General features: G+C 35.2%; 1 pseudogene; it reads right to left on the bottom strand.

The window, feature by feature from the left end:
- Positions 1-39,964: 39,964 nt before the first annotated feature.
- On the bottom strand, positions 39,965-48,795 carry LOC110216408 (heterogeneous nuclear ribonucleoprotein H-like; annotated as a pseudogene).
- Positions 48,796-72,089: the final 23,294 nt, after the last annotated feature.

The raw sequence follows: 72,089 nt of genomic DNA, 5'->3' as shown, positions 1-72,089 counted from the left end.
ACATAAGTCATTATGTCTTGATTCTAACTCTTCACCTTTCCTGATATGCACTATTTCCTTCCTCTGCCAATGAGTCGCTTTGTTTTCTTTCAAATACTTCATATATCTCCTACATATTCATTTTTTTAAATCTCCAGCTACTGGTGCTTTCCCTCTCCAAATAATTTTGCAATTATTGGGTATTTTTTTTATGTCCTTAAATCAGTAAATCTAACCCTTATAAAATATAAGCACCTTGAGGACAGGATATCTTCCATTTTTGTCATTATTTTCCTAGGACCTAGCATACAGCAGGTGATAGTAGGTGATTACTATGTAGTAGCTTATGCTGGTAGATTCATTTATTAGATGTTTAGTGTCTTTTTTTAAAGCTCTCTCCTCCCCAAAGATGGAAGGGATGTAAATTTAACAACTCTAAGCTCTCTGAAGTTATTCATATGTATAGTGCTTTTAGCTCTGTGACATAGAAGATGGCCTTCAAGCTCAACTGTGGCTGAAAACATCCTCACTCTGTGATCAACCTCCTCTTGGGCCTTCATGAACTTAGGCCAATCTTTAGATAACAAGCACAACGGATCCTTAAGTCCATGTATTAAACGTGATAACGGCAGTTTTAGAGAAATCAGTGAAAAGAAATGCTTTAGAGGAAGTAGAATTTCAGAAACTGTCTAATCAGCCCATGAAGCATGGTTGCCTTTTTTGACTACATATTTCCTTAAATATGTAGTCTACATTTTGACTACATATTTCCTTAAATATATAGTACAAGTGTTTCTAAGAAACATTGAATTACAGAATTTGAAAGTTGAAGCAACATCTTCTGACCACCTAGTCCATGTCGTACACAAAAGAATAGAATGCTGGGTCTAGAGTCATGAAATTCTGATTTCAAATAATAACTATGTGCTCTTGATTAAGCTACTTCACTTCTGTTCATCTCAGTTTTCTCGACTGTAAAATGGAAGTAATAGCACCATCCTCCCAGACTTGCTATGAGGATCAAATAAATTAATGTGTGCAAAACACAGTGCCTGACATACAGTAGGTACTATATACAGTTATCCCTTCTTCATTGCTACTTTCCTCATTTTAGTTTTGATATGTTATGGGTTGGCATAAGAAATTAAATGCAAATTTTTGGGAAGCATGGCAGAAGCTCTAAATGACACATAAAGGTCAGCAGATGAGACAGAAAAAAGCATTTAGAAGCTCAGAAATGCATAAAATATATGTGTAGTATTACATAATAATAACATATTTTATCTTTTAATACTATAATAATTCAGAATTTTCTGGTACAAAGGGCTAAAATTTTTATGGGAATTTTCCAGATCACTGGGATGTCATGCCCCTGACCCCCACAGTGTATAAGGGATAACTGCAAATGCTTTTTCTCACTTTTTCCCTTTTCTCTTGCTTTGAGTTGACTCAATTTTTTTTTTTACAAACTCATCTCTTTCATTAAAATCTATCAAGTAAATTCTCTACTTTTGACTTTAGAAATGTATTCCAAATTGACTTTTGCCATTGCTACTGTCACTCTGCTAACATGGACCTGCAGAACTTCATGATGTATCACAACAGTTGCCTTACTGGTGCCTTGAATATTAGTTTCTCCTTCAATCCATACTCCACATTTCCCCCAGGGGTGCATTCCTGAAGCAAAGTTTGGTAATGGCCATCCTCCTTAACTATAAGCATTTAAGGGTTCCCCACCACTAACGAACCACAGTACAATTCCTTACCTTGCCATTCATGTTTCTGTAATTGATATGTCCCTAAGTTTTTAGTCTTCTTTCTGATTTTTATACCTTTATTTAGTTGAATGCATTACCTTTCTCACAATTCTGACTAATATTGCTCACCTTTATTCTTCTCTTTAAGCTGTAATAATGCCCTTTCCTCTCATATACATCTATTTCAATTAGGAAGAGTGACAATTGAATTAGAGAATTTCAAATGGTAAAGCATGTTTATAACCTACTCATTTTATAGATCAGGACCCAGATTCAAAGCTTTTACATAACTTGAATGAGATGTTAAGCAACTTACTCTAATGGTTATTAAGGAAAACTTGAACTAGAATTCAGGTGTTTTAAATCAGACTCTAACTGTCTTTCAGCCAACCATATGATCTCTCCCTATTCCATTACAAATGGTTGAAGTCAGGGCAGCTAGGTAGCACAGTAGATAGTGCACTGGCCCTAGAATCAGGAGGACCTGAGTTCAAATCTGGCCTCAGACACATAACACTTACTAGCTGTGTGACTGTGAGCAAGTCACTTAACCCCATTGCCTCGCCACAAACTAAACAGCAACAAATGCTTGAAGTCAGGTAACTTTTCTAGGGATGGGAATTGAGCTCTATCAAGGAAATTCAGATTCCTGGCCCATCATTACTCAGAATGCCTGTTTTAAATACTCTTTATCTCAGTCATAGAGCAGCATAGGAGCTGAATTTTTACCTATGCACAGTCACCCAAGAGAACACAGAAATGCCAAATCAGTTCCTGACTCTCCAATCAGATTAAAATCCAGCCCTACCCAGAGCAGAAGCTGGCATTCTCTTCCCTATACTTTTCTAATTCATTTTCTGCACTTTTTCTTATGAACCCCATAGTTTCATTCCCAGTTATTCTGTGTCATAATTCTGCATTATCTTGTGTGGATCATTCTATTTTATGTGAATTTCTTGTCTTTAAAGTTAAACTATGATCACCTTAAGGGCAAGAACAATATATGTATATTGCATACAATATATGTATATTGCAGGAGGAAGCATTTTTATTTCCATCTGCAATCAACCATTTTAATTAAATTTCTATTATATGCAAAACACACTTCTTTTATATTTTTCACAGTACCTATCACTGTCCTGGGAGCATAATAAGTTTTCCAATATCTTATTGATTGATTAATTCCATATAGTCAAATATTAAGCATATGGATACATTGTATCTTTAAGAATCTGGAAAGCTATTAAAATAATCACCAAGAAGGAAAAAAAATTAAATAGATTGCTTAATTTAAGAATTTAAAGAAAATTTTGATACTGAAAGGCAGTGTCAAAGATTAAAGAGATGATAGTACCAACATACTTTACCCTACTCAAACTTCCTCTGGAGTATTGCATTCCATAATGGGCTTCATGGTTTAGGAGTGACATTGATAAGCTGGAGAGCATGAAGGTGAGGGAACTTCCCACTAACTAGGATGATAGTAGTCATGAATCATATGCCATTTGAGATCTATGGAAGAAACTAATAATGTTTAACATGGAGAAGAAACTTACAGAGACATGATAGCAGTCTTTAAGTATTCAAAGGGCCTAACAAATGAAAGAGAGATTTGATTGCTTCTGTTTAACCCTGGGTGGCAGAAAAGCAATCATTGCATAAGGAGACATATTTCAGTGTGAGGTAAATAAGAACTTCCTAAAAATTTGAATTCATATTCACACTTCCAGGATTCCACATGGTATAAGAGATAGAAAGTATGGTTCAAAGCTTGAAGAATTTTTGTTTCAGTCCTTCTTCTGACACATACAGTCTGTGTGACCCTGGGCAAGTCATTTAATTTCCCAGTACTCAGGCCACTCTCTAGGACCAAAAATTGCCAACCAACATTGGAGAGGGATTTTCCTAATCCAGAAATTTTTTACACCAAATAATCACAGGTCATATTCCTACTCTTATTTAAACTCACACTCAAATATTTAGAACTAGAAATAATCTAATATATCTGGTAGTTCATCCATCTCTTTTGTAATGAACGAAAGTCAAATGGTTTGTTCAAGGTCACATAGACAGAAAACGGCAATACTGTGATTTGAACTTACGTTCTCTGACTTCAAGTCCAACACTGTCTTCACTTCACAAAGAAATGGCATGGGCTGGCTCAGCCAGCAGTGGATTCTTTTCCCCATTATTGGATGGCTTCAAGCAAAGGAAGCATGACTACTTGTCACTTGGAATATAGCAAGGATTCTTGTTCTGATTTGGATTAAGTAGCTGACAAAGACCCTGTATGAAGCTCTGTGATTTTATGATACTAAAAACCAGATAACTATTTTTGATCGATTTTTACATGAATGGCTTAAATTGATAGATTGTTTCAGTTCAGCATAAATGCAGTCAGAACACTTGTCTATATAAGTGAAAAGCATCAGACCATGATTCACTGCACAGTCAGTCTAGTTAGTTCCCACACAATTGATCCTGAAGTAAAAAGGGATAGTAAGGTTTAAAATGAGATATTCAATGAGGGTAATGAAATTTATGATCCTTAAAATAATAAAAACTTCCATCATGGTTATTTCCTTGAGTACTCTACCTGAATGGTCTCACTTCTTTCCTTTCAGTATTCCCTGAATACTTATATCTGTATCTATATCTATCTATCTATCTATCTATCTATCTATCTATCTATCTATCTATCTATCTATCTATCTGTTGCTGTATACAATTACATTTGTTCGGTTTTATAATAGTTTTTTTTTCCATTTTTAATAATCAATCAATACACATTTATTAAGTACCTGCTAAGTTCCAGGCATTGTGCTAAGCACTAGGGATGAAAAAAAAAAGATTCCCAGCCTTCAAGGAGTTCACATATTAATGGAGAAGGCGATATACAAAATAAATATGTATAAGGCAAGCTATATCTGGAATAAATAGGAAATAATTAACTGCAGGATACTATAATTTAGAAGGATTGGTCCTTTATGCATTTCTTTTTACATCATTTTTTAAAAATTTTTCCACTGTATTTTAGCATCATTAAAGATGAGATTTCTAAGTAGGGTGTAACATACAGGGTTTTTACCCAGAAACTGATACCTCTAGGAGACTCTTTCCACTTATGCCACTACAGAGAAGGATATCCATGTCCCTCATATTTCACTGGCCCTTAGCATCATAAGATTTATCCTTGGAAAGGGTAAGTGAATAGGATTGCTGGAAGTTGGGAAAAGAAAGGGAGGTAAAGTTCAACCCCACCCCAACTCCCCCTTATCATGGCTGCACTTGTAGTCATACTGCCTTTAACAGAGCTCACCTGTTTAACATCTTTCCCCAAAAATCCTGTATAAGGGTATAAGACATAATTTTTGGAATGTGATTGAATTTGATCCACCCAAATTGCACCCCAGGTGCTAAGATTCTTACCTACTATCCTGTTAAAGATAATGGTATAATTAAAACAATAACCACTTGGAGTCAGTTGTATTTAAGTCTTGGCATTTACCATTGTTAGCCACACGGGCAAATAACTTAAAATTTTAAGATTTTTTCCCCTTACCTATAAAACAGAAATATTAATACATATACTACCTCTTTTAAAGGCTATTTTGTTTTATTTTGCTTTTGGTGAAGAACATACTTTGTATATAGCAAGTCTGTTGTAATGGACAGAGTCAATGAGTTAGGAGTGAGATGACATGTTTTTGAATTGTGACTCTGCTAATTACTTGCTCAATGACTTTGGGTACTTCATTTAACCTTATAAATTTCATTTCTGCATATAAAAACAAATGAGAAGCTGGATGAAATGATCCCTGATGTCTTTTCCTATTCTAAACCTTTAAACTGCAAAGTGTTAAGTAAATGTGAATTATTACTATATCTGCTATTTTTTTTTTTTGCATCTCTAGCCATCAGCCAGTTCACTTCACAATGTAGGCACTCAATAAAATCTGATGACGAGCAGATTTTGGAATGACTCACATCATGAATCTCATTCATTTCAATTTAATTTTAATTTTTTTCACTTTTCTCCACAAATGGATTCATAAAGGTGAATAATATCTGCTTTTCTAGCAATATATTCAGTTTTCCCTACACTCAGGTCAATACTATGAAGAAATGCATCACTTAGCATCATTTTAATTAAGCTTCAAGATGTTGATTTAGGTCAGAAAGTGAGGATTTTACTTAAGAGCATGATATAAATTTACTAGATAACTTGCATACTTGTCTCCTTTGTCAATTTTTTTCCTCTAGTTTTTCAAGTGTTAAGAAAAGTTCTAATACATAGAAGTAATAAAATGTGAAACTAACTCTTACACATGGGACTTATTGAGCCACTTGGTAGCCAGAAAAAAAATTGAATAGTTTTCCTACATTAGGTCATAAAGGATTATGTTTATGACGGTATTGCAAAGCCTGAAATAGTCCTTTTACCTCTCTTTCAGCATTAGAAAAACAAAGTGAATTGAAAGCTACCCACTGATGAAGCCTCAAGCCTCATGGTTATGAAATATTGAATGTTGATGCATTTCTTCAGAAACCCAAAACACAGATGCTAGATAAATTGTTAACTTGGTATTGAGCTCAAAATGAAGCATTACAGATTTTTATGTGTCCAAAGAAGTTAACCCTCTTCTTTCACTGAGCATTCAGTATGCCCTGGTTACCAGAATTTTTGGATTATGGAAATGATGTACTTGAAGAAGACAATATACTCCAATACCTAAAGAAAGAGAAAAAAAACCCCATGAACTGGAACTACATAAGGTATCTTCAAATGAAATTAAAATTTTAAATTCATAGAAGATTCCTAATTAGTAGTAAGAATTGGTTCTTGACATTTGTAAAATTATTTTTTCACACCTTCCCCCAGTAGCAAATAATTATTTAATGATAATGATTAAAATTCACAATACATAAATTGTATCTCTGTGTCTCATTACTTGGTACTTTTCCTGGCTGTCCTGTCTCATTTGATCAATGCTTATGCAGTAACAAAATCATTTATGTTTTGATTAAATGTATGTTATTTAGTATATGTTGATTTGGACAACATATATTGATTAGATTTTTTTTATTAAAACTAGAACAGAATGATTAAGAAGGGAGGTAAAGGAAGTTCACTTGAAAAGCCTAATCACATTTTAGAAGGCAGTTTCCTAAATAAATGAAAACAGCAGAAAGTGTTTAATGTTTCCTTTACAAGTAGAAATAAAAATATTCTATGATATTTTTTTCTCTACCTTGATTGATATCAATAAATAACAGTGGTTCAATTTTAGAAAGACATTTCTTTTTAGATGGTCTGTTAAGGATCCATATTTCTTCAAGCTTACATTCTAAAAACACAATAATCTTTGGATTTTAATATTAAGTGAAAAAGATCTATTAAACAGCTATTACAGGCAAAGCACTATGATAGGTACTAGCTTACAAAAATGAAAAATGCCATAGTTTATGTCTTCAAGGAGATTAACATTATAATAAGAGATGAGCACAATTGTAATTTCTGTTTATATAATGGGGTCAATGGTTGTAGAGATCGATCAATGAAATATTTTCTGCACTCTGAAAATACAATGTATAGGATTTTAGACGCTGGTTTTAGCAATGATGACAGTAATTAATATCTGACTACAAAAAGACTTCTAATTGGTTTTAGACTGGAAAGAATTTATATTTTAGGAGAGGAAAACCTAGAATTAAATGTACATGTAAAAGAATATTGATTGGTCAATCTCTCATTTTCTTCCCTAGAAGCTTCTGAGAAGATTGCTTTGCACTACCAGGTTGGGGAAGGAGGAGAAAAAGAAAGAATATATTATTAAAAGCCTAGTTTTTGTCAGTGATAATGATAAACTTCATACAATATAATCTTATCTGATCCTCACAACAACCTGAGATGTAGATACTATTAATCAGTTGAGGATACTAAAGCAAAAAGAGGTTAAGTTACTTGCCCAGGATCACAAAGGCAGTAAACATCTAAGACTGGATTTGAATTCAGATATTTTTGACTCTACCCACAACATTCTGTTCCATTTCAATCTTTCTTTCTTTCTTCCTTCTTCCTTCCTTCCTTCCTTCCTTCCTTCCTTCCTCCTTCCTTCCTTCTCCTTCTTTCTTTCTTTCTTTCTTCTCTTTCTTCTTTCTTTTCTTTCTTTCTTTCTTTTTCTTTCTTTTCTTTCTTTCTTTCTTTCTTCCTTCCTTCCTTTTCCTTCCTTCCTTCTTCCTTCTTTTCTTTCTTTTCTTTCTTTCTTCTTTCTTTCTCTTTCTTTCCTTTCTTCTTTTCTTTCTTTCTTCCTTCTTCCTCTTCCTTCCTTCCTTCCTTCTTCTTCCTTCCTTCCTTCCTTCCTTCCTTCCTTTCTTCTTTCTTTTTTCTCTTTCTTTCTTCTTTCTTTCTTTCTTTCTTTCTTTCTTCTTTCTTTCTCTTTCTCTTCTTTCTTCTTCCTTCCTTCCTTCCTTCCTTCCTTCCTTCCTTCCTCCTTCCTTCCTTCCTTCTTCTCTTCCTTTCTTTCTTTCTTTCTTTCTTCTTTCTTTCTCCTTCTTTCTTCCTTCTTCCTTCCTTCCCCTTCCTTTCCTTCCTTCCTTCCTTCCTTCCTTCCTTCCTTCCTTCCTTCCTTTTCTTTCTTTCTTTCTTTCTTTCTTTCTTTCTTTCTTTCTTTCTTTTCTTTCTTTCTTCTTTCTTTCTTCTTCTTTTCTTCTTTCTCTTCTTCTTCCTCCTTTCTTTCTTTCTTCTTTCTTTCTTCCTTCTTCTTCTTCTTTCTTCCTTCTTTTCTTTCTTTTTTCTTTCTTTCTTCTTCTCTTTCTTTCTTCTTTCTTTCTTTCTTTCTTTCTTTCTTTCTTTTCTTTCTTTCTTTCTTTCTCTTTCTCCTTCTTTCCTGCCTTCCTTTCTCTCTCTCTCTCTCTCTTCTCTCTCTCTCTCTCTCTCTCTCTCTCTCTCTCTCTCTCTCTCTCTTCTTTCAAAAGTTACAATGTTTTAGGAGTATTTCTAGAGCACAGTAATGATAAAAGTAGTAATCTACCCTGTGGAAAGCTAGCTTGACAATAATTATGACGGTTGGAGGAAAGAGGCAAATGAGGGCATCACTTTATTAGAATACAAGGAACACACAGGCCAGGCCAGAGTCATATATGCAGTTTGAGGAAAAATATGGCAGGCTGTCAAGAGTTGGTAGCATTTGAGCTGAGACTTGAAGAAAGGAAACAATTTTTTTAAGGCAATTGGGGTTAAGTGACTTGCCCAGCATCATACAGCTAGTAAGGGGCAAGTATTTGGTCTGAGGCTGAATTTGAACTCAGGTCCTCTTGACTTCAGGGCCAGTGCTCTATTGTCTGCACCACCTAGATGCCCCAGGAAGGAAACAATTTTGATAGGCACAGATGTGGAGGATGTATATTTTGAGCACGGTGGCTACTCTACATTGTCTTTTTAAAAGTAATAGTGTGAAATTAGGAGAGGAAAGGCAGATTACTTTCAAAAGTAAAATTTAAAGATTTTCTTCAAGTTCAGAAATGATAAAAATTTGATCTATGTGTCAGATAAGAGATTTTCTCTTCATGAATAGAAAACATTTATTGATGTTAAGCAGAGCAGAACTGTACTGTGCTAGACATTGGTCATACAAAAAGATATAGCATCTAATCCTTGAAATCAAGTGGTTTAAAGTCAATGAGATAAATTTAAAAATGGATGGTGACTGCAGCCATTAAATTAAAGGATGCTTGCTCTTTGGAAGGAAAGTTATGGCAAATATGGCCACCATACTAAAAAGTGGAGACATCATTTTGCCAACAAATGTCCACATAGTCAAAGCTGTGGTTTTCCAGGATCAAATTATGGCTGTGAGAGTTGCACTATAAGTAAAGTGGAGTGCTACACAATCAATGCTTTCAAATTATGGTTGTAGGGGAAACGAGAGTACCTTGGACAACAAGGAAGTCAAATCAGGCAATTATTAGAGAAATTGGACTGGTGGAGCCAACATGGCAGAGAGAAAGCAGGAAGTTTCTTGAGCTCTCTTCAGTTTCCCTTGGAAACAATGTTAAATCAAGCCTCTAAATGGATTCCAGAGTGACAGAACCCACACAAAGGTGGAGTGAAACAACATTCCAGCTTATTAGAAGGACTTCAGAAAAGGTTTTTCTCACTTGAGTAAAAGGAGAGCACAGCCAAGTGAAGATAGTGTCTGGGGAAGCAACTGGGAGGTTCTGAGCCACAGCACACATTAGCTACTGAGGCCCATAGGTCCTGAATCAGCAGACCAGTGGTGAGGCCTCCTGACCCAGCACAGGAAGCAAATTGTGAGCCTTAAAAACCCAGCATAACAGGTGCCACTTGGCCTAGACACTTCTAGTGCAGCAAGCAAACTACAAGCACTTGATGCCATGGTGTGAAAGCCGGTGACCAAGCCCCTAGCCCCAAGCATAAGGGATAGTGCCCTCCTCCAACCCTTAGGAGCACAGCTCAACTTTAAAAGTCATGAAATAGGCTGAAAAATGAGTAAGAAGTAGAAAAGAGCCCTGAACATAGAATGCAACCTAGGCTACAGAAAGATCAAAATAAAAACTCAGAAGAGGCCAACTTCAAAAATGCATACTTGTGTAGCCTCAAATGGGAATATGAACTGGTCTTAAGATCAAAAAAGTCCTCTTAGAAGAGCTAAAAAATGATATTAAACATCAAGCAAGAGACATAGCAGAAAAACTGAGAAAAGAAATGAGTTATGTAGGGGAATAATGAAAAAAAGAGTCAACAGCTTGGAAAAGGAAGCAAAAAGAATTCACTGGAAAAAAAAAACAGCTCCTTGGAATTCATCAGATGAAAAAGGAAGTCCAAAAGCTCACTGAATAAAGTAATTCCTTGAAAATTAGAATTAGGCAAGTGGAGACTCATGACTCTATGAGACATCAAGAATGAGTCAAATAAAATCAGAAAAATGAAAAAATAGAAGACAGTGTAAAATATCTCGCTGAAAAAAACAGCAGACATGGCAAATATATTCAGGACAGATAATTTAAAAATGATTGGTCTACCTGAAGGCCATGAAAAGCCTAGACAGCATCTTTCAAGAAATTATTAAGGAAAATTTCCCTGATATCCTAGAACTAGAGGGGAAAGTAGTCAAGAAAAGAATCCAGCAATCACCTCCTGAAAGAGATCTCAAAATGAAAACTTTAAGGAATATTGTAGTCAAAATGCAGAATTATCAGGTCAAGGAGAAAATATGATAAGCAGCCAGAAAGAAGCAATTCAAATATCAAGAAGCCATAGTCAGGATTATATAGGACTTAGTAGTTTCTACATTAAACTAAATGAGAGCTTGGAATATGACATTCCATAAGGCAAAGGAGGTTGTGTAGTGACCAAGAAGCAGCTACCCAGATAAATTGAGTATAATCTTTTAGGGGAAAAATCGACATTCAGTGAAATAGGGAACTTTTAAACTTTCCTGATGAAAAGACCGTTGCTGAACAGAAAATGTAATTGTCAAGTTAAAGACTTAAGGAAAACATAAAAAGTAAGCAGGAAAGATATATCTATCTATCTATCTATCTATCTATCTATCTATCTATCTATATCTATATATACATATAGATATATAGATATATATACAGATATATATCTATATATCTATATATCTATATCTATATATATATGTATATAATTCAATAAGATATAAACTGTTTTCCCTAAGAGGAAGATAATACTTATAACTCTTGAGAACTGTATCTCTATTAGGGCAGTTAGAAGGGGTATACATAGGAAAAGGTTGTGGGTATATGTTAACTTTGAAAAAGTAATAAAGGGGTGAAAAAAAGGATTGTACAGGGAGAAAATGAAAGAGGAGGCATAATAGGGTAAATTATATCAAACAAAGAGGTACAAAAGACCTTTTACAGTAGAGGGAAAGAAGGGAGGGGATGAGCATTGTTTTAACCTTATTCTTATTAGATTCAACTCAAAGAGAGAATTACATACACACTCAGGTATGAAAATTTAGCTTACACTATAGAAAAACAGTAAAGGAAAGTTGAAAGAAAAGAGAAAGAAGTTGGGCGTGGTCGAAGGGAGGGCACATTGAGGCAGTTGGTTGCCAGAAGCAAAACTCTGTTGAGAAAAGACATGGTAAAAAAAAAAAAAGATAAAAGTATAAAAAGGGGGAAAATAGTTAGGAGGTAGAAACAGAGGTAGTAATCATAACTATAGATGTGAATGGGGTGAACTCTCTCATAAAATGTAAGTGTTTAGCATAGCGAATCAAAAACCAAAATCCTACTATATGTTGTTTAAAAGAAACACATTTGAAACAGAGAGACACACAGAGAGTAAAGTTAAGAGAATGGAGCAGAATCTATCATTCTTCAGCAGAAATAAAAATAAAAACACAGGGATAGCAATCCTGATATCAGAAAAAGCAAAAACAAACAAACAAAAAAGACCTAATTAAAAAGATAAGAAAGGAAACTACATCTTGCTAAAAGGTGCTATAAACAATGAATATCAATAATAAACATATATGCATCAGGTGGTATAATGTCTATATTCTTAGAGAGAAAGTTAAGAGATTTACAGGAAGGAATAGATAGCAAAATAATATTAATGGGGGACCTCAACCTCCCCCTCTCAGAACTAGAGAAATCTTTCCACAAAATAAAATAGAAAAAAGTTAAGGAGGCAAATAGAATTTTAGAAAAGTTAGATACAATAGACCTCTGGAGAAAATTGAGCACAGATGGAAAGGAATATACCATTTTCTCAGAAGTACATGGTACCTAAATAACAGTTGACCATGTATCAGGGTATAGAAACCTTACAATTGAATACAGAAAGGCAGAAATATTAAAGAAGTCCTTTTCAGATCATGATGCAATAAAAATTATGTATAGTAAATAGAAATGGAAAGACAGGCTAAAAACAAACTAGAAAATATATAATATTATTGTAAAGAATGAGTGGATCAAAAAACAAATCATAGAAATAATCAATAACTTCATCAAATGGAATGACAATAATAAGACAACCTACCAAAACTTATGGGATGCAGCCAAATCAGTTCTTAGGGCAAATTTTATATCTCTAAATGTTTACTTGAATAAAATAAAGAAAGATGAGATCAATGAATCAGACATGCAACTAAAAAGCTAGAAAAAGAACAAAATAAAACATCTCAATTCAATATCAAATTAGAAATTCTAAAAACCAAACAAGAAAATATTATGTCAGAAACTAGGCAGTGACCATCATCTCACACCCTCTGCCAAGCTAAGATCAAAAAGGATACATGATTTAGACATAAGAGATGATAGAATAAGCAAAGAATAGTTTTCCTGTCAGATCTATAGAGAAGGGAAGGTTTTATGACCAAACAAAAGATAAAGAAAATTATGAAATGCAAAATGTGCAATTTTGATTACATTAAAATTTTTTAAAAGTTTTTATTTATTTATTTGCAAACAAAAGAAATGCAGCCATGATTAGAAGCTGGGAAACAATTTTTTAAACCCATTGTTTCTGATAAAAACCCCATTTCTAAAATATATAGAGAACTGAGTCAAATTTATATAAAAATAAGCCATTCTCCATTTGATAGATGGTCAAATGCTATGAACAGGCAGTTTTCAGATGAAGGAATTAAAGTTATCTGTGGTCATATAAAGAAATGCTCTAAATCACTATTGATTAGAAAAATACAAATTAATACAACTCTGAGGTACTGCCTCATACCTTTCAGACTGACTAAACCAGGGGTGGTAGTGCTGGATCAAAGGGCATACACAGTTTGGTTGCCATTTGGGTATAGTTCCAAGTGGCTCAGTTCATGAATTGTAAAAAAGGGAAAAAGGATTCACATATACAAAAATATTTATAGTAGCTCTTTTTGTGGTGGCAGAGAATTGGAAATTGAGTGGATGCCTATCATTTCGGCAATGGCTGAACAAGTTGTGGTATATGAATGTAATGAAATACTATTGTGTTATGAGAAAGAACTATGGATTCTGAATGTAGATTGAAGCATACTATTTTCACTTTTTTTTCCTAGCCAAAGACAAGGTTTATTAGAAGCTCATCATATTGGGCAGACTCTTAAGGACTCTGAGCATTAGTGAGCTATTGACTAGATTTTAAGAATCTAAAACTCTTAATGGAGACAAGATGGACCTTATATACAGAAAAACTGTGGGAGGGATCTAGGACTGGCCAAGTAATCTGGGCAGGAGTTGGTTGGGGGTTGGGGGGGATTGTGGGGTAATAGAAAACCAGGGACCTGGATCAAGTGGCCAAGGAAGAATGGAGTCTAGCAAGGATTAAGGGTGGGAAGTGGCCCTAGGGAGGTAAAACAATGGAGGGACAGGCTAGGTTAAAGGTAACAGAGATGTGGAGTAGCCACAACAAAAGCCAGTTGATGGGATTATAGCCTCAGGAGAATGCCAGAGATTTGGCCATGTTAGAAAGTCCAGGGTTTTTCCTTTTTGGGTTCTAGATTCCATCCTTATCATTTCCCCCTCAAAGAAATGGGACCCAAATTCTTTTGGGGTAAGGGACGAAGGTCTTGGCTTCTGAAACTGCTTCCTGCTGGCAAAGGGCACAGAGCTGTCCCTGCCTCGAGGAGGTCCCAAAGAGGAAGTTGATTGGAACCGAACCTAGGTTGCATCCACAGAACAATTTAGGGGACATTGGCTGTTACCCGCAATTTTGTTTTTTATTTCTTTCTCCTATTTTCTCTTTTTTTATACTAATTCTTCTTTCACATCATGACTGATGTGTAAATATATTTTACATGACTGTACATGCATAGCCTACATCAGATTGCTTGCTTTCTTGGGGACTAAGGAGGTGAGGGGGGGACAGAGAAAAATTGGAAGTCAAATTTTTATAAAAAGTGAATGTTGAAAATTATCTTTATATTTAATTGAAAAAAATAATATTAAGGGGAAAAATGAATTAATTCAAGCCGTTCACTACAAGGTTAAATACTAAAGCTGAAGCTTAAACACTTTGATCATATAATGAGAATACAGGACCCATTAAAAAAGACCTTGATGTTGGTAAAGATTGAAGGCAAAATGAAAAAGAGGACAGCAGATGGTGAGATGGATAGGTGGTATCAGAGAAACAATTAAGATGAACCAGGACAGACTTCAAGAGATAGTGGAGTACATCTGGCGTGATATGGGGCATGGAGTTCAAAAAAGTCAGAAACTGAATGACTGAACAACAACAACATTTGGAAGAGGAAATAGACTTTGTCTGTTTGGATTCAGAAAGTAGAAATAGAAGATTGTGTGGAAGTGTCATATAAGTATATTTAACTTTGATTTAAGGAGAAAACATTCCAAATATTCAGCAGAGGATTGGATTACTCCAGTACATAATAGAGACTGGTGGCAGCCTTCCAAAAGTGACTAGGTGACAACTGGAACATTCTAGAAAGGAAACTTTTTCACACACAGTTTGATCAATATGGTCTTCAAGGTACTTTCTGACTCTAAAGTTCTGTATTTCTATCATTCTGTCATTTCTGTCATGACTCAGTCTCCGCTATATCCTACTTTCCCCACTCTGAACTTATTATTCTTGTTTCTCTGTAATTACACTTTGTCTTATTAGGGATCCCTGCCTTGAACTTCTACTTTTAAGTGAGAGGATTTGCTGCCATCTAACTCATTCCCCCCCACACAGCCTCACAAACAATTGGATTCTTTCCTTAAGCCCTTGTTTTCCTGTGATTCTTTCTCTGTCTTATACCCCACTTGCTCAATGCCTGTGATTTGATTCCTGCCTTTTATTCCAGTTCTTTTATATTTAGGTCCTCAACAAGTACCGCAATCTCACCTACCAATACCTCTATTGTTTACCTGCCACTTATATCTCTGTCAGTCATCTTTACCTAAACACCCTGAACCTTCGACATTCAGGTAATGGTGTTTAGCTCATGTTTGTGCTTTCTCTTACAGTTTGATTTCTAGGTTTTCCAACCTCCATTTAGGTTCAAGTCTCAACATGCCCTGACCTTGCTTTCATGCTTTAGTTCTTCCATTTCAACTTACACTCATAGGTTTACTTTCTCAGGTTTACTTATCCCAACTCCATGTGATTTCTGACTTTGAAAGAAATGGGCATGGTCTAGAGAATAAGTAATATCTCAGATACCCAAACATTATACCAATCTCTCTTGCCTTTATTTTCCTAATACTTCCCTAATATCTAAGCACTACAGAAAAAGGAGAGTCTTTATAAAGAAGTTTCTGTAGATGATTTTTTTTTCACAAAGGGCATTCTGATGGCTTTATTTTAATTCTCAAGATTGAGAAGATGCTTCAATAAGGTGGGTTTTTGTTTTGTTTTATTTTTTTTAATTTAGTTGTCTTTTTTTTTCATTGTTCAATTGATATGTTAGAAATGAAAAAATGAACAAGATTAAAATCAAACATTTTGTTAACAGAAGTCTTTATGCAATCTGTTTTAACACCAGGGAAAATGGCTACTTCTGCATTAATCCTACTGTCTTGTCTATTTTAAAGGCAATTTATTTCTTGGGTATTATTATGCTTCTGGGCTGAATAAAATCACTTGATCTTTGGGTTTATGATTTGTGATGCCTCCTGATGTGTGCTGTAATTGATGAGAAATCCCCCATCTATAATATACGATTCAAATGTAAATTGAACATTAGGTGAATCTTGGATATTTATTTACTAGATTCATTAGAATAAAGTCAAATTGTTCACTTTCTGCTATAGAGGGTTTTTAAACTACATCTTCATGAAAACAACAACAACTAACTTTAAAGTGGGCTTTCACTTTTGAAGGCTGAGTTCATTAGTAGAGAGTCTGTCAATTCTAAATCATTCCATCAAAATGTCCCTGCTCTGACATATGCAAAGTCATGTGCCAAGATCTGAGTCTCAAAAAGTTGAGGGATACACTTTTCATTGCCAGTACCTCATTATTTTGACACTGTCTCTGAGAAGACTGGAATTTACCAGCCACAAGAGAAGTTGTCATGGAGAATGTTTGCTCCATATTAATATACCGTCTTTGGATTACAACAGTGTAGGAATCTCTATAGTTCATGACTCATCAGTGAAAGTTGTTTCAGTGAATTTGGGGAATAAGGTAATAGCAGGGTACTTCTATTTTGGTTAATGCAACACCTACTGGTATACTAAGAAAACTGAGAGGTTCTAATATATAAACATATTATTGATTATTACAGGTAACTTTCAGGGTAAACATTATTCTGAATAGATTGAGCTCCTGTTAGTAAATAAGAGTGCCATCTTGTCAGTCTTCTAAATGCCAGAACCACAGAAATAAGAAGGCCACATAAATTTTCTGTGATAGGGCCAGGATAGCTCTATACAAAATTTTGAAGTCATTCAATTTTAGCTTTGTTGGGTTTTTTTTTTATGTTATCTTTTCAGTTCTGCTCCCTTTTACTGGGGCCTCCTACCCCAATTTCCAGTAACCAGTGGTGTCTTTCTATTTTTTGAGTGGCCCAAGGAGAGAAAAACCCTGACTGCCCAATTTAATTTCTTAAAAGATTCAATCCATATCCAAAGACTGCTCAGGCCTCTTTCCCAAAGCTAGTCTGTCAACTTACAGTTTTCTTCCCAACTCTTTTAACTTGCTCTCTCAGTAATTTATTCTTTACCATAGCTTTCTCCTTTTTCCAGAAATATATTTTGTTGTTCTGCCATTCAGTTGTGTCTAACTCTTCATGACCTTGTATGTGGTTTTCTTGGAAGAGATACTGGAGTGGTTTGCCATTTTCTTCTGTAAGAAATAGATAGAATTGGGAGACAGAGCCAAGATGGCAGAGTGAAAGCAGTAACTTACTTGAGCTCTGCCCCAAACCCCTCCAAATACTCATAAAAAATGGCTCTAAACAAATTCTAAAGCAGCAGAATGCACAAAAAGACAGACTGAAACAAATTTCCACCTAAGACAATCTGGATGATTGATCAGAAAAGTATATTGCGCTGGGTTGGGAGAGGACTGTAGTAAGGCGTGGGTGCACAGGCCACAGCGAACCTGGAGCAGGTCTCAGAGGACTGAATCACAGGCAGCTGTGGTGGTTTCCAGATTCCTCAATCCACAAATGCCAAAGACAACTTAGAAGGTCAGTGGGAAAAGTCTGTTTCTGTCATTGCTGAGAGAGGAAGTTGGGGTCTCAGCTCAATTCCCCAAGAGTGGGGCACTGGGAGGGGGGCAGCTGCTTGCCGAGCTTCCAGCCCACAGACTGAGGGGGAATCCAGTGGCTGCTCAGAGAGGGATTGCAGGGATCTCTTTGCCAGTTCTGAAGTAGGAATCTCTTGCTTTGCCCATGCTTGGATCTGGGTCACAGTTCCGGGCAGCAGTCTTGGGGTGAGGAGGAGCACTCGTTTGGTGGAGCTTGTAGTGGCTGTAAAGGTAAAACCCTCCTCACAGTTACAGGACAGAAAGGAGTACTTGTGGTCACAGGCCAGGAAAAGAGTAAACACCTGGCCCCTTATCATACCACCTTGGAAAAACTGAAAATTTGCAGGTCCCTACAAGTATCTCTGAAAACAGTACAAACCCCGAAGCTTGGGCAGTATATTCTCCACATCGGAAGCAGACTTTTATGTTAACAAAGAGTTTAAAACTCAAGTAATTGTGCCGGATCATGAGCAAGCAGTGCAAAAAGAGTGAGATCATATTATCTTACTTTGGTGAAAAAGATCAAAATATACAACCAGAAGAAGACAACAAAGTCAAAGCTCCTACATCCAAAGCCTCCAAGAAAAATATGAATCCGTCTCAGGCCTTGGAAGAGCTCAAAAGGGCTTTTGAGAAGCAAGAAAGGGAAGTAGAGGAAAAACTGGGAAGAGAAATGAGAGTGATGCAAGAAAATCATGAAAAGCAAGTCAACAGCTTGCTAAAGGAGACCCCAAAAAATACTGAAGAAAATAACACCTTTAAAATAGCCTAACCCAAATGGCAAAAGAGGTCCAAAAAGCCAATGAGGAGAAAATGCCCTAAAAAGAAAAATTGGCCAAATGGAAAAGGAAGTCCAAAAGATTACTGAAGAAAATACTTCCTTAAAAATTAGAATAGAGCAATTGGAAGCTAGTGACTTTATGAGAAATCAGACAATGTAAAACAAATCCAAAAGAATGAAAAATTAGAAAACAATGTGAAATATCTCATTGGAAAAACAACTGACCTGGAAAATAGATCCAGGAGAGAGAATTTAAAAATTATTGGACTATCTGAAAGCCATGATCAAAAAAAGAGCCTAGACATCATCTTTCAAGAAATTATCAAGGAAAACTGCCCTGATATATTAGAACCAGAAGGCAAAGTAGAAATTGAAAGAATCCACAGATCTCCTCCTGAAAGAGATCCCCAAAGGAAAACTCCTAGGAATATTATAGCCAAATTCCAGAGTTCCCAGGTCAAGGAGAAAATATTACAAGCTGCCAGAAAGAAACAATTCAAGTACTGTGGAAGCACAATCAGGGTAACACAAGATTTAGCAGCTTCTACATTAAAGGACCACAGGGCATGGAATATAATATTCTGGAGGGCAAAGGAGATAGGGTTACAACCAAGAATCACCTACCCAGCAAAACTGAGTATAATCCTGCAGGGGAAAAAAATTGTCATTCAGTGAAATAGAGGACTTTCAGGCATTCTTGATGAAAAGACCAGAGCTGAATAGAAAATTAGACTTTCAAATACAAGACTCAAGTGGAACATGAAGAGGTAAACAGGAAAGAGAAATCATAAGAGACTTATTAAGGTTGAACTGTTTACATTCCAGCTTGGAAAGATGATATTTATAACTCATGAGACCTTTGTCAATATTAGGGTAGTTGGACGAAAAACATGTATGTATGGAGAGAGAGAGAGAGAGAGAGAGAGAGAGAGAGAGAGAGAGAGAGAGAGGGAGAGAGAGGGAACAGGGTGAGTTGAAGGTTAAGGGGTCATATATGGAGAATAAAATTAAGGAATGAGAGAGGATTATGCTTGGAGAAGAAGAAAGGGAGAGGTAGAATGGGGTAAATTATCTCACAAAAAAACAGAAAAGAAACAAGAGAGCAGGGTGATGATAGAGAGGAGAGCAGATTGGGAAAGGGGGTAATCAGAAGCAAATACTTCTGAGGAGGGACAGAGTCAAAAGAAAGAATAGAATAAATGGGAGGGCAGGATAGGATTAAGGGAAATAGAGTTAGTTTTTCACAACATGTCTACTACGGAAGTGTTTTGCATAACTGCGCATGTGTAACCTATATTGAGTTGCTTGCCTTTTCAATGAGGGAGGAAGGAAGGGAGAAAATTTATAACCTAAAGTTTTAAAAACATCTGTTTAAAAAAAGTTTTCACATTCTACTGGGAAATAAGAAAAACAGGAAGTGGGGTACAGTAGTCTATCCTGCCCTACAGTAAAATAGAAGGGGAAGGGGATAAGAGAATAGGGACAGAGATAGAAGAGAGGACAGACTAGGGGAAGGAATATTCAGAATACATGCCATATTGGGGCGGGGGGAGGGTTCAGATGGGGTGAAAATTTGGAACTTAAAATCTTGTGGAAGAAAACTAAAAATAAATAAATTTATATTTTAAAAAATGAAAAAACAAAAACAAAGACAAAAAAACAAACAAAAATGTGGATAGAATTATGGAATTATGGAGTTCAAAGTTATCTTAGAAGTTATATAATCCAACCACTCTCTCCAAAAGGAATGCCTTCAGTAAAATCATTGAGGAATAGTCATTAAATCTTTTCCTGTACCATATTGATGAAAGTCACTCACTAATTTATTGTTCTATGTGTTCCATTGCTGAATAGTTTTAGGGAGTAAGATGTTGATTTTTTTTTAATTGAGTTAAATTTGCCTGTCCCATATTTAGGCTCATAATATTCTGGATCTAGAAGGAGCCTTGATCAAATACTCACATGCAATATTTAAATAAAGCAAAAATCTGTAATTTAACTGATTCATATGTATTTACCAACAATGCAAATGTCAATCCCTCCTTTCCTGGCCACCTATCAGATGCTTATTTATGCCCTCCAATAAATTTGCCCAGAGTCTGCATCCAATGTGTTAAAGGCATTCATCTCTCTTGCCACTGTCAATCTACTAGTGCAGGGGTGAGGAAGCTGTGGCTTCCAGGCCACACTTGAGGCCCTAAAGCACCACATGTGGCCTTCAGGATGCAGGTTCTCCACCCCTCTACTAGTGGGTCACCGCTGTTCACATCTTATCTTTGCTTTTGCCATGTAATCTGTTCATCATTTGCACTCATACTTTCCCCTAGTTAATTATTTTACTCCAGTTCATCTTTGAAGTTTCTTATTTATTATATGTTGCAGCCTATTCACCCTAGACATGCAAACCTTTCCATTGTCCTCTCAGTAATATTCATTTAGAATTACATACACATTGTATTGTTACATGTCTCACTGTCATACCACAGCACCGGTTAACTATTGATATTTTTAAAAAAGACAATTTTTTCTTTTCTGAATCATAGGGTTATTAAAAGTAGGTTTAAAACTTACTGTGGCCAATCCAATATACCCTCATATTTCTGTTTAATTCTAGACCCAACTCATTTTCCATTTTTACTGTATTTACAAAATAAAGAAAGACAGATATATCTAGATAGATATAGATAGATAGATAGATAGATAGGTAGATAATAGGCAGAAAGATAATTAGATAGGGTAAGCTCTAAAGGTTGTCTATCTAATCATGTAATAACCTAGTTAATCAATTGTATTCCTTCATTTTTTTCTTATGTTCAAAGTTACTTTAGCTTGACTTAATCATGAATTTGATACCTAAATCCCAATTCAATAATATATTTGATATATAAGTCCTAAATTACATCTACATTATTGTCCTCATTTTCCTGCATGTGAGTAAGATTTCATTTATAGCATTTGACCTCATCAGGGAATGTACAGTTATAAATAAATAAGCGAATTTCTTGGATTGCTTGCTTTTCTTTTTTTTTAAATACCATGTATGTATATGTGAAGGATAACAGGTCCTACATACTTCTTTGTATTTGTTAATAGAGTACAATATACATTCTTTAGCATTACTTTGAGAAGCCAAAGACATCATGATAATTACAGTAATCTTAAGTTTTTTGTATCAGCATATAGTGATGACTTTTAGGACATACTGAAAATAAAGAGGACTTAAGTAAGAAATGGGTGAGGTGGGACTCAAATCCATATCATCTGATTATAACAAGGCCTATGCTCATTCAACTTTCACTTAATTTCAGTGGATAGCTACAATGGCTAAAACTTCAGTTTGCCTTTCCATTGGCATAGTGATGCATTTGAGGAACATAAGGATATGTAAGCTGCTTTGTCTATGCAGTAAGACTATTTTTTTTCTGTGAGTATCTATTTCTTCCCACCCCTTTCCCTACTCTGGTACATTATTGTGATGGTTTTTAATGATTCATAAGGTATATATGAATAAGTAAAAAAAAGATAAGTTTTTATTCTTGATTTTATCCATTGTATGTTTAGAAGCTGAACAAATAATTGAATTTGATCAGATTTGGAATGAGGAACTTGGTGTATTACCATAAGAGAGTACAAGATTCAGAGGAAGAAAATATTGGTGTTAAAAAAAAAAACTTTTGTGGAACAGAAGCATTGATTAATTAGATTCAAGGATTAATCACCAATAATATGGTGTAGATTTTGCTACATAATTTATATGGCTTCTGGAGGGAAATGAACCTAGATACTATGTTGAGGACACAGGGCAAGGAAGTCAACTTCAACGTAAAGAGATTCCAGCTTAGTAGTGTACAAGCAAACAAATTCTCTGTGTGTGTGTGTGTGTGTGAGAGAGAGAGAGAGAGACAGAGACAGAGAGAGAGAGAGACAGAGAGAGAGACAGAGAGACAGAGAGATAGAGACAGTGAGAGAGTGACAGAGAGAGAGACAGAGAGACAGAAAGAGACAACGATGAAAGCAATTTTACTTCGGAGATGTGGCTACAGATGTCATTTTTATGCCTCCCACACATATTTCATATACATTTACATACTTGTGATTACATATTGTCATTGTTTGAGGATTTATTTCTGGGATTTCCTTTTATAGCAAGTAGAAACAAAGAGGAAAAAATCATCCACTCCCCCACATATTAATAATTAGAACTTTAAGAGCTGTGTATTGAATTAATTTCTTTCCTTATTCTATTATTCCCTTGACTCATTCTTCTTAAGTTGATTAGTTTGTATCTCACTGAAAACCAATAGATTGCCAGAACAGTATAAATATACATCCCACAGGCAAAGATTGGAAATCTATGCTCTTAAATGTATGCTGCACTGTATTTTAAAATGCTTAGCTAAATGGAATTACAAATTTAGACTGTTAAAGCTGTTATGCTACTTTGAACTTACATGTTGAATATTGCTTTGGTTAGTAGCCTTGGAGATATTTTGAATAAAATAGCACTTTAAACTCAAGAAATGCATAGAGGGAAGTTAACAAACATCTTTAGCAAGACAGTAATTCCAGCATTTAGTAAAAGAGTCACTTGAAATAGCAAGTAAATCTGAGGACATGAAACTGGTTGGAGATTGGTTGTTGAATTTTCATTTTTAGTAAGATACTATGGTCTTATTTTGTCAAACTGACGGTTAACTGTCAATGTCAGATATTAAAAATCAGTTACAAATAATATTTTCAAGGTTTATCTAGTTTTAGCATTGGATAAATATGACCCAGTCATGGGCAACTATAATACAATTCAATACACAACCTGGGGGTAGAGATAATCTACAAATTTCTTGAGGAGGCATTGGTTAAGGAAGTTCTCTGATGAATTTCATTATACATATTTATATGCAAATTATATTTGTATTTACAAATTGGATTATTTTGGGGGGATCAAGAGCGGATTAAAGGGGTAGAGATAGATGCAAAAAAAAGGCAGATATTAAAGAACATTCATTGAGAAGTACACATTAAAAAAAAAAGAAGTTCAGAAGAGGAAACAAACAGGATACTTTCATTGGTGTGTTAAGGTTAGCCTGCTCCTTTAAAAACTAAGAGAACTTTAGTTTTATAAACATCTTTTTAATAATTTTTTTTGTATATCAAAGTTAATTTTGGTTGATATTTGTTTATTTCATGATAATAAAAAAATATTGTTTTAAATTTTACTTAGAGTTCAGACTAGGTTTTGTTTCTACTTATTGGGCCTTTTGATGTCTCTCAGAGATCTATTTATTTTACAAATAGATGATTAACTTTTTTCTCTTTAGCATCAGAGAGCTGAAAGAGGTGAAAGGATTAAAAGTTGCAAAGGGGAAATTTTATCTTGATATCAAGATAAACTTGAAAACAATCAGAGCTACTGAATTGGTATGGCCTGACTCAAGTGGTAGTGGATTCCTTCTCCTTGGAGGTCTTCAAATAGAAGTTGAACAACAATATGTTGCTTATTTTATTACAATGATTCCTTCTGTGTACAGACTGGATTACATGGACACTGAGATTATCTACAGTCACCAAATATTTTGATTCTACAAGGGTGTAGTTAAGGATTGTGCATAATAAAAAAAAAAGAGTATGAAAAAGATAGATAAGACAATACAATTCAATGATCTTTCATTAAGAAACTATTATATGTACAGAATTTTGGGTATAAAGACAAAAACAAAACTTTGCCTGCCTAGAGATGTCATATGTTATATAAATAGGAAATGAACCTGTGATTTCAGTAATATAAGGAACTCCTGAATGAGGAAACACTTTTTACCATTTTTCTGTACTTTCCAATTTAGGATTAGAGAATTGCCTAAATCAGTGAGGAATAAGTGACTTTCCAGGGTCACAAATCCAAATATTTGTCAGAAACAAAACTTGAAGATGCCTTTCTGGCCCCAAGACTAGCTGTCTATTCCACATTGCTCCTCTATTCTAACAATATGAAAACAAACAAACAAACATATAGATTGAGAAGCAAACTTGGAATGCAAAAGTAATTTCCAGGGTGAGGCTAGGAGAACAATACAAAGAAGTAAGGTCATCTTGAAAGATGTTTCGTAGGACCCAGTTTGAGGAACTTGACAACAGTATTTTTAAAGATGGAATTTCTTCAGTGTTAAAAATTAAAGCTTTTGTTAATAATGCAATGAGCAAAACAATAGCATTTCACAGAGCAAACATTTTCATTGACTTCAGAAATGCTATTTTGCAAGTTCTACTAATTCTAATCTATACATTTTTTTTCCAATTTCATCTGACAGTCATTAAAACCAAAAGTCAAAATAAATGATCTTAGAACCAAAACTCAGAAATGTTGTATTAAAGAAATCAAAGATATCTATAGTCATACAAAAATGCTTTACTTTCTATTGATTAGAAAATGCAAATTAAAATCACTCTGAGGTACCACCTCATACCTATCAGATTGGTTAAAATAGCAGGAAAGGAAAATGACAAATGCTGCACAGGAAGTGGAAAAAAATAGGGATACTAATTCACTGTTCATGGAGTTGTGAAATTATCCAACCATTCTGGAGAGCAATTTGGAACTATACCGAAATAGCGATGAAACCATGCATACCCTTTGACCAAGCAATACTACTGCTAGGATTATATACCAAAAAGAAAAAAAAAAACAAGTAAAATGACCTATACACACAAAGATATTTATACACATTTTTTTTTATTGTGGCAAAGAATGGGAGATTGAGGAGATGCCTATAGATTAGGCAATGGCTAAACAAGTTGTGGTATATAATTGTGATGGAATGGCATTGTGCTATAAGAAATGATGAGTAGGATGGTTTCAAAGAAAACTGGGAAGACTTACATGAACTGATGTAAAGTGAAGTGAGCAGCACCAGGAGAACATTATGTAGAGTAATAGCAATATTGTACAATGATCATCAGTGAGTGACTTAGCTAATCTCAGCAATACAATGATCCAAGACAATTCTGAAGGCCTTATGATGAAAAATGCTACCTACCTCCAGAAAAGAACTGATAGAATTTGAATATGACTGAAACGTACTTTAAAAAACAAAAACTTTTTGGCTGTTTTCTTTCACATATGAGTAATAATGGAAAAACATTTTACATGACTACACATATAAAATCTACATCAAATTTCTTGCATTTTTCAATTAGGAGGGATGCAAGGGATAGAGAGAATTTGGAACATTTTTAAAAACAAATGTTAAAATTGATTTTACATGCAATTGGTTAAAATGAAATATAAAAAATACTTTATAAAAGAAAGAGGGGTTGAAGACATATCCCCCGGAATTAAAGGAAAATAAATGATAATAATAGAATTACCATTCTAACAACCAAAATATATAACCTATCTGCATGTTGACATATAAACACCTACATAAGACATATTACAATAATTAATAAAAAAACAGTCTCTTTACAGAGGAAAATAACTTAAATGATATTTATTAATAGTTGGAATATACTAATATAATAAAATTATAATATTCAAAAAAGAAATATCAGAAAGTGTTACCCTTGCTTAAAAAAACAAAACAAAACAATGAAGCAAAGGCAGCTAGGTGACACAGTGTACAGAGCACCTTCCTTGTGGTGAGGAGGACCTGAGATTAAATCTAGTGTAAGACACCTAATGGCTGTGTGACTCTGGGCCAGTCACTTAACTGCAATTGCCTCTGAAACAAAACAAAATAAACAACAATGAAAAGGAACATAATCATTCTCATTGCTATCACTAAAATAATAAGCGATATTGAATGAAAGCAAAATGTTTCTACACTTAAAATGTTTAAAAATACTTTTTATTTCATCTGTATGTCATTTAAAAAATCTTTTTTTATTTTTAAAGATATCTGATATGTAATTAAGTAGTGCATGCATACTATATAGGGTATAATATTTTTACAATAAAGTTCATAATAAAAAGAAAAGAGGAAGAAAAAAAAAGGAAGAGAAGAAGAAGAAGAAGAAGAAGAAGAGAAGAAGAAGAGAAGAAGAGAAGAGAAGAAGAAGAAGAAGAAGAAGAAAGAAGAAGAAGAAGAAGAGAGAAGAAGAAGAAGAGAAGAAGAAGAAGAAGAAGAAGAAGAAGAAGAAGAAGAGAAGAAGAAGAAGAAGAAGAAGAAGAAGAAGAAGACATTTGGGACCTCTACTCCAAAAAGAGAGGGGGCAATTTCTATATAATGATAGCCAAAGTTTTGCCACTTTTGCAACCCCATATTTGAGAGGTCTAAGAGATAGCCTTCTTTAGTTAGAAAAGCTCTGTAGAGACAGAGCCAGGCTCTTGATTACAAGAGAACACCAAAATTCATTATTTTTGAGAGAAAGAAGAGTTCTTGAGTTGCTTCACAGCTTCCTATAGAGAAGAGTCTCTCACATATAGAAGCAATGCTTCAGGAACAACAAGTGAACATGATACCTGGACTTGGCCTTTTGCTACTCCTATTATTAAGACATTGAAAACAGAAAAAGGTGTTTTGTTTCGAGTAATCTTTCAGAGAAAGTCAAACAACTCAGGGTACTATTTCAAGGCTACATGTGTCTAGGTCTCCCCAGGATTATAGTGAGACTAAAAGGAATCTTCAAGTGTTGTAACCTCATATTTACATCCCCTTCAAGGGGAATCCAAAATATTGAGCAACACTACAGTTCTTAGGGTAGAGGAGCTGAAGGTAAAACTCATGGAGAGGGAAAATAGTTTTTTAAGGGCTACTGTGTGTCTTTTGTGTGTTTTCTATATCTTCTTTTTTAAATTTTTTTTTTTGGCTAGGCAGTGGGGTTAAGTGACTTGCCCAGGGTCACACAGCTAGTAAGTGTTATGTGCCTGAGGCTGGATTTGAACTCAGGTCCTCCTGAATTCAGGGCCAGTGCTCTATCCACTGTGCCCCCTAACTGCCCCTCTATATTTTCTGTGGAAGGAAGTAAAAGCTTCACTTTACTTAAATGCATTGTTACCTTGAACCTTATAATCCAGCTATATTCTGAGATTTCCCAAAGGCATCTCCAAATGGGGATAAAATAAGCTAAGGGAATAGTAACTTTTTGGAGCTACCAATAAAATTGAGCCCCATCTATATAAGGCCAGATTTTGTGTTGGGCTAAGAGTTTCATAGGTATTATGAAGATTATATAATAAGATGGTAGATTATAGACTGAACTGATTTGTAAAATATGGGGAAAATGGGACAAAAGGCAAACAAAAGAACAAAAGAAATCTGATTCTATTTGAGTTTTTGCTAGGTAAGGTAAATTTTGATGTTCTTTTTCTTCATACAATAGACACTGTTCTTTCAATTCTGTTGAATGACTTATTTTAAAGTACCAACCACTATGAAATCCAGAAACTTTATAAAGTTTGACATGAATATATAGAATAAATGGTGTTTGAAAAAAGTACCATTTAATGAGCTTCAAGAGAAACATGTGAGCCTTTATCATTGTAGTGGTTGAAGGACCTGAAACAGTTTATAGATCTTATTCCCCCAACAGTATAAACTCTTCCTCCATTGAAACAATTACAATTTATTTTATTTCTATTCAGTGTTGGAATGGCAACTAGGGGAAACTAATGACACTATGAAATCAAAGTAAAGATTTGTTATGTAAATAACCATATCACCATTTCAGTATAACTACAGTATTTAAATAGAAGGTGAGACATTTACTAATGCACTGGCTATAACTAGCCATATCATGTTACCTTTGGCAGAATTTCTTAGAAATAGATTAAGAAACTTTTCTAACTAACTTAATGGGAAAGCAAGGAAGAGAATACCTGCAGGCAAGGGAGAATCCGTCAGTCAATAAGCATTTATTAATAGATTACTATAGGCCAGGCTCTGTTTTAAGTGTTGGGGATACAAATATGAAAAAAGAAAGCTTGTCCTTTCCCTCAAGAACCTTAACATTTAGCAACGGAAATAGCACACAAAAGGAAACTTCAATGTGAGTAGGGTATTAGAGACAGGGGTATAATGAAATCAGAGAAATCCAAAAGGTGTGCAGCCAGGTGAGAAATAAGGAGATATCTGGTCCTGGCCGCCTTCTTAAATGGAGGGTTTGGGAGTTCATTGTTCCTTCTAATCAGAGGATCAGAAAGAAGTGATGATCAGGTGTGAGTATCAAGGTTGATTTGATCTTGCTGGCTGGTGAGATCACTCAGGGATGACTTTCCTGGGACATAGCAGAGAACTCAGAAAAGTCCCAAAATGGTGTAGCTTGGTGAGAAGTAAGGAAGAACCAGGAATTTCCATGTGGAAATATTTCATGTACTCTTCTAATACTCTGACTTGCTGGAAGGAATTAGGAGTAAAGCAACTGTGATGCATCTGTCTCTTCTTCCTTTCGGTACTGTACCTTATGCTCTTCCTCTGCCTCCCACCTCCCCAAAGAAAAAGTCAATTAATTGTCTATAGTAACACTACAATTGAGATAAGGTGTAAGGTGCATATCTGTAACAGCAATTCTCTTGCTTTGCCCGTGGTTGGATCTGTGTCACAATTTTGGGTGGCAGTCCTGGGGCTTGAAGAAACACTGGTGTGGTGGAGCTTGTAGTGGCTATGCAGAGAAAATCCTCCTCACAGTTCTAAGACAGAAAAGAGAGCTTGTGGTCACTGATAGACCAGAGCACAGGCCAGGAAATGAGTAAACACCTCACCCCTTATCATACCACCTTGGAAGAACTGAACAGGTCTCTAGAAATATCTCTAAAAACAGGTGTACAAACCCCTGAAGCTTGGGACAGTACATTCTCCACATTGTAAGCAGACCTTTACCTTAGCAAAGAGCTTATAACTCAAGTAATTGGCTGGGATCATGAACAAATTTTACAAGAGTTGTCAGACCATAGCATTTTTTTTGGTAACAAAGAAGATCAAAACATACAACTGGAAGAAGACAACAAAGTCAAAGTTCTTACATCCAAAGCCTCCAAGAAAAAGTATTGAATCAGTCCCAGGCCTTGGAAAAGGATTTTGAGAAGCAAGTAAAAGAAGTAGAGGAAAAATTCTGAAGAGAAATGAGAGTGATGGAAGAAAATCATAAAAAACAAGTCAACAGCTTGCTAAAGGAGACCCCAAAAATTATTGAAGAAAATAACACCTTAAAAAATAGCCTAACCCAAATGGCAAAGAAGTCCAAAAAGCCAATGAGGAGAAAAATACCCTAAAAAGGAAAATTGGCCAAATGGAAAAGGAAGTCCAAAAGATTACTGAAGAAAATACTTCCTTAAAAATTAGACTAGAGCAATTGGAAGCTAGTGACTTTATGAGAAATCAAGACACTGTAAAACAAATCCAAAAGAATGAAAAATTAGAAAACAATGTGAAATATCTCATTGGAAAAACAACTGACCTGAAAAATAGATCCAGGAGAGAGAATTTAAAAATTATTGGACTATCTGAAAGCAATGATCAAAAAAAGAGTCTAGACATCATCTTTCAATAAAACCAGAGGGCAAAATAGAAATCGAAAGAATCCACCGATCTCCTCCTGAAAGAGATCCCCAAAGGAAAACTTCTAGGAATAGTGTAGCCAAATTCCAGAGTTCCCATGTGAAGGAGAAAATATCACAAGCAGCAAGAAAAAAACAATTTAAGTATTGTGGAAACATAATCAGGGTAGCACAAGATTTTGCAGCTTTTACATTAAGGGACCAAAGGCCATGGAATATAGTATTCTGGAGGGCAAAAGAGATAGGATTACAACCAAGAATCACCTACCCAGCAAAACTGAGTATAATCCTTCAGGGGAAAAAATGGTCATTCAGTGAAATAGAGGACTTTCAAGCTTTCTTGATGAAAAGACCAGAGTGGAATAGAAAATTAGACTTTCAAATACAAGACTCAAGTGGAACATGAAGAGGTAAACAGGAAAGAGAAGTCATTAGAGACTTATTAAGGTTGAATTGTTTACATTCCTGCACGGAAAAATTACATTTATAACTCATGAGACCTTTGTCAGTATTAAGGTAGGTGGAGGGAAAAAAATTATATGTATGGCTATAGATATAGGTATAGATACAGATATAGATATAGATATAGATATAGATATAGATATAGATATAGATATAGATATAGATATAGATATAGATATAGATATAGATAGATAGGGTCACAAGTTGAGTTGAAGATGAAGGGCTCATATCTGGGGAACAAAATTAGTGGGTGAGAGAGGATTATACTGGGAAAAAGAGAAAGGGAGAGCTAGAACAGGGTAAGTTATCTCACAAAAAAACAGAAAAGTAAAGGCTCTTACAGTGGAGGGGAAGTAGGGAAAGGTCAGAGGGAATGAGTGAATCTTATTCTCATAGGATTTGGCTTAAGGAGGGAATAACATACACACCCAATTGGGTATGGAAATCTGTCTTATCCTACAGGCACATAGGGGAAATAAGGGACAAGAGAGCAAGGGAATGATAGAGAGGGGGGCAGATTGGGCAAGGGGGTAATCAAACACCTCTGAGGAGGGACAGGGTAAAAAAAAAGAATAGAATAAATAGGGCTGGGGGCAGAATAGGATTAAGGGAAATAGAGTCAGTTTTTCACAACATGACTACTATGGAAGTGTTTTGCGTAACTGCACATGTATAACCTATATTGAGTTGCTTGCCTTTTCAATGATGGTGGGTGGGGAAGGAGGAAGGGAGAAAATTTGGAACCCAAAGTTTTAAAAACAGAAGTTTAAAAAAAAAATTTTCACATGGAACTGGGAAATAAGAAATACAGGAAATGGTATACAGAAATCTATCCTGCCCTACAAGGAAATAGAAGGGGAAGGGGATAAGAATAGAGGGGAAGAGATAAAAGAGAAGGCAGAGTAGGGGAAGGGATATTCAGAATCCATGACATCTTGGGATGGGGGAGGGGTGAGTTGGGGTGAAAATTTGAAACTCAAAATCTTGTGGAATGAATGTTGAAAACTAAAAATAAACAAACTATTTTTAAAAATTAAAAATTAAAAAAATTAAAAAACACTGATATTGAAAGAATCAAAATATTATAATAATGGATAATATTTACATATTGTTTTAAATTTTATAAAGAAGTTAACATGTTATCTCATTTTATCATCACTCCACCATTAAGTAGGTGATCCTATTATCCTCATTTTATCAATGAGAAATACTGAGTATCTCATCCACGATCACACAGTTAGTAAATTTTCTCCTATAGGATTTGAATTCAGGTATTCTTGATGACAAAGCCAGCAATATACCTTTATGACATCTCACTGCCATCACTTTTCTTCTTGTCTAGAAGAATATAGGCCTAAAAGACTCTTCATATATAGTTGAAAAAGGCCTTGGTATAAGAAGTAAAAAAATTGTTGATTTCATTTCAGTGGAAGTCTGGACTGCTTTGCTTTGCTGAAAATGCTAGAATGAGGGGGGTATTGCTGATGCATGCTGCAGAGATTTGCTTACAAAATTATTCTCTGTTCTGGAGCTGCTTCAGATTATCAGAATCCTAGTAGTTGGGATAGAGATTTGTCAGTAGGTCTCTATAAATAAGCTTGCACAGTGTCTTCTGATGTGAAAGCCACAAAAAAGCCACTGCTATTCTTTCCTTGGTCCTCCCTGTACTCAACTAACCATGTAATTTTCTCTCTTTTCACATGTTTGATACTTGAGGTTATTTGGCAATGCTGATAGAAAAAGTTGGATATTAGATAGGGTGAGGAGAGGAGGTAGGTATGGTGGAGGAATTTGTGCATAATTTTCTGTTTTCCTCAAGCATCATTTACAAAAAGAAGAATTTGAAAAATTGTTGTGAATAAAAGATGAAATGATTAAGAAAAGACAAGTTCAAGCTTCTGAGTATATGGATTTATTAAGCAATGCATGCCTTTTGCTCAAAATAGTGGGACCAGGTTTCTTCAGCTTTGGTACTGGACCCCAAATAGAAGGACAGAAAGATTTTTATGCAAAAAAAGACAATTAATCAAATAAGAAATTAATGGATACAAAATTAGATAATCTGATTTCTAATTGGAGGAGTGATTAGGAATGTTCCAAGTTAGGAAGGGGAGAATAAATAGATGCAATTTCCTGAAATCAGAAAAAAAAATTGGTATCCCATTCCCAAGTCTGCATTCAATATACAAAGGAACATGGAAACAATTACTAATTAATCAATATGGGGCCAGTTTTCAGATAAGACAGTTGGGTTACTTGAAATGAATAATTGTAAGAAAACTCCCTGCATCAATCTTGGATCTGACTGGGTTCCTGATTAGTATAACCTAGATCCTTAGCTAAAGGTCTCTAAATAGCAGGTGGAAGTGGTCCACCTTTCCAGCCACACAGGGCTAAGTTCAAATAGTTGCAATAATATTTTATCACGATTCCACAATTGAATAAAGTTTTCTCACAAGACAGAAATTGGACTAGACCCATAATTGAATAGAAAGAGACCTGGGCTAGATCCAGAATTGAGTCACAAGATAGAGTCAGTGTGGTTCACCCAATTCCCTCTACCACTTGCTGTTCTACTCCCCTCAATTCCCTCAAAGTGTACTATTAAATTTACAATGATTTAAACCATGAAGATGACTTTGGGTCACTGTGAACATGTTTGATAGAAAGGTTCCATGAGAAATGAAAAGTGCTGAGATTCTAATTTGAAAATTTTGTTTCTCTTGGGCTAACAGGCACTACAGTTAATTTCAACTGTTGGCAGTAAACAACTCCAATGTGAGGGCTATTAAGAGGCAATCATTCTAAGTGAGCCTCTTGGGTGACAGAGCTGGTGCTGCCAGGGACGAGGGAAAGAAACTGAAGAGCCACAAATATTGAGAAACTGCAACTCAACCCCGTGGATTAATGAGACACACAAATATACTGCAAACTAGCCAAACTTAATGGTCTGTTTTACCTGTATGTGGTTTTATTAAGTACATGTTGTTAAATTTGACAGCAAGCTGTTAGATAGGATTGGTTCTGCCACTTGGACGTGTCATGAATATAATAACTAAAAGTGCAAAGTCACAGAATATTTTCATTTGAAAATTGTTTTTTTTCCCTAGATATTCCCATGACTTTTTCTTAAGGTTAGAATATTCAAGGTATTCCCAAAGTCTTAGTTCAGGCTTAAGCTTTAATCGCCTACAGACAAGCAATTAATTACATGTAAATTTCAATGGCATACATGCATACATACATACATACATACATACACAGATAAAATCTTAATGCAAGTTCAGAATGTATGCAGGTATGAATAGCTATTAAAATCCAAGCTTTTTTTCTTAGTATGAAGCTTAGACTGGTTCAGATATATAAATGTAGAATTTTAATGATTCTCATAGTCTGTTTATCTAGAAGTGCTGAGTCAAACAGTTTTATGCATTGGGTGAAGTGTGGTGTGTGTGTGTGTGTGTTTGTGTGTGTGTGTCTGTCTGACTGTCTGTCTCTCACTGGTGTGCTTGCACTTTCCTTCCTTATTCCCACAATGATTCTTTAAACTGTTTTATAGTTTCTAGGGAGAGCAGTATTGCGGCTGCTTCATGCCGTTGCGTAAGGCTGCAAATGGTTGGCGTCCTCAAATGTTATCCTTCAAAACATCTCAAACTCTCTTCCTACTTTGTTTAGTGTCCTCAGCTGACTCACGCTTCTGGGTTCAAGCACATGAATGGGTCACAATAATTAAGAATCCCTCAACTTTTAAATAACACATTGCTTGTGACTTATGCAGTATACAGATTTCATTTTGGGTTAAGTGCAGGTCTGCCTGCTGAGGCTTTCTCCCAGGGTTGGAATGAGCAGGGATCCAGAAACATGACACTTGATTTACTTTTTTAAAAATTTAATTGTATCTTCTTTTTAATGTGGGAATAATTTAAATCCATTGAGTCAAGCAAAGAAAGGCAGTTAAGAAGTTAATGATTACATTTTTTTAAAAAACATTTTTATTAATTTATTTTTTTTGATATATCAACAATCATTTCCACAAGCTCTTGAGTTGTAGATTTTTCTCCCCCTCCCTTTTTCCCTCCCTCCCCAAGATGGTGCATAATCTGATATAGGCTATACATATGCATTCCTATTAAACATATTTTCACATTAGGTGAAGAATAATGTAAGGACTAATTTTAAGGAAGAATTAGAAACAATAGGAGAAACCACAAAAAGAGGAAAGAAAATAAAACAGAAGGGGAAAAAAAGCAAATAGTATGCTTCAATCTCCGTTCAAACTCCATAGTTCTTTCTTTGGATGTACATAACATTTTCCATCATGAGACCTTTGGAGATGTCTTAGATCCTTACACTGCTGAGAAGGGCTAAGTCTATCAACATTAGTCATTGCACAATGTGGCTATTACTGTGTACAATGTTCTCCTGGTTCTGCTCACTTCACTCAGCATCAGTCCATATAAGTCTTTCCAGGTTTTTCTGAAATCCACCTGTTCATCGTTTCTTATAGCACAATAGTATTCCATTACATTCATATACCACAACTTAATCAGCCATTCCCCAATTGATAGGCATCCCCTCAATTTCCAGTTCTTTGCCACCACAAAAAGGGCTGCTATAAATATTTTTGTATGTGTGGGTCTTTTTCCCATTTCTATGATCTCTTTGGGATAGAGCTCTAGAAGTGTTATTGCTGGGTCAAAGGGTATGCACATTTTTATAGCCCTTTGGGTATAGTTCCAAATTGCTCTCCAAAATGATTGGATCATTTCACAACTCCACCAACAATGCACTAGTGTTCCAATTTTCACACATCTTCTCCAACATTTAAATGATTAAATTCTAACCATAACATTCAACTACACACATTTGAGAAGCTGAAGGCCATGTCTACACACTTGGCTCCTGAACCAACAGAGATTTTATTTTAGAGACATTTCATTCACCATAATATCTCTCTGGAGTAACCCTGAAGGCCCCAGATATTCTTAGTTCCTGACAACACTCTACAATTGGGAGACTTTATCATTTCAGACCTAAGAAACAGTCGGGAAGGTATTATAAGAGATCTGCCACCAAGAGTATATATACTAGCATGCTCCTCATGGCAATGCAGACATCTTCTAGAATATTGCACCTGCATCTCTATGTTAGCAGACTGCCTACACAGATATTGCTAACAATATTTTGAGCTCTCAGTTGACAAAACCCCATTATCTTCTAGTAGTTTGGAATGTGGGCCATGGAGTAGCCTACCTTTCTATTTCTTGGCTCTAGCCAGTAAAATTACTTCCTACTGTGACTAGGGTAGGACTCCTTGAATCAAAATAGACCCATCCATTAAAATTTTCAGCAGAAAAAAACCAAAAACAAAAAACAAAATAAAACATTGAACTGCAGATCTGAGAGAATTTTTAATTCAAGATATATTAAACGTAGGTGTGTTAAGATAACAAGGCTTAGAAGTTTCAGTAAAGGCTGAAATCTGAACCATAAACCTAATAAGATTTTTTTTTCTTAGTAAATACTGAAAAAAATTTTGTTCTTTTAAACTGTCAATCGAGGTTTCTCCACAAAACAGAATAGGCCTACTGACATAGGGTCAAGCCAGGCATCAGAGTTGTTAGAAGAAAGTACAAAGAACATGTAAATCACTTTCTTAACTCTCAAAGTACCCAACAGAGCCCAGACAATGTAGTATTCCTTTCTTAGATAGTCCAACCTTTACTCATAGGAAGTTGAACAAACATCACTAGTCTGTATTATTTATTATTCATGAGTTAATGGGCCATATTTTTTATTATTACATCGTCAGAAATAAAAGTTTATGCCCAAAGATTAAACCAAGAAGCCAGATTTTACCTTGGAAAGTACTGCTATAGTCCATGTCCCGAGAGACAGAGAAAGACATAAGCAGAGGTATAGCAACAGAGAGAAAAAACTGATTGGATCAGTAAGTCAATCCAGTACTGAAATGTAGAAATTGAATGCACAAGGTACTATGACAAGTGAAATTTTCGAGGGGATGTGGAGGATGTGATAGTTGTGGTTCATAAATTTGAGTAGCCATCATTTCCTTCATGCTTACAGGGCAAATATGAATAAAATATGTGGCCAAATTTAGGAAAAAATGAGGATTGCATTAAAAGCAACCAGATAATCAATAATAAAAATCAACTTGTTGCTTAAGATTTTTTTTCCTTTTTATTAATTTCTTTTTGATTAACATAAGAATCTTTGTAGGTGGAGGACAGGACTGCATTTGTTATAGGCAGATGCCTGCCTAGTGGTAACATAAGCAGGGTTATTAAAAAAAAAAAAGAAATGCACAGTAATTGAAGCAATATTTTTTACTCTAAAAAATTTTCGTCTTACTGTCTCCTCTTTAATGATTAAAAATACAGTGTGTCAATTAACACAGCTTGGTCCTTAGTTATTCTCAAATTCCAGTCTTTCTTGTAAGTTAACCATTCTTATTTCCCATCTTCACCCCCATGCAGCTTAATTGCCCAGATGTGCTTCCCTGTACAAATGCACCTTCTCTGCTCTGGGAAAGTGTATAAAACAATCTGTAATTTTCTTTAGCTGTTGTAGCTCTGCGTCAAAGACTATACCCTGGCAAAATAACTGAGTTAGATTTTTCCTCTATGAATTTCCAAAAGATTTAGGAAGACTAGAAAAGGCCAATGATTGACATTGTTTATAAAGACTAAGTGGGCATTTAAAAACAAAGATAAACAGATTTTTACATGGCAGGAAGGAAAGGCTTTAGATTTCCACAAGGAAGCCTAAAGGGAAAAAGAAGACAGAAGAATGTTGTAGTCTACAAAGATTTCAGCATTACAATTCTGTCCTCACGCTAGTCATGCCAATCTGAAGAAATATACTTGTTTGCAGAGATATGGATCCTTCTTTAGTGTCACTTATACCTCTGCCCATGCTTTTGCTTTCCCAACTCCTCATGGCTTCCAGATCTATGTATTTTCTGAGGAATTGGGTTCCTTTTTAAATCTTTCTTCATACATTGTCCTTACTTTTTATTAAATATTTAAATATTTATATTTTCATATTTTTAATTAAAAAGCATTTCCTTTGTTTTCTTTTAAAGACAGAAATATATATGCATATGTGTACATGTATGTATATGCATATGTATATATGTATATGTGTACATGTATGTATATGCATATGGGTATACATGTAATGCTTTAAAATTAATATAAAAATATTTAAAAATCTAAACATATGAAATGGATAATAAAATATATTATATGCATTATATGATTATATAATATACAATTATATATTATATAAAATTTAATAAATATATAAAATAAAAACACAAAAATAAATAATGAATAAACATTTTTATCTCCCTTCCACCTCACCCCACACACTGAAAAAAAGTAAAAAAAGAGAGAGAGAAAAAGACATTTAGAGCAGTGAAGCAAAACAAATTCCCATATTGACCATGTCCAAAAATTCATTTCTCATTCTGCATATTAATCAATCATTTCTGTCAAAGGTAGGCAATGTTCTCCTTCATCAGTCCTCTTGAATCATTTTGATATTTGTTGATCAGAGTTCTTTCAGATTTATTCATTTTTACAATATTAATGTTGCAGTATAACTTGTTTTACTGATTCAGCTCACTTTACTATGTATCAGTTCATATGAGTTTTTAATTCATATGAGTCTGTTTTCTGAAACAGGTCCTTTCTTCATTTCTTATACAATTTTATCTCATTACATTCATATACATAATTTGTTTTGTAAGGTGCTTAACCTCACAGAAATGTTAAGAAAAGTCATTATAACTATCTGTTTATCCATCATCTATTAATGTATCTATGTTTAATGGGAATATAATCATAAAAACAAATTTAACTCATTTTTTTTCCTTTTTAGGTGAAGGAATATGTATGCTAATGAACGTATATAGAATATGTTATTGGGAATTGTACAATTATCCACTTTTATTTAATAGAATATAAAACATAATGTAACTCATGCCAGAACACTTAGAAAAACTTGGAAAAGCTATAGGTTTATAATGAGTACACAGAATAACCTATGTATCTTCATGGTTACCTTTCTAACAAATCCTTTTGCTAAACACATGATAACTTTGTGTTATTTTTCTTTCTTTTGTTCCTTTTCAAGTTAAAAAAATAGTATTTTCTTTTGGTCATATAGAATTGTATAGCTTCTTTCAAACTTTTGTTAGTGCTCTTTCTACTCCCAAATTGTCTTATATTTATTTGTTGTCTCTGCCAGTACAATGTAAGCTTCTTGAGGCAGGGATTTTGTTTTTCTTGGTATAGTAAATGACTCACAAATGGTAGATATTTAATAAGTATTTCTTTAGTTGAATTGATGAAAGGAAAGTACTGGATTTCCTTGGAGTATTATTGCACTATCTATCTGTCAAATGATCTGTCTCTCTATTATAATCTATGCATTACCTAGGCTCCTCTCCTGCTCTCCTGATTTCTAGATTTTCTCCACAGCCACAGTAGCTTTTTATGCTGGATAAATTTAAATTTTTCTTTTGTCCCGGTTTTTGAAAGGAAGATGTATTTAACATGTTACACTTAGTGCAATACACCTAAAAGGAAATCACAATACAATGAAAGATTCAAATCAAGGCCTCAGAGTTTAATGCAAACACCAAGATTAAATCTTAAGTGCTTGTATTGCATCTCAAAATTGTTCTCATTAACTTTCAAAAAAACAAGCTTAAATATATGCACCTTACAGACTAGTAGATGAAATATACTAGAACAAATGCCAAATGTTTTACTTTTGAATCACAGACACAGCTCCTATATTTGCTTTACAAAAAAAGCTGTCTCCCAACATGCATCTCAGTGTTCCATGTAATGTGTTATAAGAGCAACCTCTGACATAATTGAAACTGCTTTAACCTAAATATGCTTACTGCTTAAACATACTACTACAGCATAAGTGCCTTAAGAAAATCTGAAATTGTTTAACATTTGTAGTCTTTACTCAACTTGGTTATTACATTTTAGATTAATTTTTTTTTCTGTGTTCCAAAATACTGAACCTGAATTTTTTTAAAACAATCGTGATTTTACTTGCAGTAAGCATAAAACACAGGCTTGTATTACAAAACTGTTAAACTTTATTTTTGTGGGGTTTGTTTATTTTAAAAAAAACGTTGACCAAGAGTTAGTGATCACGATTATGTTCCCCATCACTCATAAGGGGCTTGCAAAACATTCCTCCCATTGTATTCACTCACATAGATGGATAGGTCATGCTAATGTAGTAGCTGCTGTTCATTGCCCCTTGTCTCCCAATGCAGTGTATGATTGAAAATTATTGGAACTTTCCTTTAAAACTTGGTCATATCTGCTCATTCTGTTTTGACCACAGTAACCTTATCTATAACCCCCACTTGATACTGGCTAGCTAGACCACCATAGTCAGACTGATTTGACAATTCCATGCATCCCAGCATTTGGTTACCATAAGTGCTACTGCTTGCTCCTGCCATAGAATTGAAGAAGAGTTCTACATATCTGTGCTACATATTCACATTATCTTTTGACATAGCTGGCACAACATCTTCATGAGTAGCCAATTTAACATGTTTCTCCAGTCATTTTGCCTTCAGGTCCAAATTCAATGTGTACTCAAACAAGGTCGAGTGGTGAGGAAAAAAAATGTAAATATCATTTTCAGTAACTCTGTAAGGTAATCTCTTATACACACAATGGCCTGTTATACTCTGGAAAGTGGGGCCACCATCTCCATATCTATGATCAGACATCCTGAAAAAGACTAATTGAGTTCTCTTCCAAATCTACTTGATCCAAAACCATATACCATCATTATACCCATTGTCATCATAATCTCCATACATTCAACCACAGGCAACTCACTTCATTCTTTCAAAACCAGCTCCTCTATTAATGCTGTTTTTATCTGATATGTAGAGTCTCTGCCAGCCACAGGCTTATCATAAGGACCTGGATGCTGCATAGCCATTAGCGTTCAAGAAGGATCATAATGAATACAAACTTTGGCCCATCTGCTCTTGAAGATTTCAATGTACATGTGCTATATTTTTCCTTGTGTTTCTTTAGAGTTTTTTTTTAACTATTTCCTGTGAAGCAAAATTCATAAAGGCCTCCCTTGTACTCCTCCCCTGGAAGTCCACTGACAACGTTATCCCATTTGGCCTGATTTCCAACCATGAGAAAAACTGAACAATGTCTTCCTTGCTGCAGCCAAATGGGAGTCCTCTAAGGCACACAAAGCCATCTTGGCAGTGTCAGGACTATTTGGATCAATGTGCTTAAACACCCAATCCTTTTCAATGTTGTTTGAATTGAATACATCAACATATCTGTGTCCCATAGTTTCTTCCTCTTTTTCAATGCCAATTTGATTTCATCTTCTGATTCAAGTTCAACAAATGCTTCTCCACTTGGTCTGCCTTTTCGCATAAAAATGGAATGAATGCCTGTTGCCCCATTTGGAATTTTTTATACCAAGAAGAAGCATTGGACTTTATTGGTTGAGCAGGACCAGGGCAAGTTTTGGACCTTCGCTAAGAAGTCTTCTCCACCTTCAGTGCTCAGTGTTATCTTGTTCAGTCAGTGGCAGTGACTTTATGCTTGATTTATGCATGGGTATGAAGAAATCTTAAATTTTTACTAGAACATAATTCCGAGGACCTTATTTCTACAAAAGAAGGGGAGCCTAGAAACTAAAATTTGATTTAACTCTTCAACAGGAAAACACATGGAATAATGGGAAGAAAGAATACAAGACATTTAAAAGGAACTTAGTTGTTCCAGCTAAGAGTCCAATTCCTTTCTCTAACTAAGCCTTTGTCAGACACTGTGTGCATAAAATATGGGACTGTTAAACAGTGTTTTAAAACATGCACTATATGAACATTAGTAGCAAGTCTAAGTTTTACCTTCTGATTGGAATATATAACCTTAAGGTAGTGGTGGCATCTTCCAGAGCTAGGAAATAAATTTCTTTTTCAAAGACATTCATTTGGAGCAGCAATGATGCTTTTAGCTTTTACTAATCTCAAGCTTTCAGGTATGATTAAGTAGTTTAGATCCAGAACCATATGAAAAAATTGAATGATTTTACTTACTTGAATTTAATAACTTTTTAATTTAAGAAAATATATTTATTTTCCCATAATATACCAAGAATCTTTTGGATTGAAATACATTTTGTATTTAAAAATACGGGGGGTCTGGGTGTTGAGGACAACTTGGAAATGCTTTTGTACTACATTGCCCAACCAAGAGGCAAGTACAAGTTTTCAGGTGTAATTAAGATTGTTGGGAAACAAAGATGAGGAATTCAAAGGAAGTTTGTCTCAGTTTATGAGTTACATGAAAAGAGTCTAACATTCTCATAGAAGTATTTTCTATCGAGTTAAATATTATTTTCTTCTTTTACAATATATTGCCTCAACTACATTATAGATCCATATAGTTGCAAGTGAACCAGGGAATTAAAATATAAATGTCTAGGCAATTAGTAAGGTTTAGCCCAACCCATTGGCTGCTGTAACCAAACCAAGACAATCCAGTGATCTAAAACATCACACTTTTTGTCTGCCATAGTGTTTAAAATTCTTAGCATTTACTTGCAATTTTACTGTTAAAACAGATACCCAGAAGACTCCAGTTAAACCAAAAATGTATGAGGTACTTAGAAGAGAGTCACAAAATATCATTACATAATTATGTGTAGGATCTATAATTTCATCAATTTAGAAAACTTTCTTTACTAACTGGGACTGCCAGATGAAAGGCTTAAAGAAGAAATCTTACTCTTGTGAAAAACATTGAAGATGCCCATGGTCAGATAGCTAATAAACACCATGGATGGTATTTAATTTCGGGTCATCCTTACTCCAACCTATCTTTCCATAAACTTGCTCCTATTCTTTCATCATATCATTACCATTCGGTAAATAAAATAAATAAATAAATAATATTACCTAGTCACATATCTTGCATAAGGACAAGTACCTTTAAACATTGAGGAAAGAAAAGAAGGGAGGTAAAAGGAAAGAGGACTTTGTTTATTTTAAGGGAAGTTCTAGAGAGTATAGAACAGGAAATAATTTTGTTTTAGACCCTTCTTTCAAGTATAAATAACTATCTTCAGATATTTGGAGAGTTGACATGTGAAAGATACAATAAACACTTTTTTTTGACCTCCAAAAGTGACACCCTGGTTCTGCTACTTACTTCTTGCATGACATTGGGCAAATTACTCAACATCTTACCTTCAGATTCCCAGATATTACAATAAATTAATTAAACAAAGTATATTAAATACTCATTTTCATTCAAACACTGTACTAAATATTGAGGTTATAAATACAAAAATTCACACCTTCAATAAGCTTCCATTTTTGTTTAAAATATTAAAATTAAAAATATAACAACACATAAGGAAATGGTGAGCAAGGAAGGGTAAAATTACAAAGATGGTGAATAGAGACAGAGAAAAATGTATTGGCATATGCTTTTTTCAAAGCAATAAGAGTGATGTGCTATCTAATCAGTGTTCTCAGATAAAGTTAGGGATACAGAATGGAAGAGAAATGATGGTAAAGCAAAGTCCAATGACTAACTTTGGCTGGATGTAGTAAACTCTCACTCATCAGCAGGTCCCAAAAGATGGATTTATTTGTGGGGAAGGGACATTCTGGGTCAGAGGATTTGACATCATCAGCAATGTAGCTAAGATCAGCAGAAAATGGTATAGATAAACAGGAAATAGAATTGGCAAAAAAGTTTGAGTGAGCCTTATGGAGCAACAAAACAAGTTTTGTTATTAGAAATAGTATATTTTCCTGAATCATTTTTACCCAAATTACTATTCCCATTTATGGAGGTAAAGAAGAAGTCTCTATGATAATCCTGACAGCTAAGATAGTATTTTATTCCAAGACAATTGACTTTTGAACTTTATAAAAATAAAAAAGGACTCAGTGCATGAGGGGATGTCTTTAGTGCATGCCTTTTTCTGTGTTTCCCTAAGGGTATGTTTTTTGCATTTCAAAGGACACTAAACAATCCTGCTAGTTGGCACTATTAATTCACTAGTGGGCTATATCTCTGTTTACTAGGAATTTGTCTACCCATTTAATTTCTCTTGGTGACAGTATTAAGTCAACATGGATGGGCCCTGATATGTGAGTTGCTCCTCTGAGATAGGAGACACTTCTAATTTTAAAGGACAATGGATTCATTTGGAACATTCTTCATTTATTGTTTAAATGCTCCATGGAACAATCCATATATCCCTTAGTTTGATAAAATATCAGGTTAAAAATACCCCTGGAGACTTTTTTTCCCTTCCTTTCCCCTTGGATGTTCAGTTGGAAGGAAGAAATGTGGCAAGAGTTTTAAATGATGAATTTAAATCTGTGTCCCTTAGAGAGCCAGAGGAGCAATTAAATGACAAAATAAGCTTGAAGCTAAATACTGTCAGCTAAGCAGGGATCCCACTATTTTGTGTCTCTGTAGGTTTGTTTGGGTATGTGTGTGTGTGTGCCTTACCTTTTTTGCAAAGTTTATTCATTTTATTTTTTAAAAAACATAAATTTATTTATTTTTAGTTTTCAACATTCACTTCCACAAGTTTTTGAGCTCCAAATTTCCACCCCATCTCCCCTCTCCCCCCACCCCAAGATCGCATGCACTCTGAATATCCAGTACCCTAGTCTCTCCTCTCTTCTATCTCTCTCCCCTTCCCCTTCTATTTTCCTGTAGGGCAGGATAGATTTCTGTACCCCATTTCCTGTATTTCTTATTTCCCAGTAGAATGTGAAAACATTTTTTTAAACATATGTTTTCGAAACTTTAAGTTTCAAATTTTCTCTCTTCCTCCCTCCCCACCCACCCTCATTGAAAAGGCAAGCAACTCAATATAGGTTGTACATGTGCAGTTATGCAAAACACATCCATAGTAGACATGTTGTGAAAAACTAACTCTATTTCCCTTAATCCTATCCTGCCCTCTCATTTAGTCTATTCTTTCTTTTGACCCTGTCCCTCCTCAGAAGTATGTCCTTCTGATTACCCCTTTCCCAATCTGCCCTCCACTCTATCATCCCCCCTGCTCTCTTGTTTCCTTCTCCCCCTATTTTCCTGTAGGGTAAGACAGATTTCCATACAGAATTGAATGTGTATGTTATTCCCTCATTAGGCCAAATCCTATGAGAATAAGATTCACTCATTCCCTCTCACCTTCCCCCATTTCTCCTCCACTGTAAGAGACTTTTATTTTCTGCTTTTTTTTGTGAGATTTTTTACCCCATTCTACCTCTCCCTTTCTTCTTCACTGAGTATAATTCTCTCTCAACCCTTCATTTTACTCTCCAGATATGACCCCCTAATCTTCAACTCACCCTGTGCCCTCTAACTATCTATCTATATATAATACATATAATTTTTTTCCTCCAACTACCCTAATACTAACAAAGGTCTCATGAGTTATAAATATCATCTTTCCATGCAGGAATGTAAACAGTTCAACCTTAATAAGTCTCTTATGATTTCTCTTTCCTGTTTACCTCTTCGTGTTCCACTTGAGTCTCGTATTTGAAAGTCTAATTTTCTATTCAGCTCTGGTTTTTTCATCAAGAATGCCTGAAAGTCCTCTATTTCACTGAATGACCATTTTCCCCCCTGAAGGATTATACTCAGTTTTGCTGGGTAGGTGATTCTTGGTTGTAATCCTATCTCCTTTGCCCTCCGGAATATTATATTCCATGCCCTGTGGTCCTTTAATGTAGAAGCTGCTAAATCTTGTATTATCCTGATTGTGCTTCCACAGTACTTGAATTGTTCCTTTCTGGCAGCTTGCAATATTTTCTCCTTGACCTGGGAACTCTGGAATTTGGCTATAGTATTCCTAGGAGTTTTCCTTTGGGGATCTCTTTCAGGAAGAGATCTGTGGATTCTTTGAATTTCTATTTTGCCCTCTGGTTCTACTACATCAGGGCAATTTTCCTTGATAATTTCTTGAAAGATGATGTCCAGGCTCTTTTTTTGATAATGACTTTTAGATATTCCAATAATTTTTAAATTCTCTCTCCTGGATCTATTTTCCAGGTCAGTTGTTTTTCCAATGAGATATTTCACATTGTTTTCTAATTTTTCACTCTTTTGGATTTGTTCTACTGTGTCATGATTTCTCATAAAGTCACTATCTTCCAGTTGCTCTATTATTATTTTTAAGGAAGTATTTTCTTCAGTGAGCTTTTGGACTTCCTTTTCCATTTGGCCAGTTTTGCTTTTTAGGGCATTCTTCTTCTCGTTGGATTTTTGGACCTCTTTTGCCATTTGGGTTAGGCTAGTTTTTAAGGTGTTGTTTCCTTCAGTATTTTTTTGGGTCTTCTTTAGCAAGCTGTTCACTTGTTTTTCGTGATTTTTCTTGCATCACTCTCAATTTTTCGTCTACTTGACTTACTTGCTTCCCAAGATCCCTTTTGAGCTCTTCCAAGGCCTGGGACTGATTCATCTTTTTCTTGGAGGCTTTGCATGTAGGAGCTTTGACTTTGTTGTCTTCTTCTGGTATATTTTGAACTTCTTTTTCACCAAATTAAGATAATATAGTCTGACTGTTTTTGCACTGCTTGCTCATGATCCCAGCCAATTACTTGAGTTTTAAACTCTTTGTTAAGGTTTGAATCTGCTTCCAATATGGAGAATGTACTGTCCCAAGCTTCTGTTAACTCTGATATTATAAAGAATGGTGGAACTAGGGACACTACTTTAAAGTATCAGTAACTATGGCATCACCAAGGCAAGTCAGAAGTGGAGACATTTTGTAACATTACCTGAACCATGTTTACTGTTCTTATCATGTCCATCAAAATCTGTGACTCCTCAAGATTCTTTTGTTCTCTCTTATCTTTCATAAGCATTTATCCCACTATAATTTATACAGTAATTAATTCTTTACATATCTTATATACCGGTTAAATTTTATGTTATATGAGGGTGTGAATTATGCTATTTTTCATCATTAGATCTTAAGTGTCTAGAATGATATGCCACACACATGAAACATTTGATACATATTTTTAATCATGATTGAATTAAGGGAAAATGTATTAGGACTGCTTTTGTTTTAATACTTAGAAAGAGTCCGACTGATCTGGTTCATTTATAAATTTTAGTTCATGCCTTTTGCTATCTAGAAAAGAATTCAAAGTATTAGCATCATTTTGTTAATATGTTGATTTAAAATACCCACCCTCAGTTAAATGTGCTTTCAAATGACTGGCTTGCAAACCATTTTCCTCCCTGTCACCTTTTCTCTTGTTGGCACAGAACAGCTGATTGATCTTACCTGCTAACCAATGCACAGCTTGCTACCTCTCTTTCTCTGGTTTTGAAAGTAACCCCTACTATTCTCTGAAGTAAAAGAAATGTGAATCAGGCTTTTTGAAAACCTCTATCAAGGTATACGCTCATCACAAACCAGTTGGTACTTAAAATTAATTGCAAATAGTTTCCTAGGTAATAGGAAGCCATGCCTGGAAGTTTCAGTATTGTTTACCTTTTCAAGTTTGCACAGCAATCTCCATCATCTGGGTAGAAATTTGGGACCCTAGTTCAGAGGAGAAAGCAATCTAAAACTGCCCCTTTCATATAATCAACACCCTTTTGAGTCTGCCTTCAACAAGCACCCTTGTGTCTTGTGTCATGCTGTTCTAAAAGATCTGAACTTTGTCAACTTACCTTAGAAAAGATATTCATCAAATTCATGCTGTTCTAATCATAGGTTCTTAGGCCAATGCTAAGTCAGTGTAGATAAGATATTAAAAGCAAAGACAAGGAGCAAGTAGGAGAAATGCATTCGATACCATTTGTAAACATAAAAACATGACCCTCACTAACAGGGCTCACTCCTAATTAGCTATTCCCCCTTTCTTTGTAATTTGCAGAGGGAGTGGCAAGAGTACTGGGAAGGCCTAGGTTCAGATCCAATCTCTGATACTTATGAGTTGTTGGATTCCAGGAAAATTATAAATTCTATAAGCCTCACTTTCCTCAAGGAGCTTATGTTGCTTCCCAACAACATAGAAAGATAAGTCATATGGGTATTACTATACCCATTTCATTTACTTTACAGTGTTGTTGAGATGCTCAAATGAGATAACCAAAAAAATACTTTGAAAATTTACATCACTATCTACATATCAATTATTATAGTTTTTGGACTTTAGGATTTCAAGCATTGTCAATGGCAAATAATCTACCACTAATTGGCCAGTCTACTGCTGAAGAGGTTTTTTTTTTTTTTTAACTTACTCTAATCCTTGTAAAACCAATGAGGGAGGATACTCTAAGTTGTTATGTTCTCCATATAACAATGAAGCATTTAATTGGGATTTAAGGATACGTTTTATATGGGACAGGCAGGCATGGTCTAGACCATCAGAGGGAGTATTCAATTCCAGGAGATTAGTTACGTATTTAATAAAAATAATAAATTAAGTGCTTTTTATGTTCCAAATACTAAATGGTAGAGATTCAAAGAAAGGCAAACAATAGCAAGAATAAAACAAAATCCTTCTGTTTCCCCCAAGATGGTGCTAAAGGTGAAGAAGGAAGCGGTTATTTCCCACCCCTCACCCCCAAGACAGAAGCTAAGTCCAAGGCTTTGAAGGCCAAGAAGGCAGGGTTTTGTTTTACTTTTTTTATTTATTTGTTTTTTTGTGAGTCAACTGGGCTTAAATGACTTGCCCAGAGGCACACAGCTAGTAAGGGTTATGTGTCTGAGGCTGGATTTGAATTTAAGACCTCCTGACTCCAGGGCCAGTGCTCTATCCACTGCACCACCTAGCTCCCCAACCAAGAAGGCAGTTTGAAAGGGTGTTCATAGCCACAAAAATAAGATCCAAATGTCCACCACATTCTGGTGACCCAAGACGCTAAGCCTTCAAAAACAGCCCAAATACCCTTGGAAAAGTGCTCCTCGGAGGAACAAGCTTGACCACTACGCCATCATTAAGTTTCCCTCGACCACTGAGTCCACTATGAAGAAGATTGAGAACAACAACACCCTGTTCTTCATTGTGGATGTCAAGGCCAACAAGCATCAGATTAATCAGGTGATAAAGAAACTCTATGAGATCGACGTGGCCAAGGTCAAGACACTGATCCGGCCTGATGGAGAGAAGAAGGCCTATGTCTGACTTGTTCCAGACTATGATGCTTTTGATGTTGTGAACAAAATTGGAATTCTCTAAACTTTGTCCAGCTATCCCACTCCACCTACAATAAAAACTTTTCCAGTATAAAAAATATTCATAATTTTAAGAGTTCTCAGTCTGATGGTGTTGTATCTGATGATGTTTATATCTAGTTAATATCTAGATAGAGTGTTGAACCCAGAGTAGGGGAAACCTGAATTTAAATCCTTCTTCAGATAAATACTAGTTGTGTGATCCTAGGCAAGTGACTTCATATCTCTGTACCTTGGTTTACTCACTTGTAAAATGAAGATAATAAAAGCACTTATGCAGTTGTTTTATGAAAAAAATGATACAAAATGTCAAGTGCTATGTGAAGAGTAAAGTAGTATATAATTGTTAGCTTGCTAGAAAGTTAATAGTAGTACGAGTAAGTAGCAGCAGTACTAGTAGTAAAGAGGAGGAGCAGCAGCAGGAGGAATTGAAGGAGAAAAAAAACAAGATAATATGAAAGGGGAAGGCATTAGCCAGTGATGCCCCACCTTCTGCAAAAGGTGAGATATGAGCTAAATCTTGAAGACAAGAAAACAAGAAATAGAGAAGAGAAAGGAGAATGCCATAGGCATGGGAGAAAGTCAATACAAAGAAATAGAGAACAGTAATGAATAAAGCATTTGAGAAACTGCAAGTGGGCCAATCTCATGAGAGTATAGAGTGCAGAAAGGAATAAGATATTAGATTATTAGAAGAAGAGTAGGAAAATAGAATATTAAAAAAAATGCTCCAAAGAAGAATTTCTGTTTGATCCTGAAGGTAATGGGCAAACAGTGAGTGGGTGATACTGACAGACTAATGCTCTAGAAAAATCACCTTGGCAGATGAGTGAAGGATAGACTAGAATGGGGGGCAATTGAGGGAGGAAGAGTGGCAAGGAAGCTGTGGAAATATTTCAGGATAGTGGTGATGAGGGCTATGGTTGTGCTTATTAATTACTCTGTGTATTAATAGATGAACCGACTCATATAACCATTTAATGAACTAAATTCAAATCTTTATGTGAACAAACTTAGTTCATCTAATGCCAGCTTCTACAATTGTAGGCAAAATATAGAAAGATTTTTTTTCCCCAAAACCAAATCTGCTAAGGGTAAGCAAATGCCACAGTGTTTCAAGAAAATTTAAAACTCAGAATTGCCTCATTTCTTTTTTTTTTTGCAGTGCCCCAAAGATATATATATATATATATATATATATATATGAGCACACAAATGGACTTAGACTTAAATCCAGTAGTGTGGAACAAACTCACAATATTAATAAGAGTTTCTTTTTCTCTACGTTCAGCCTGTGTCCCTTGGCCCTCCATTCATATGCATTGTCGAGATCAATATATTATGCCTCAAGCACTGACCCAATCACTAATACCACTACTGTTGCCAACTGCCATTTGCCCAGAGATAATTGTTCCTACCTAAACCTGGGTGGCCTTCTATTATCTTTCTAGCAGTCTTCCTACCCCCCACTAAAGGTTCAGCATGGTGCTCATAGTATTCTGGGCAATGATCTCTTTCACTATCCTTGCCATATATTTTCTAGTGCTCTCACTGTGAACTTGTATTGGGTTTGCTTGAATTCATTTGACAGCATTACCATTGGTACAAGGAAACATCATCTCTACCAGCTGCTCTCAGTGTGATAAAAAGCCATATCTATGCCTTTTTTTCCTGGAGGAAGTTTCCTCTTGACAATCATGCTTACAGATTTTACTCACTCTTAAATTCATCAGGCTGTCTTCCACTTAATTAATTCTAAATCTACATAGTTAAAATCATTCTTTACTATGCCTAAGCAGGCCTTAGCAAGTTTTAACTTACCAAAAAAAAAACCAAACTTTTATCCAACACTCCTTTACTAAACAACTATATTGTGTCAAGAACTGTGCTAAATATTGATGTAGAATCAAGAAAAAAATATTATTTTCCTAATGATATCAGAAAAAATGTAGGTAACCAAGAAATTTAATATTTCATGCTATCTCTGTTAATTTCCACTGAATTTCCTTCAGGACAGTAAAGTTCTCCTTACTTATCCATACTTCTTAGAATCACTGACTTCTATTAAGACTCTGTTCAGGGGCAGCTAGGTGGCACAGTGGATGAGCACTGGCCCTGGCGTCAAGAGAACCTGAGGTCAAATCCAGCTTCAGACACATAACACTTATTAGCTATGTGACTCTGGGCAAGTTATTTAACTCAAATTGCCTCACCCTCCCTCCAAAAAAAAAAAAAGGAAAAAAAAAGACTGTTCAAATCTACCTTCTGGAGGTGTCACCCATTTCCAGAGATTTCCCCTATTAAAAATCTTCTATTTGCTCTCTTTTGTGCATAATTATTTATTCACAAATTCTCTCACCCATTACAATGCAAGCTTCTTGAAGTCAGGCCATTTTAGCTTTTCTTAATATCCCTAGAATTTACCACAGTGCCACATAGATCAATGCTTATTAATTAATTGATTAATGGCAAAGTTCTATAGGATATGAGTTTCAGAGACATAGTAGGCATTTCTTTCTTAAAATATTTTGTTGTTATTGTTACCAGCACAAGGGCGATGGCCTGAGTGAGAACTGACATATGGAAGGATTGGAAGTCACAATGTAAATTCAGAGTAGGTTTTTTTTCTTTTAGTCAATTGGGGTTAAGTGACTTGTCTAGGGTCACACAGCTAGTAAGTGTCAAGTGTTTGCTCAGAGGCTGGATTTGAACTCAGGTCCTCCTGACTTCAGGGCTGGTGCTTTATCCACTACACCACCTAGATGCCCCAAGATACCATTTCACTTTTTATTTCTTGGCTAGTCAATGAGGTTAAGTGACTTGCCCAGGGTCACACAGTTTCTCAGTGTTATGTCGGAGGCTGGATTTGAACTCAGGTCCTCCTAAATCCAGGGCCAGTGCTCTATCCTCTTTGCCACCGAGGTGCCCCAAGAGTAGGGTTTTTTAAGGAATGACAGAGGGAGAGGTGGAAGGCCAACAGTTTATGGTAGGATGAACATAGAGGTAGTATATATGTGAGTAATGTCAAGATCAAGTATGTGACAATATCTGTGCGTGGCTGAGGTAGGTTTGAGGAGTAGCTCATAGAAAATTAGTAGGTTCAGGAACTGAGTGGTCAATATGTTTGAGGAATAATCAGTATTAATTTTTAAATCCTTCAGAGTGAGGACAGAAATTAGGAGAAAAATATTGTGAGTCAAATACGGAAATTATTGAAGAATTGTAATTGCATGATTGATATGGGCCTCAAAGGAAGAGAGGCTACAAAATGATGGTGGTAGGGAAAGAACCTGGGAGTGGAAATGGGAATAAAGGAATAATATAATTCCCATGACTCAACTGGTGAGCAGAGTGAAATGAGGCAAAATGCAGTCAGTTTTGCAAAGAGTAGCTAGGGAGCCTGTGTCTTCAGCAGGAAACCAGATTTTAATGACTGCTAGGAGATGGAAGGAGTGGAAGAAGAAGAAGTTAAGATGAAGGGAAGCTTCTTGCCTGTGGAACAGACATTCAAGAAGGCATTGTGGAAGGAGTTAGTGGTGTTTGGTTGAGACTTTGGATGCCAAGGATTGCGGGGGGATGAGAATAAAGAATCAGGTGATGGTAAACAGTGAATGAAATCTGAATAATTGCTTACACTAGTTCTGAACAACTGGGGTGTAAAAGGAAAATGCAGGTATGAGTATGTTCATCATTGAGTAGAAAACATCCATCCTTTTCCCAGTGGAAGTTGGAAATCAGAAAGGAGACAAGTGCAACATGTGATGGTCAGCCATAGTCAGATAAAACCCCTCCCCTTTTTTCCCTCTGAAGGCTGAAGATTAGACAGGAAACTATGTAGTAAGAGGTGGAAATTGAACCTGGCAAACAGAAGATAAGACAGATGACCCATTCTCTTCCCACTTTCTTTTCTTCTTCCCTCAGGGAACAGTCAGAGCAGGAGATAAAAAAAACCTAGTTCAGAGGGAACTTCATTCCTATTCTCAATGGAGGTTCTCCAAATTGTGGGAGTTAGAAGATCAGATTGGCATGTGTAGCAGGATGTGGAAGTTGCCTTGCACTGATGCAGATGGCAGTTTCACTTGTCTGGCTTCCAGCAGCCTGAGGCTGGAGACATTTATGGATAGTCAAATGCAGAAAGGGAAATTGGTTGGTGCAAAGTAAAATCTCATTGATGAGTCAGTTAACCCAGACCCTAGTGCTTTTCCTCAGAGTAATGAAACAATAGGAAGTAGAAGGCTGAGTAGTAACATGGATATTTCAGCTCTTCTCACCTGAGCCTTTGACTACAGAAAATAGGGGAAGAGGGAGTGCATTTTATGCAGGAGGGATAGCCTATTCAAAGGCACGGAAATAGTAGATGAAGCAATGAATGTGAGAAACAAATGTTTCTTTTGCTGGATCACAGAGAATGGAAAAGGTAATAATTTCCATTGGGACTTTAAAGATAGGTTGGGACAACATTTTACAGTAATTTACAAACTAAACAAAGGTGTTTATATTTGATTCTAGATATTAGGAAGCCACTTGAGTTTATTGAAACAAAGAGTGACAGGGTCTTTTTTTTTTATATTGAGGGAAAATTATATTGGCAGTAGTATGGAAGAAGGCCTGAAAAGGAGAGACCAATTAATGACCTACATAATTATAAAGCAGCATAGATTTGTGATAATGCCTGATTATCAACATTTTTTTTTCAATTGGCCTGGAATAGCTCACTATTTACATAAAAAAAAACCAGAATGCTTACTTACTTATTCATTCCAAAGCATACTCCCTTAATGCAGTCACTTGATGATCATAAGTCATAATTTCAGTTTAAAATGCTTTAAGCTACAAGGACTTCTGGGAGCCAAGATGGTGGAGTAAGCTGTAAATCACCATAACTACTATATTCACCTCCAAACAACCATAAAATAGTGCCCTAGAACAAATCATGGAACAGCAGAATCACCAAAAAGGTGGCTGAAACTATCTTTTAGCTCAAGAAACTTGGAAGATAGTCAAGAAAGGTCTATTTCACTTACATGAAAGAGGAACATAGTCCAGGAGAGGAAGCCTTCCAGCAAGCCAGCAGCAAGCCCCACCTTAGCAAACCTGTGATGGATATTGAACCCCAGTGTGGTAGAGCAGACAAATACCAACACCAAGATTCCCCATGTGCCTCAGTATAGCCAGGGAAATTGACAGACTTCAGCTCTGAGATCCTCCATGTTCGTCAGCAGAGCCCCAGCAAAGAGGTAGCCACCAACCCTACCAGTGCCTAAGCAAACAGGCAGCTGTCAGCACTAGGCAGCCACAGTGCTTCAGCCCTGGGAAAACAGACAGCTGCCAGTGGTCAGACTGCCATGTACTACAGTGAAACCCTGGGGAAATGCAGAAACACCTACTGGCCTCAGCATTCACCAGACAACAGCACTAGACTCCAGTTCAGCTTCAGATAAACTGCCAGAACCATACAGCTTCCAGCAGTGCCAGCCACCTGCCACCACACACCCTTAGCACAGCACCAGACATGAGGGGCTTCAGTGAGAATCAGGGCAAAATCACTGTAGCACCAGGTAAATAGATAGGGCCTGCAGGCTCTGGAACAAGAAGCCTGAGGCAGTGATCCTTCCGCCACAGAAGCAGAGCTCAAATTTAAAAGAAAGGAAAAAAGGACACAAAAATGAGCAAAAACAACAACAACAACAAAGGATCTGACCACAGAAAGTAATTATGGTGACAGAAGATTAAGTCACAGACTCAGAAGAAGATAACAATGCCAAAATACCTATGGGCAAAGCCTAAAAGACAAAATGTGGAGAGGTCTCAAGCCCAGAAAGAACTCATGAAAGAGCTCTAAAAGGATATAAGAGAAGTAGAAGAAAAAAATGGAGAAAGAACTGAGAGTAATAAAAGAGAATTATGAAAAAAAAAATGAACAGCTTGGAAAAAGAAAACAACTGCTTAAAAAGTAAAATTGGTCAAATGGAAAAGGAAGGACAAGAGCTAACTGAGGAAAACAGCTCCTTAAAAGTTCGAATTGGGCAAGTGAAAAATAAGGATTCTACGAGACATCAAGAATCAATCAAACAAATTCGAAAGAATTAAAAAAAGAGAAGAAAACATAAAATACTAAAGGGGAAAAACAAGTTATCTGCAAAATAGATCAAGAAGAAATGATGTCAGAATCATTGGATTACCAGAAAGCCATAATCAAAAGGAGAACCTGTACAGCATCTTTCAAGAAATTATCAAGGAAATCTGTCCTTATATCCTGGAACCAGAGGGCAAAATAGACATTGGAAGTATCCACTAATAACCTCAGTAAACATATAATTTCAGAATTATCAGGTCAAGGAAAAAAAGTACCACAAGTGACCAGGAAGAAACAATTCAAATATTGGGGACCAACAATCAGGATTACACAGGACTTAGCAGCTGTAATATTAAAGGATCAGAAGTCATGAAACATGATATTCCTGAAGGCAAAGGAACTAGGAGTACAACTAAGAATCACCTCCCTATTGAGGTTAAGCAAATAATTCAAGTAGGAAAATAGTCATTCAATGAAAGAAAAGGATTTCAAGCTTTTGTAAGGAGATCAGAATTGAACAAAAACAAAACAAACAACAACAACAACAACAACAAAACCCTTTATCTCCAATATGAAAACCCAAGAGAAGCCAAAAAAGGGAAAAAGAGTAAAGAGAATATAAGGGATTCAATGGAGCTGAACTCTTTACATCCTTACATAGGAAAACAGTACATGTAACTCTTAAAAATTGTACTACTAATAGCACAGCTAGAAGGAATATACACAGACAGAAGGTATAGGTATGAGGTGAATTTGAGGGAATGACACAAAAACATAATTAAAGGATGAAAAAGAGGAGTACACTGAGTGCAGAAGGAAGGGAGAGAAAGAATGGAGTACATTATTTCTATGAAGAGGCTCAAAAAAACCCCTAATACACTGAAGGGAAAGATGGGAGGGTGAGTGACAGGCATTACTTGAATCTTATTCTCATCGGTATGGGCTCAAAGAGGGACTAATATACATAATCAGTCTAATATAGAAATCCATCTTACCTAACAAGAAAGTAGGAGGGGAGGAAGTTAAGCAAAAGGGGAGGGGTGACATAAGAGAGGGCAGACTGGGGGAGGTGGTAGACAGACACAAGACAATGTTGTGGAGGGAAAGGGTAAAAGAAGAAAAGACAATCAGGAAGAAAAATAGGATGGAGGGAAATACACAGTTAATAATCATAACAGTGAATGTGAATGGGATGAACTCTCCCAGAAAACAGAAGCAGAAAGTACAATGGACCAAAAACCAGAAGCTTAAAAAAAAAGGAAGAAGCAGCAGCCTATTGTGTATAAGAAACACATTTGAAACAGAGAAATACACTAGAATAAAGGTAAGGGGCTAGAACAGAATCTATTATGCTTCAGCTGAAGTAGAAAAAAAATACCAGAGTAACAATCCTGATCTCTGACAAAGCAAAAGCAAAAAGAGACCTAATTAAAAGAGATAAGGGAGGAAACTACCTCCTGTTAAAAGTTCCCATAGATAATGAAATAATGACAATACTAAGCATATATGCATTAAGTGGTATGGCATTCAAATTCTTAAAGGAGAAGTTAAGTGATTTACAGGTTCATGACTAAACAAAAGATAGAGAGCATTACAAAATGTAAAATAAAGAATTTTGATTATATTAAATTAAAAGGCTTTTGTACAAACAAAAACAATGTAACCAAAGCAAAAAGCTGAGAAATAATATTTACAGCAAATGTCTCTGATAAAAGCTTCATTTCTCAAATATAGAGAGAACTGAATTTATAAGAATGCAAATCATTCCTCAGTTGATAAATGGTCAAATGATATGAACAGGCAGTTTTCAGATGAAGAAATCAAAGCTATCTATAGGCATATGAAGAAGTACTTTAAATCATTTTTGATTACAGAAATGCAAATTTAAAACAATTCTGAGGTACCATCTAACACCTATCAGATTGGCTAATATAACAAAAGGAAAATGATCAATGTTGGAGAGGATGTTGAAAAATTGGGACACTAATGCAGTGTTGGTGGAGTTGTGAACTGATCCATCCATTCTGAAGAACTGGAGGAGCTCATGCCGTATACTTCTACTGAAACATTCTTTCACAGATTCTTCTCTGCTTTCTTGTTCAGTTTGAAACCATGCCCAAAGGTCAACCGAACTGTGCATGCTCTTTGATCCAACAATGCCATTGCTAGATCTGTATTCCAATGAGATCATAAAAAAGGGAAAAGGACCTACATGTGCAAAAACCATATTTCTAGCAGCTCTTTTAATGGCAAAACATTGGAAATTCAGCTGAAGACCATTACTTGGGGGCTGACTGAACACCTGTGGTATATGAATGTAATGGAATACTATTTTGCCACAAGAAATGATGGACAGGCAAATATCAGAAAAACCTAGAAAGACTTGTATGAACTGATGCAAAGTGAAATGAGCAGAACCGGGAAAATATTGTACACAGTATCAGCAACATTGTGTGATGATCAGCTATGAATGAGTCATGTCTTCTCAGCAAGTGATCCAAGACAAGTACAAAGGACTCATGAAGGAAAATATTATCCATATCCAGATAAAGAACTGATTAACTCTGAATGCAGATTGAAGCATACTTTTTTCACTTATTTTATTCCTTTTTGCTTTTTTTTTCTTTTGATTTGTTTCTTATTTCATAACCGTGATTGATCATGGAAATATGTTTTACATAACAGCACATGTATTTAACCTATATCAAATTGTCTACTCTTTTAGGAAGAGGGGAAGGGAGAGAAGGGAAGGAGAAAAATTTGGTGCTCAAAATCTTATAAAATGAGTGCTAAAAATTGGACATTCAATTGGGAAAAATGAAATATCATTTTAAAAATAAAATAAAATGTTTTAAGCTAAAATATTCTCCCTTGCCTGTGGGAACTCATGCCACATACCCCTACTGAAACACTACCCCCCCCCATTCTTTAATGAATCCTTCTCTGCTTTCTAGTTCAAGCTTAAGTAGATATCACATGGGAACATTTATTGGGCAATCACAACACAAGGCAATATACTCCGTATATCAATCAATATGGTATGATATTCTCTATAAGGTCAGCCATCAATACAATTCTGCACAATCTCAGAAATTTCCATTGACTTTTGGGAAGTCTACCTCATTTTACATTAGGCTGAAGAAGGCTCACGGAATGAACTTGAAAGTATAAAATATTTCTGTAAAGTATAATATTTTAAAAAATGTTTTGCTTCTCATTCTCACTCCTTTAATCTCCAGTACACAGTCAGTTGCCAAATTTTTATCTTTCCTTCCATCATATATATATTGCATTCATCCCTTTATCTCCATTCTCTCCTGAACAATTATAACAGTTTCCTGATTGATCTCCATCTTGAGTTTCTTTGCAAAACTGCCAACATGATTTTCCTAAGGTATAATTCTGACCATTTAATTCACCTACCCATTAATCTCCAACAGCTTCCTCTAACTTCAAGTTTCAAATATAATCTCCCTTGTTTGGCTTTTAATACCCTTCATAACCCCAGGATCCAACCACTTTCCTATTCTTATTAAATATTACTCCTCCTCAGATATGCTGCATTCTATGTAAACTAGCTTTTTTCTTGGTTCTGATACATCACATTCTGCATACATATTTTCACATTAGCTGTCCCCTGGGTCTGGAATATCTTTGCTTGTCACCTCTGCTCTTAGAATCCCTGGATTTCTTCAAGGTGTAAGTCAAATACTATCCTTTATTTCTCTACTTTTATAGTCATTAGTGCTTCTCCCTTCTCCCTAAAAAACCCAAAAACAAATAAAAAAAAAACCTGTGTCTATTCTATATATGTACACATTGCCTGTCCTAGGCAAACTTTTTGAAGACTATCTCGCATTTGTCTGTATCTCCAGAAATAAGTATAGGGCTTGGCATATAGAAAATGGAGGGTTTTTGACTGATTGTTGATGCATTTTCCCTAGAACAATTATATCTTAATATCCTATCCAACATTGATCCTCCCCTTTAAAATAAAATTAAAAACAAACAAAAAAGAACAATTATTCTAAAACAACAGGGAACTTCATCTTAGAATATATACAATGCTCCATACTGTGTAATTCTCTACTGTGAGGAGGAAAGTAGGCTTATTATGTGTCTTTTTGGATGCTGTAATTAGTCTGAGCTCAACTGCCTTTTAGACTTATTTTCTTTTAACTCATTTTAATCATGGTTTGTATGATCTTCTAGGTTCTGCTTCCTTTACTTTGCATCATTTACTACAAAATCTCATGTTTCTGTGAATACTTTGACTTTTTGTTTCTTAAAATGAGATTATATTTCATTATATTCACATTTTTTAAACAACTTACTAATTGATAGATATTCACTTTTTCTTTTTGCTACCCCAAAAGATACAAAAGGATACATACTCCATATGAACATGAAGTTTATATTTATGAAAACTTTCTGGTTACATTCTCAGTGAGGTGATCTTTTGGTGAAGGGCACAAGAAATTTGTGACTATTCAAAAGTAATTCCAAGTTTTAACTGACAATTTAACACTTTCTTTTTGCCATATACACACACTTTCACATATAGACTCTAGGTAAATTGGTATATGTCTGCACAATCTGAAGATTTACTGGAGCTCAGAACTGTGTGTATGGATATTTTTATCACCAGGGCCATGTCATTACAATACCGCACCCTGCAAAAAAAAAAAAATATATAGCTCTCTGTAGAGAAAAGCAAAATCTGTAGCACATCTGGTCACCTCAACAGATAGTAATAACTTGTCCAAGAGTGACCCTAGAAATCCAATCTATATGCATTATCTTGGGATAATTTCTCAGGATCCAAAGCCAGAGACATTTCCTATAATCTCATTTTCTGAATAGGGAATCTGATTAAGATTACTAACAATGATGATGTTATAATTCACTCCCCAATATAAGATGATCTGTCCCATCTGTCCCTTACCTACTGGATTACTAATATGTGTAGTCCTTACTCATGTTCTCAGTCATACTTCACTTTCTATAGCTCACTCATTAACTTTATCCTTACTTAATAACCAGAGAAGCTACTTGGAACAGTGGAAAGAGCTCTGGGCCTGGAGTCAGGAATACTCATCTTTGTTAGTTCAAATTCAGTCTAAGACACTTACTAGCAGTATGACCCTGGGCAAGTCACTTCAGTATCTTTGCCAAGAGATCCCCAAATGGAATCACGAAGTGAGACAAAGCTGAAATAACTGAACAACAACAACCCTTGATCACAATGGCCCCATATTCCTTATTTATTCATAAATTGTCTGTGCCTTCATCACAAGCACGCTCAATTGTTTGCTCACGACTGCCACAGAAAATTAACTTTTACGACCTAGTAACATTTGAGTGTGTGGTATGGAGGATTTGAGTGGGTGAGGAAATTTGGGACAGTAATTGTAGGCATTTGCACCAACAAATCAGTTTGCCTATGCAGCTGTCTATTTTCCCCCAGGAACTACAACAAACTGTATTTTTTTATTTGGGGGGGGTTAGGCTATGAGGTTAAGTGACTTGCCCACTGTCACACAGCTAGTTACTGTTATGTGTCTGAGGCCGGATTTCAACTCAGGTCCTCCTGAATCCAAGGCTGGTGCTCTATCCACTGTGCCACCTAGCTGCCCCTCACTGTGCCACCTAGCTGCCCCAGCAAACTGTATTTCAGTTTGGGGTTTTCCAACTTTGCAAAGTGAAGACAATCGTAGTACTTAATATGCAATCAACATTTAAAGAATGTTTACTTCTAGTAATAATCATAACAAAAATTCACCTGTTTCTCTTTTGTAATATTGACATTCTCCACATTCTTTCTCAGAGAAAATGTATCATTGCATCATCAGAGGAATACTTTATATATAAGTTGCCTGTGATAAAAAAGTATCTGTCTCTTTGTATCATCTTCTTTGGGGCAGTGGGTAGGGAGAAGAAATGTTGATTGTTATTTTAGAGAATGATCTTTCTTTTCTTTTTATTTTGCTTTTTACAAGTGGAACGAAATACAATTTTTTTCTTTTCTTTTTTTTTCAATAATTAATTAATTCATTTTTAGGTTTTAAAATTCATTTCCATAAGATTTTGAGTTTTAAATTTTATCCTCCTCCTCCTCCTCCTCCTTCTCCCTGCTCCCCAAGATGACAAGTAATCTTATATAGGTTCAACTTGTACATTCATGTTAAGAATATTTTCACATTATTCATGATGTAAAGAAGAATTAGAACTAACGGAAGGAACCATGAGAAAGAAGAAACAAAACAAAACAACAAAAGAAAAGGCGAGCAAATAGTATGCTTCCATCTCCATTCAGACTCCATAGTTCTTTCTCTGGATGTGGATAATATTTCCCATCATGAGTTTTTTGGAGTTGTCTTTGATCCTTGCATTGGTGAAAAGAGTTAAGTCTATTAAAGTCAATCACACAATGTGGCTGTTACTATGTATAATGTTCTCCTGATTCTGCTCATTTCACTTGGCATCAGTTCATATAAGTCTATCCAGGTTTTTTTGAAGCCCACCTGTTCATCTTTTATCATAGCACAATAATATTCTATCACATTCATATACCACAATTTGTTCAGCCATTCCCCCAATTGATGGGCATCCCCTCAATTTCCAATTCTTGGCCACCGCAAAAAGAGCTGCTATAAATATTTTTGTATGCATGGGTGAGAGTAATCTTTTAATTCAATTTTATTCCATTTTTTAAATTAATGAATGGGAAAAAAAAGAGTAAACCAAAGCTTTAATTTAATCCAATAATTTTGTTTAATTCAGTTTTATAAATTTTTTGTGATTTTACACGTCAGTCACTTAATGATTATCCCTATCATTCCTCTCCCACCAAACTATCAAAATATTTAAGCAAAACCAAACAATTCAGCCACCACATCTGCCAGTGTATGCAACATGAAACATTCTCTCCTGAGAGTCCTCCATTTTTCTAAGGAATCATCCAATTTATTATATTTGGGGACACAGAGTCTTAAAGAAAGAAGTAAGAGAAGGAATAACTGATTTGAATAACATGCATACTATTTTTTCTATTTCTATAAAATCAATACATTACCTTATGGGTTTCATTTATCACTGCAAAGCAGCTGTCAATATTTTTATCCAAATTCATTCACAAGAGTGCAATGTAGCCACCTTACAATTATGCATGTGTGGATTATCCACTTGGTTCTTGACTATTCATTTCTCAGTTCACAGATTTAGAATTACAAAGTATTTTAAACTGGAAAGAGTGGGATTATCTGATCTGACTAGGACCCAACTTTATTACTTCCTAGCTCTAACTTATTTTTATAGATGTGGAAGATGAGACATAGAGAAATGATGGGGCTTATCCAAAGTGACTTAGTAAATAAGTTATCTATAATTCCAACCCACTTTTTCTGACATCATATACAGAGCTCCCTCCATTAAAACACACTATAATGGATTGTTGTTTGAATGTTTTTTTATTTTTTTTGTCTTTTGTAATATGGTGAAACTGAGATGAATGGTTCTTTCCCCAGGAAGCACGTATCCTAAGACTTAATTGACCTGGGTACTATAGTTCTCCTCCCCTCATGCCTCATTACTTATTATGTAATTAAGAATATACCCTCATTTCACTGGTCCATCATATCACACTGCTCACCTCAATAGTGACAGGGCACTACACTATTAATACACCCTTAGCTCACTGTGGTTTTGGACATTGGATTGGAGTGCATATTTGGCTGTGCGTTACAGTTATCTATCCGGACATTGACATTGACAGTTAGAAATATTCAACTGTACACATGAGTTCGTATAGTGCATTCAAAACCCTCTTCAGAGTTTTTAAGATGTTATGTTATGGACTTATCAATACTAGCTCAATGGGTAACTCAGTGTTTATGAAGTTATTGATACCATTCCTGCCTTCCAGTACTGTGGGAGGGAGTGCCTTGTATTGAAATGAAAGATGAGCTTCAAGTCAGAAAAGACCTGAGGTCAGAAACTACCTGTGATATGTACTAATTGTGTCCGATCATAAGCAAGTCATGTAAAAGTCATGTAATGTACCTAAATCTAATTACCTAATTAGTAAAAGGGTGACAATGATAACAGTACCTCATAGGAGTCAGATAAGGATCAAATGAAAATAATACAAAAATAAGTGTTCAGTGCATTGCAAAATTATATATATATTATATGTATATACATACATACATACATACACACACCCACACACATATATATATAATATATGAATAATTATGGGAAATAATAATTTTAACTCAATAGTGGGCAATGTAATCTCCCAGTATAATTATGACAGTTCTGCTCTATTCTGCATGCTGCCCTTTTACTAAATCCAAATAACAAATCAGAAAGAAAGATTTGAGGAGGCACCTGGAATCTCTGAATGGAGGACACGTGTAACAGAGCTGTCCTGTGTTTGGGGTCTTTTTCTCCCCTGAACTATTTTATCTCTCTTATAGAGATGACAACAGGAGTACTATCTTCATAAGTAGTCATGCAACCATTCATTCATTTATTCAAACAAGTATTATTTAAGTAATCATGTGCCATATTTTATGCTTTGTGCTGGGTATAGGAGACCAAAAAAATCAAACATTCCCTGAGCTCAAGGTGCTTGTGTTCTACTGGGAGAAATAACACGTAAGCAGAAAAATAAATACAAAATAAATCATATGGAATAATTTTGGAGGCACAAAGATCACACTAATAGCTGGGAAGATAAGAAAATTCTTCAAGTAGGGAGCAAGGCTCTAGCTGAGCTTTGAAGGAATCTAGGGATATCAAGAATCAGAAAAGAAGGAATACATCCTAGATAGGTAAAAGCCACTATAGAAGTCACAGCAAGTCTCTGGCACGTGAGCACATGAATAGCCAGAATGCAACATTCAGACTTTCCCATACACAGGGAAATTTTGGCAACCAATTATGTTCTCTGTAGTAAAGTAATGAAAAGACAAAGGGTAAGGATCTAAATGACAATACAGATACTTAAGATGATTCAAACTCTTGGGGCAGCTGCGTGATGCAGTGGATAGGGCTCTGGCCTTGGAGTCAGGAGGACCTGAGTTCAATCTGGTCTGAGACACAACACTCATGCTAGCTGTGTGAACCTGAGCCAGTCACTTAACCCCATTGCCTTAAAAAAAAAGATTCAAACTCCTGATAGTTATTTGTTTTCTTCTGAGAGCCTATAATGCATAGCAACAAGAGCATTGGTCTCACAGTCAAGAGATCTGAGTTCAACTCATAACTCTGTCACTTATTGTGTGCCCTGGACAAATTACTTCATGTCTTTGAGCCTCAATTCTTGCATCTGGAAAATGATTATATTAATTCTTGCACTATCTACATGATACGGTTATTATGAGGAAAGTCCTTTGAATTTTAAGGTGACATATTGTGTAAACATATAAATATATAAGGAAATTGACCCACCTAGGATAAAAGGTAACTTTGGGGCAGTTCCCAATAGCAATTCCATCCCAACGCTACTGGTGTAATAACAGCTATTCATTCAGGCTATTTATGTCTGAACTGTAGTAGAGCTTTCTGTACTCATATTGGTCTGATCAGCCACAGTTGGACACACTGTACCTTGACCATGTTGTAGAGATGTTGTTCTCTTCATCCTCGACTACAAAGGACAAAAAACCCTAGTGAAATAACTACTTAATCTCTTCCATATCTACCTCGTGTAGACTACCTCATAGTTAAAATCTCATTGGGAGTGGCCATTGCTGTGGATATTGCCTCTGAAATCACTTTGCCAATTCTTTTTTTTTTCCATAACTGTATTCATACCAATCTCCACAAAGATTTTCTCTAATGATACAAACAAACTCTTTACTTTGCCACTGTGTGACTGTCTCTACCTCCCTATACATATTTAGGGAGGAGAGGGAAAAGTTTAGCTACATATCATGAGTATGAGTAGCTACATAATACTCAGATCTGTTATTCATTATTCATTGCTAAATCTAGTCAAGTCTAGACAGACCCTTTGCAGATATGACTTACTTGACCTCCAGAAAGACTAAACAGAATGGAATTTAATTACTCGTTTAATATTCATGTACTAAAAGAGTTTCTCTGAGGAATAGTCTATAGAGAGACCTGCAAGAACACCACCGTGTTAGGTGAAAAATAATATTCTACATTTTGCTTATGAAACTAGGAGTAAAAGAATGAGAAAAACAGGAAAAATAAAAGGTTGAATAATTAAATAAGGTGCAAAAAATCAAAATTGATAAAAAATACCAAATAATAGAATAATGTGAGCTCAAATGTGATACATCTTATCATGCTGAATTATTTTGTTGAGTGATGTTAATGAGAAAAGGGAGTAGGGGTAGGATTGATGAAAGAGGTAGACCTGGGTTGGGCCTATCACTTGTCACCAAGTAACAATGCTTTTAGGGTCAAAATGTTGACTTATAAAAAGGTCCCCATATGTCATGATATCATTATACATCCTTACTATGTCACTCAAATACATGATTGTAGGATTCAGATAAGCCTGACAAGTACCTTAGAGATGTTCTTGTCTAACCCCTTTACTTATGAGATGAGAAGACTGGGGCAGAAAGTCTGAGTATCTTGACCAGTGTCACAAAGATAAGTATGAGAGTTGGTCTCACACAACTTAATTAATAGTGCTCTGATTCCAAGATACTTTCTGAAAAAATATTCAATATTAAAGAAAAAATTGAGATTATATATATCTTTCACAATGTGCTCAAAAGGAAGCAGTATCTTATTCAAGGTCCAAGTCAAGGGTCCCTGCTACATACTATTATTCCCTTTTGTTGGCTAGTTCTTAACCTGGGGTCTTGGAATTAAAAAAAATATATAAACATTTCAATAAAATTGGTGTTCTTTCTGATCATATTTTTATGAAGTTAAAAAAATTATTCCTAGAAGGAATCCTTAGTCTTAAACAGATTGTCAAAGGGGTCCATGTCATAAACACAAAAAACTAAAGAACTCTTCCCTTGCACCTTCTCCTGCTCCCTGGCACACTGAAATTATTTTGCATTTGCTTATCTGGTTAAAAGCTGTTTCCTTGACAAGAATATCTGTTTCTGGGTGGCAGGTTCTTGCTTGTTTTCATCTTTGCGTTCCTATTGTCTTGCACAGTACCTGGAATATGTATTAAAAAAAATCAAATTTCTATGAATTGGTACTAAAGGTACTTTACAATTTAAATTTCTAAGACAAGTATTTTTGGGTTTCAATATGTGCTCAGTATTGGGCTAGACAATGAAAGAGAAAGTTCATTTTCTACTACTTGAATTTGAAATGCACATTCTCTAGTTGAGGAAACAGCACTTTAGAAGTGTGAAACAATCATACAGAACATTATATAATCAGAAGTTAAACTGAATATAATCAACCAACCCAAAATTTTAACGTGAAAATGAACACCATGAAGGTGATTAATGGAGGCATAACATAAAACTACCCATCATAGAAGGCAAGTCTCTTATCTTGGTGGCTTTTCTCTGTCTCCCTTGCTCCCCCAACTCAAAATGTCAGATTAGTAATGAGCTACTGTAATGATCTCATTTTATTTATAACTTGATTTTATTGTTAAGGAGAAGACAGAGTTCAAGTTAGGCTTTAAAACAGATACATATGAATATTAATCAATCTAGGGTTCAAGATTTCAGAGGGAAAGAAGCACCTCAACAAATTACATGCCCTCTCTGGCACACTATGAAGGATCAGTAAGTAGCAAGCTGTCCCTCTATATTTATCTTTATTCAACTATAATTTCTTTCTTTCTCAATAAACAGATTATAGGGTTGGGTACATAGTAATTAATACTTGACTTATAACTTATTTTTTCCCTAGAACAAACATGTGAATTTCAGTCAGATATTATCAATTTGTTAGCTGATATTTTTAAATTATTGAACAGAACAGAGAGTTGCTGTGCTGGTGTAACCTGTTCCCATCCTAAAGCCCATTGCCATTCTCAGGGGCATTTATGGACAGTACCTCCCCTTAGAGGACCTAAAGAGCCATTATTTTAAAATACTATCTCATAATATTACCTAAGCAATTTTTAAAGATTGGTCATGTTATTGCAATGAGGAAAGGAAAAGAAAGAGAAGATACTTTCTTCAAGCTGAGAATCATATGTTCTTCCAAACTGATATCATATTGGTTTCTCCTAATGTTTAATGGGAAAAAATGTAAATGTCATTTCCCATTTTGAGTCTAATTCTCATTGTGAATTTTACTTAATAGATAAGAGATCAAAAAACAAGTCTGCTCATTTTTTAAACTGATCTCAAAACTATGAGGCTATGTTGCTCATTATTATAAAATGGGAAAATTTCTTTTTTTCAGTTGCTGCATTTACCATTTCAAAAGGAAAAGAAAATATATTTTCAGTAACATGCAGGTAATTTTAAAGTCTATTACAATGCAAAGACAAGCAGAGCTTTATCTACATTTTTGACAGCCACCCTCAGGTACCTGTTGTAATTTATGGACTGCGGTCATTCTAAAAGGATCTATGAGAACCCTAGAATTCCATTACTCTAATTAAATTGACTAAGAGCATTTAAAATGCAATTCCATAATCTAAGAGTGAATAACACAACTTACATGTTTGGAGTTGGGTATTTACACATTTTGAGATGAAGGGGCTAGAAGATGAGAATTCTGAAAGTAATTACTTCCCATGCATTTACCTTCTACCCCAAACTGTTAGCCCTTGCAGGGTATCTTTCTCTATGTAAAATTACTTGAGATTCTTTTTTCTTTCTCAGGGGTAAAATACAATAAGAAACCACACAGAACATCAATTTTCTTTGGCTCTCTAGTGTTTACAACTTCTTCGGTGTATTTATCAAGAAATACAAAACTCCCTATAGTTAGGACCATGCTGGCAAACAGTAGGACCTCTAAATGTTGATGGAGCTATTGATCATACAAACATTAAAATTATGTCTCCTGGAGTAAATGCCAATAAAACAGTGTTGCATTAATCAGGAAATCAATACCCTTGTCAATAGAAAAGCTAGGTTTGACAATGCAATGTTATAGGCAGACCCAGTGGCCGTGGGACTAGCAGATGAATAACCCAAGTAGTGACCTATTTGTCTGACTTCAGGCTGTGCTGGAAGTTATATATATATAAAAAAAAGTAATGGTGAGGAGAGAAACAAGAAGTTGAGGAATTATACATTCAATTTTATTCTGCAGGAATAAAGGCAAGATTATTACTTCAGTGACCTTTAGTTGTAAAATGCCCCCAAACTCCTACTTCATGCTACACATTAAAAAACTGTTTAATTAAGCCAAACTGCCAGATTATTGGTAAAAATAAATAAACATCGGCATATAATTCAAATATTGCTAATTATGGTGGTAGTATTCTTTCATTAAACTTAATTTTATAGGCAAATATATGTGAGTGGAAGAGGTGAATTCACAGTAGGTTGATTTAATTTAAGGAGTAAAGATGACTAATTATTAGCAATTTTCATATATTCTAAATAGTCTTTTCAAAAAAAAATAAGAGTAATTACTAAACTTTGGTGTGCTAACTACAATTTCATACAAAAACACATCTGATTGGTATTTTCCTCCTGGTAGAAAAATGTAAGCTAATTGATCATTAAGTAGTTATCCTATTGTTACCCCACTCCAGTGCCTAAACTGTCACATTATCTTGCCCAAAGGGGGTATTTAATAAATGATTATTAAATTGAATAAGTTTTCTTTCCGTGAGATCTACTGAGGCCATCATAAACATTTTCTGTGGAATAACAATGGCTTGGGCATTTTATTTCCCATTTTGTACATTGTAATTTGGAAATATATATATATATATATATATATATATATATATATATATGTATGTATGTATGTATACACATGAAATATATATACATATATATGTATACATACACACACACACACATATTTGTCCTCCTACCTCTTGTATTGTATTAGCATCATGGCAATGAGTGTTCTAGGATCACAATACTCAGCCTACTGATGCTCTTTTTGGCAATATCTACCCAATTTCACTACCCAACAGAATGAATTCAATGCCCATTTCACTAAATTTCTGAACATACTACCATCTGTTCCTCTATTCAGTATCAATGAATAAAGGAAATAAAATGCAAACTACAAAATCAGAGGAACAAGAAATCATTAATATTTTGAATTTACATGGAAATGTTCTTTGATGAAATTCCACAGCTGATTGAATCATGCTATTTAAAAAAAACACTTTAATTTTTAAAATAAATTCAATGCATTATGACTGTGATTCATTCAAGAAAAGTTATGTTTGAATAGCATGAGCGGTTTTTTTTATATTGGCTTGCTACATATCTGGTGGCAAAGTCATTATGGAACCATTCTTTCTCTAATGTAGTTATTTTATCACTTGCTTGCATCTATCACCGAATATGTGGGCAAGACCTTATGATGACTCTGAGGCAATTGAGTTTATAACATGACGGTTAACTTACATGCAGAAACTCCCATACATGTTTTCTAAAATTATTTGCATATTTTGATTTAAGGTGTAGAAGAAAGCAAGTACAACTACTTTGTGCTCAATGTATGGGAGAAATCCATTACAGAGGCTCAAATACAATGGAAATGTCAGAGTGATGCAAGGTAGACTTGAGAAAAGCTCAATAAGCAGAACAAATAACCCCACCAGGTAGTACTTCTGAGGTATTTGGATAATTTGAATTAGATGTGTAAAAAGAGAGAGAACAGAATTAGTCCCCAGTTAGCAAGGGGGTTGTTGGTCTTTATCAGAATTTAAGTAGTTTTGTTTATAAGGAAAGATATTTGTGCAATCTAGATAGGGTCTGAAAATTGTTTTCTGCTGCACTTGAAATTTATATCCTTTCTAGATACAAAAGAATGCTTTGAAACTTTACTGTATCAGGCAACTTATCAGAAAATATGTACTACGTTCAATGGGGAATAGATTTTCTGGCACTGAAAATAAGTTCATTTTTGACAAGCAATATTTTTAAGTGTCATTTCTTGTGTCTCCCTATGCACTGAGCCCTATGTAGCTGTATGCCCCAAGTCCAGGTTCAGACTGTAACAATTGATCATTTTGTAGATTGCCATGGAATATGATAAATTATATTGTGAAGTACTGCGCATGGGTATGTCAGCATAATCAGGGTTCCCCATCCATTTTGTGCTTCAAGCATCATGGATTGTTTTAGAATGATCTGCATTGCTCAGATATATTTTAATCCCACTGATAATTATGAAATCATTTTTGATGGTGAATATGGTGGGCCATTAAGGACACAATTCTGTTGGTCTCACTATATAGAGATCTGTTTCACTAGGGTATAAAAGAAGGAATCTATCTTCTTTGGATTCTCTCTTTCTAGAACACAATTATATATTATCTATCAGTAGACTATGATTCACCTGAGGCACAATTCACAGGTGAAACTCCTTGCCCAGAGGAACAGTGACCAAAGAAAACCATTACCTACATTCAAACCAATTGTAACCACATATTGCTTCTTACCTCTTGAATGAAAATTAATATAGTAAATGAGTATGCATTTGGGCAATATATGGAGTAAATTTCCTTCTCTGTGAGAGAGAATTGAACACTCCTACAGCAGAGGGGCTAAACCATCATCTCAAAATCAAAAAAGATAGAAATATTTTCTAGGGGTTCCATAGATATTTTGGTCAAAAATTTCAGCAAGTGTAGGATAGTTGTTGTTGCTATTTTATTATTGTTATTATTGATGATACTAATTTTTGTTATTGTTGTGGCTTTAGTTTTATTTAATTTTAATTATTTTACTGACATCTTTTGTTTTTTACATCACCTAAGTTTTCTGCTCCCTCAATGAAAAGAACCATACTTCATAAATGACTTATGAAGTAAAATAAAGAAAATTAGGATGAGAAAAACATCCAATAAAATTGATCAATATATCACAAAAATTAATCATTACGTGCAATATTACACACCTATGGACTTTGCAGATCTTCAAAGGAATGAAGGTGAGATGTCTTATTATATTACATATAAGCATATACCTACCAACACATATACATATATTCATATGTGTATATATGTGCATGGGTATGTGAGCATACACACACACATACATACACACACATATATTCAATAGTGCTGTGGTTATTCTTTTTAATTTGCTGACTTTTATTTTCATTGTTTTGTGGTTGTTTTTACATTGTTTTTAATTTTTTATTTTCTTTTTACATGTTCTGTAATTTTAAATTTATCTCCATTTCCTCTCCTCCCTCCCTGAGACTAATCCTATATAACAAGTTTCTAAGTTTATGTCTATGTCTGTATCCATGTCATTTATCTGTGTGTGTGTCTATATGAAAAATAAAAAAAGAGAAAAAATCAGTAAAACAATCTATACATTGAAAATTAGCTGACAGTAAATGTATTATTAGACTTATGTTGTTCCACTTCTGCTAAAGAGTATGTGGAGAGGAGAAAGAGGATGTTTTCTTCTCATATCTCTTATTCTGGGCCATCTTCATTCTTTACAATTCTTAACCATATTTTTTTTTAAATTCTTGAGTGGTTGTTCTTTTCATTTAGATCTTTCATAGCCTGTGTGTGTGTGTGTGTGTGTGTGTGTGTGTGTGTGTGTGTGTGTATTTCTTGGCTTTGTGTATTCACTTTGTATTAGTTTATATGAGATTGCTTTCTATGTTTCTCTGTATTTATCATATTCATCATTTCCTGCAATATAATAACATTCCATGACATTCCTGTATCACTATCATCTACCCATTCTCTAACAGGTGGACTTTCTTCCTATTACTTTGTCAGAAAAAAAGGACACTTAAAATTATTTCATTTATAGACTCTTGATTTTTGTTAATTACCTTCATGGGGCAAATGTCTAACAGTGAAATTTCTTGGAATTTCTGTTTCAATGAGTATGAACATTTATAGGTTTGTTATTTTTTTTTAAATATGACTCCCTAAAGAATTTTTTTAAAAAAACCATTATGCTAGTAAATGTATTGGACATACTTGA

The sequence above is a fragment of the Phascolarctos cinereus genome, unplaced genomic scaffold, assembly GCF_003287225.1.
Source record: "Phascolarctos cinereus isolate Bilbo 61053 unplaced genomic scaffold, phaCin_HiC Scaffold_5;HRSCAF=322, whole genome shotgun sequence".
Taxonomy (NCBI): domain Eukaryota; kingdom Metazoa; phylum Chordata; class Mammalia; order Diprotodontia; family Phascolarctidae; genus Phascolarctos; species Phascolarctos cinereus.
Note: the sequence above shows the minus strand (reverse complement) of the source record. Positions and strands in the feature narration are given on the sequence as shown.